This window comes from Lycium barbarum, chromosome 2 (genome assembly GCF_019175385.1).
Source record: "Lycium barbarum isolate Lr01 chromosome 2, ASM1917538v2, whole genome shotgun sequence".
NCBI lineage: Eukaryota > Viridiplantae > Streptophyta > Magnoliopsida > Solanales > Solanaceae > Lycium > Lycium barbarum.
Window position 1 is genome coordinate 142,466,352 of NC_083338.1, and position 72,089 is coordinate 142,538,440.

At 35.7% G+C, this 72,089-nt stretch overlaps 2 protein-coding genes and 1 pseudogene across 4 annotated transcripts in view; 2 read left to right on the plus strand and 1 right to left on the minus strand.

Moving 5' to 3' along the window:
• Positions 1–7,454: 7,454 nt before the first annotated feature.
• LOC132629054 (endo-1,4-beta-xylanase 1-like) lies at positions 7,455–26,541 on the plus strand (annotated as a pseudogene).
• Positions 26,542–52,571: 26,030 nt separating this feature from the next.
• LOC132627710 (homeotic protein knotted-1) lies at positions 52,572–59,040 on the plus strand. Of its 3 annotated transcripts, none has more exons than XM_060343268.1 (5): positions 52,572–53,426; positions 53,876–53,998; positions 54,259–54,370; positions 57,327–57,580; positions 58,516–59,040. In XM_060343268.1, the coding sequence occupies exons 1-5, from the start codon at positions 53,064–53,066 to the stop codon at positions 58,720–58,722; spliced, it is 1,059 nt and encodes a 352-aa protein (XP_060199251.1). In that variant the 5' UTR covers positions 52,572–53,063; the 3' UTR covers positions 58,723–59,040. The 3 variants fall into 3 exon arrangements, with proteins under 3 accessions (XP_060199251.1, XP_060199252.1, XP_060199250.1); XM_060343269.1 differs by having other exon boundaries at positions 54,259–54,364; XM_060343267.1 differs by having other exon boundaries at positions 52,575–53,426; positions 54,259–54,394.
• Positions 59,041–70,192: 11,152 nt separating this feature from the next.
• The window catches only part of LOC132627711 (homeobox-leucine zipper protein HAT22-like), a 2,097-nt gene continuing 200 nt past the window's right edge, over positions 70,193–72,089 (minus strand). Inside the window, exons 1-3 of the mRNA XM_060343270.1 lie at positions 71,794–72,089; positions 71,572–71,651; positions 70,193–70,732 (exon numbers count right to left, since the gene is read on the minus strand). The exon at positions 71,794–72,089 is cut by the window's right edge and continues 200 nt beyond it. Of these exons, the coding sequence (XP_060199253.1) occupies positions 70,441–70,732; positions 71,572–71,651; positions 71,794–72,089 (668 nt within the window). The 3' untranslated portion in view covers positions 70,193–70,440. The remainder of the gene's footprint in view (positions 70,733–71,571; positions 71,652–71,793) is intronic.

Sequence of the window (72,089 nt, forward strand, 5' to 3'; positions counted from 1 at the left end):
AAGGTAGTTTGGTTTCTTTTTTGTGTTGCTCCGCATCATGTGTTCATCAGTTGAAGCCAGTTTTCTTTTGATGCCACAAATACAATGCATAGACCATCTTGCCAAGACATTGACAGACCAATATTTGGAAAAACGTCCTCTCAGGCATCATCCATATCATAATAACCGTGAGATGTCATGTTCCTTTGCGATTTCTATGATACAAAACTTGTAACCATTAACATCTTTATAACAAATGTCGTTTGTTCATTGTTTCCCAGCAGTTTGGTTAGGAAGGCCGGAATGTTTCTAAAAAATTGGACTTCATATAAGAAGATGGATAATGTACTAGATATACAAGTTTTGTATCTTAAGTGCATACCAGTTTTTTTTTTTTTTTTTTCATTCAAAAGGAAGCTTTTCAGTAGCCGTTTTAATTGTTTAACAATTTTGGACACTGTTTACCCCAAATTTGGATAATCAATTAAATTTATGAGTGAGGTATAGGATATGTGGTTGAACTTTAATCTATTTTTGATTGAGAGAAAATGGAGTAGGATCAACTATGAATAATCTAAATAGTAATCGATGATTTACACTAAACGTATGTGCCAATATATTGAATATCGTTTGATTGAACAAATCTAAAGAACACAATAAATCCGGACCAAAATCAGATATTGAGAGGGAGAGATTTATATATTTTTTGCTATTACAAATGTTCTAGAACTCAAGAAGCCAACCCTTAAAAGTAGGGTAATGACCCCTATTTATAGTTTTTGCCTCATGGGCCTCATACAACATAAAGCCCTTTTGAATAAAGAAAAACCCTAAAAGGATAAGGTTGGTCGTACGGTCTGACACCCGTACGATTGACAGTACAATGTGGCAGAACGGTCTTGACGCGTGACAATTATGTAACGGATTACCCGGACCAACGACCACGATCAACCGGGCCAACGACCATGATCAACCGGGCCAACGACCACGATCACTCGGCTATGGAGAAACCGGACCAAACAATGTTCTTCGCTTTCTTCGGTTCAAGCACCCCTTCGGTCCCGAAAGAAAGTCTTCATGCTCGTGCTGGCTTCTTTCTTCCTTCGGTCTCCGGTCTTATCAGTTTAGCATATATCTAATTTTTACCGTATACAGATAGTCCCCACCCTTTCTGGGCCGTAGTTTACCGGAGTAACGGGAAGTGGATGAATCAAAAAACCGGTGGTTCCATATTGATAAATACCAACTTATTTCTTCTTTAAAGCTTAGACTTTTGCAATGTTTGATTGAAAAAATAGTGCATTTAATGTCGTTTACTTCCATTTTATAGGTTTATGTGATTTAGAAGTGATCGGAAGAAACCAAGCGAAAATAAAGTCAAAAAGAGGCCAAATTGGACAAAAACTGCACAGTTTTGCAAAACTGTCAAAAGTGGACAGTTTTGCAAAAACGGGACAGAACTGCAAAAAAACGGGCAGAACTGCAAAAACTGAAAGTTGGGGCATATTTTGTCATTTTTTGGACTTGGAAAAATTGAGGAGCTACAAAAGAGAGGCTTGGGTCAAAACATTTTCATCTTTGGCAGTTTTTCATCAAGCTTTGGAGGCTAGGTTTCTACACCACACTTTGGGGTTGAAGATTTGGTTGAGCGTTTCTTAAACCTTTAATTCATTTCTTCAATTCTTTGCTTTGTATTGATTATCTAAGTGTGTAGCTTTCTATTCCATGACTTGAATCTTGTTTATGAAAATATTCTTGATTAAAGTTTGGTTTGAAACTCTTGTTATGCTTATGTATTGAATGATTTTTATTGCTATTGAAGTGGGTCTTTGTTGATTTAATTAATCTCGTTCTTGAATGTTTCCAAAGGGATTAGCTAACCCTAGGACTCACCCATTTACTTAGATTGAGCTCGGAAGAGGAAATCTAGGTTGGGAAAGATTAATTAACAAGAATTTGGGTCATTAAACCCATCTAATAACTTGAGCTCGGAAGAGGATAGTTACTTGAGGTTAAATTGATTGTGTCTAGTATCACACTCTAAGGCTTGGAAAAGCTTAGAGTGAAATTCATTGATTTGGTTGGAAGACTTTCAATGAGATTTTAGAAATCATTATCTATTAACATAAATCCGCTCTTAGTTGTAAAATCGTAAAATAAATTGGATCGTTACTTGAGTGTAATCTCCTATTATCCATGTTTGTGGCCATTGATCATTTTACTTGCTTTCTAGGTTAGTTTACATTTCCGCATTAGTTATAATTTTCTCCAAAAACCCAAAATATTATCTATCGTTTGGCTTTAGCTTAGTTGGTGAAAGTTCCTTACTTTCTTAATCGCCTAGTATATTGTTCCCTGTGGGATCGACCCCGACTCATAGTTGGGTAAATTATATTGCATACGACCGTGTACACTTTCTCTTTGAGGAGTGAATTTGGACGTCATTTTTGATAACGTCCAAATCCACTCCTCAAAGAGAAAGTGTACACGGTCGTATGCAATATAATTTACCCAACTATGAGTCGGGGTCGATCCCACAGGGAGCAATATGCTAGGTGATTAAGAAAGTAAGGAACTTTCACCAACTAAGCTAAAACCAAATGATAGATGATATTTTGGTTTTTGAAAAATTATAACTAATGCAAAAATGTAAACTAACCTAGAAAGCAAGTAAAATGATCAATGACCACAAGCATGGATACAAGGAAAATTACTCTCAAGTAACGATCCAATGTATTTTACAATTTTACAACTAAGATCGGGTTTATGTTAATAGATAATGATTTCTAAAATCTCATTGAAAGTCTTCCAACCAAATCAACGAATTTCACTCTAAGCTTTTCCAAGCCTTAGAGTGTGATATTGGGCACAATCAATTTAACCTCAAGTAACTATCCTCTTCCGAGCTCAAGTTATTAGATGGGTTTAATGACCCAAATTCTTGTTAATTAATCTTTCCCAACCTAGATTTCCTCTTCCGAGCTCAATCAAAGTGAATGGGTGAGTCCTAGGGTTAGCTAATCCCTTTGAAAACATTCAAGAACGAGATTAATTAAAGAAACAATAACCCACTTCATTAGGAATAAAAATCATTCAATACATAAGCATAACAAGAGTTTCAAACCAAACTTTAATCAAGAATATTTTCATAAACAAGATTCAAGTAATGGAATAAATACTACACACTTAGATATACAATACAAAATAAGGAATTGAAGAAATGATTAAGAAATATCTCATTAAAGTGCTTCCAATCTTCTCCTCCAATAGTGTAGATGAAACCCCAGCCTCCAAGAACTTGTGTGTTGTGCCAAAGATGAAAATGTTTTTGCCCTAAGCCTCTCTTTTATGCCCCAGATTTCAGATTTGCAATTCTGCTCATTTTTTGCGAATCTGTCCCGTTTTTGCAAAACTGTCCATTTTTGACAGTTTTGCAAATCTGTCCAATTTAGCCTCTTTTTGACTTTATTTTCACTTGGTTTCTTCTGATCACTTCTAACTCATATAAAATCAACTTATTAGACTCACAGGTCACGCTTCTTCTATCTTCGTATGTTTTGCTCTATTTTGCTCCATTTTGATCCATTTTGCTCCGTTATGCTCTCCGGGCATCTTATCCTACAAAATAACATAAATACACAAAAAGTAACAACAAAAGTGCTTGAAGAGTCACAAAAGCTTAAGGAATTAGCATCGAATATCCCGTAATTTCACGACTCATCAACACCCCCAACTTAAAGTCTTTGCTTGTCCTCAAGCAAATCAAAACAAAAATCTCAATGAGGATCCACTTTAATGTATTTTAATCAAAAATATTTTACGATCCAATGTATTTTATGATTTTATAACTAAGAGCGAGTTTATGTTGATAGATAATGATTTCTAAAATCTCATTGAAAGTCTTCCAACCAAATCAATGAATTTCACTCTAAGCTTTTCCAAGCCTTAGAGTGTGATACTAGACACAATCAATTTAACCTCAAGTAACTATCCTCTTTCGAGCTCAAGTTATTAGATGGGTTTAATGACCCAAATTCTTGTTAATTAATCTTTCCCAACCTAAATTTCCTCTTCCGAGCTCAATCTAAGTAAATGGGTGAGTCCTAGGGTTAGCTAATCCCTTTGGAAACATTCAAGAACGAGATTAATTAAATCAACAAAGACCCACTTCAATAGCAATAAAAATCATTCAATACATAAGCATAACAAGAGTTTCAAACCAAACTTTAATCAAGAATATTTTCATAAACAAGATTCAAGTAATGGAATAGAAAGCTACACACTTAGATAATCAATACAAAGCAAAGAATTGAAGAAATGAATTAAAGGTTTAAGAAACGCTCAACCAAATCTTCAACCCCAAACTGTGGTGTAGAAACCTAGCCTCCAAAGCTTGATGAAAAACTGTCAAAGATGAAAATGTTTTGCCCCAAGCCTCTCTTTTGTAGCTCCTCAATTTTTCCAAGTCCAAAAAATGACAAAATATGCCCCAACTTTCAGTTTTTGCAGTTCTGCCCGTTTTTTGCAGTTCTGTCCCGTTTTTGCAAAACTGTCCACTTTTGACAGTTTTGCAAAACTGTGCAGTTTTTGTCCAATTTAGCCTCTTTTTGACTTTATTTTCGCTTGGTTTCTTCCGATCACTTCTAAATCACATAAACCTATAAAATGGAAGTAAACGACATTAAATGCACTATTTTTCAATCAAACATTGCAAAAGTCTAAGCTTTAAAGAAGAAATAAGTTGGTAAAATACCAACTTATCACATATGCTCGTTCTTATCTTTTCATTTTGGCGGGAACAGTTGCGTCACGTCCCTCTGTCATCAGCCACGTGTCTCGCACCGGACGGTCAGCTCTGACAACCGCCGTAACGCACGTCGTTTCAAGTCACTTCTCATTAATTATGGGACACGTGGCACTCCCCAGTTGGCTGGGATCTACAACCGCCTCGATCCCATGTCTATATAATGTCTTATTCCACTTCACATTTTCATTTTACGATCCATTCCATTTCATCATCTTCAGTTCTTCATTTCACCTCTTCATTTCGTTTCTTCTAATCACCTTTCATCTCATATTTCTCATTGATTCATTGCTTGTATTACGTGAAAGGAAACAACTTTTCCAACTTCTTCACTTAGCCATTTTTGTTGAGTGTGTTGTTGCTGCTTCTTCTTACTCTTTTGCCATTTCTAATTCTTTCTTGACTGTTTTCTCCCTCCTATTTTTTTAACTTCTTTTTCGAATTCACCCAATCTCCTTTTCCATATTTTCAAATGTCTGCTAATACCGAAACCACCTCCCATGATGTTCCCTCGGTTTCTTCTCAAGGAACCGAACCAACTTCTCAACCCAAGGGGAAGGTCACTTTCGAACCCACTGCCTTGGACATTGTACCATCCAAACCTAACTACAACAAAGATTTTGAGGTCAAGAAACCTTCTCTGGTTTCCGATAGAGGGTTTGATGTAAGGCGGTACCCCTCGTCCATTACTGAGGACAAACTCGATTTAGTCCGGGCCGATTGCGGATGGGATAACCATCTAGTTCAAGTTTTCGTCCCCGGACCAGATGAGTCAGTCACCGACCATCGGGAGGGCTTCTTGTACGTTTATACTTATCCTTTCACCCTCAAGTTCGACCCCCCGATCGATCCGGTCATTTTAGATATGTGCCGGACTTACAACGTTACCCTGGCCCAGATTAGTCCGATTGTTTGGAGGACCGTGGCCTGCCTCCGGCTGTTGGCCAATAATACGAAAAAGGAGTTCACGCTGGCTCATTTCATATGGTTATACTCCCCGAGGTTGTTCCGGGGCGATGTAATAAAACTCGCTAAGCGTAGCCGGAATCCGATTTTTTCAAAAATGGACGAAGACAGAGACCGGGGCTGGTTGGAGCGTTATGTCCGGGTGAGGACCAAGGACATTATTTCGGCCAGTTACATGCCCTTTCCGGAGCAGTGGAATGATAATCGTAAGTCCCAGTTCTTCTAATAATTGCTTTTGAATGCTTTGTCAAACTCCAGTTCTTCCACATTCTCACTACTTGTCCTCTTATTTATACTAGTCGTGGGTTGGATACCTCCGGCTGTCCTGAACCTCAATGAATGGGTTACTGCTCTCCTCATCCAACATACCCACGAAGCTCGGACATGGGGACTCCTTTCTCGTGGCCGATGGGTCGCTCAAAACCACGGTAATACTGTGCTTCTATTGGTATTCATGACATTTTTCTACCTCTCCTTTGTGTAACATCTTCGGCTTTCAGTTTTGCCCAAAGGCTCGGTGGACCCGAGATCGGAATCAGTAGCTGAACCCGCTACGTTGGCACCCGAGTTCGACTCAATGGGTACATCCCGTATCTTTGTTGCCGCCAACAAGAGAAAAAAGCCCTCGGACAAAGGGCAGAAATCGAAGAAGAGGGCGAGGAGCATCGTTAGGACTTTAAGGGATGAAACAGAGCCCGAGCTCCTCGTTCGGAGGATCGGTGAAACCCCCCTGCAAAGGACAAGAAGATCCGGGAAGGCACTTGCCGCCGAAGCCGGTCAAAGAACTGAGCTGGTCCCCGAGACCGAAGTTCCAACGGCTCTTGGCCCCGACTATGAGACTGCTGCAACTTCGGAGATTCCTACCTTTGCCGAAGCTGCTGAGGCCGCTCCGAGTTCTCTAAATCTGGCTTCAAGGTCGGATGAGTTTGATGACATGTTCTCGGGCACTCCTCCTGCTACCGGCGAAGTTACTGGCTTCGGACATCTCCCGATCCCTCGAGCCACGAGGGAGGCTAGTCGGACCACCGAGACTGGAGCTAGGGATAGCCTGGTGCGTGTCTTCCCGGCCCCAAGCGTGGAACCCAGGAGGACCAGATCGACTGTAATCACCGTTCCTGAGGATTGTAACTTTTTGTCTCCCCCGGTGGGGGTAGCAAGCTACCTGAGGCCGCTCGTCTCAGACTCGAACAAATGGAAGATGAATGGAGTCCCCTGGCAGTGTCTCATTAATGAGGGCATGCACGCGGGCAATCGAGTAAGTTTATCAGCCATCCTTTGCATAATTCATTGAGAATTCTAGTTTCTCGTTTATCCGAGTTTTAACTTGCTTCTTTTACAGAGTGTGGTGCTTGTTAACGAAGCCTTCGTCCGTGCCTAGCAAGAGGTTGACGATCTCAAGGGCCAATTGGATGCCCAAGGTCGAGAAACGGAGAAGTTTCAGCACCTTTTACGGGTGAAAGAGGATGAGCTGAACCGAGCAGTTACTCTTTCCAACCTCCAACCCCAGCTCGATGCGACGAAGGCCAAAAACCTTCGATTAAAGGATAAGCTGGCCGAGATGGTCGAAAAGAACCGGCTTCTAGAAGCGGACAAAGTCGGCCTTAGCCAGGACAATACTCATTTTTCTTCAAGGCTTGGTGAGCTCGAAACCACCATCTCTCAACTCCGGGGGGAGCTGGATTCGGTCAAGTACGATGCCACGAGCATGGCCGAAAGGCATCAGGTGCTCGAATCTGAGAGTGCCCAGTACAAAAAGCGAATGAGGGTGTTTGAGCGAAAGGCAGAGGACCGAGCTCGGATATGTGATGAGCTTAAAACCGAACTCAAAGGGACGGCCGAAGCTAATGACCTTCTCCAAGCTGAGCTCGAGTCGGCCACTCAAATCCAAAGGGTCCTCGAAGAAGATCGGGATGAACTGATGGCAAAATTATCCCAGGCTGAGGCCGATTTGGTAGAAGCCCTTCGGAGCGTGGAGGCCGCCGAGGCTCATACTACGATATCTGTGGAGTATGAATGGTGGAAGTCTCGGAGGATCACCCTTGAGCAAGCCGAGCATGGTTTTGCGGATCTTCCAGCCCTGATACTCGAAGCTAAAAGGGTCGAGGAAGAAGGTAAAAGAGCCCTCGATGCTGACTCCGACGACTCCGAGCGGATAGTATCCGAACACTCCGGATCCAGCCATACCGGATAGACCTAGGCTTGTACTTAGCCTTTGTTTTTTGCTTTTGTAGGGGTTCCCGGTGTAAAAACCTTCGTATAAATAGAAGATGTATTTTTCTTTTCTTTATTCTTTTGTTGGATGTTTGTTATGACTTTTGCCCGAATTGTCGGTCCGTTTTAAGGACATGCAGACTCGGAGTCATTATTTCAGACTACGCCTAAATATCGGCTTTTCTCTTCATCCAGTACGTTTTGTCCGGGAATTTTGATGAAGTTTTTTGCCCGTGGGACTTATCCAATGCTTTGTGAATTCAGACGTCTCTGAATCACGATAGGCATTTTTTAAGGCCAGTATTTTTCGTCTATTTTTTAGGGCTGAAATTTTTTACAGCCTTAGCAAAATTTGATGTAGCAGTCCCCGCTCGAGGGAGTTTAAAGATTTTGGCTCAGTTCATTGTGACCTTGTTGCCTTTGTCGAATTTCGACTGTAGTGCCCGGAATAGGGTATATGAATGAAGCAATGCCGAAATACAACGATAATCACTAGGGTAGGGTGTTTTACCAAAAAGATATCCGAAATATCGTAATCCGAATTTTCGATAAATTTTGTATTGCAAGTATTTTGCACATACATGATATGAGAATTTGTTTCCTTCTGCTTTTGCCGTAGCAAATACTAAATGGACATGATTCATTCTGATCGTTTGGTCCTTACATCGAAACCTAATGTAGAAGGTCCGGTCTTAGTTTTGTCGTAGCAAATATTGTGTGGACACGATTCATTCTGACCATTTGGTCCTTACATCGAAACCTAATATAGAAGGTCCGGTTTTGATTTGTTGAGCTCCTCCGTTTTCAACTAACCGAGGTATAATAGTCCCCTAGCGCTTATCCGAGCTTCAAGAACGGGTAAGCGCTATTAAGCCCCCAACCGTTGCCCGTTACCTCGATTATCTTGTACGGTCCTTCCTAGTTCGGACCCAATTTTCCTTCGTTGGGATTCTTGGTGTTCAAGGTAACTTTCCGAAGCACCAAGTCCCCAACTTGGAAATGCCGAAAATTGGCTCTCCGATTATAGTACCTCTCCATTCTCTGCTTCTGGGCTGCAATACGGACCAACGCGTTTTCGTGAAGTTCATCCGTGAGATCAAGTTTTACAGCCATGGCCTCCTCATTTAACTCCTCGGTGGTATACCTGAACCGGAGACTCGGTTCACCAACTTCTACGGGAATGAGGGCTTCAGTCCCGTAGACCAACGAGAAAGGTGTTTCCCTCGTACTTGATTTCAATGTGGTTCTATAACCCCACAATACCTCCGGTAGTATTTCCCTCCAGTGATGCTTTGACGCTTTAAGTCTTTTCCTCAGATTTTGAATTATTGTTTTATTCGTGGATTCCGTCTATCCGTTCGCACACTGGTGGTATGGATTTGATACGATTTTCTTGATCTTCAACCCTTTGAGAAAATTATTGACTTTGTCACCCACGAACTGAGGACCATCATCACAAGTTATCTCGGCCGGGATGCCGAAACGACATATGATGTGGTCCCATATGAAGTCAATGACTTCCTTCTCTCTAATTTTTTCGAAGGCCTGCGCTTTAACCCATTTGGAGAAATAGTCAGTCATAAACAGAATAAAACGGGCTTTACCCGATGCCCATGGCAGTGGACCAACGATGTCCATTCCCCACTTCATGAAAGGTCAAGGTGACACAACCGACTGCAGTAACTCCCCGGGCTGATGAATCATCGGGGCATGTCTTTGGCACCCGTCACATTTTCGGACAAAATTCTTCGAATCTTCCTCCATCCGGTTCCAGTAATAACCGGCTCTGATAATCTTTCGGACCAGGGCTTCAACACCGGAGTGGTTGCCGCAAGTCCCCTCGTGCACCTCTCTCATCACATACTCCTTTTCTCCGGGACCCAAACACTTGGCCAGGGGTCCGAAGAAAGACCGTCGATACAGTTGGCCGTCTACCAAGCAGAAACGCGCAGCTTTTGTCCTTAACGACCGTGATTCTTTTGGGTCACTCGGGAGCTTTCCATCTCGCAAGTAGTCGATGTACTTGTTACGCCAATCCCAAGTTAAACCCATTGTGTTTATTTCAGCATGTTCGTTTTCTATCGCCGAATTCATCAAGTGCACCATAGTCGCGGGGTTGATCTCTTCCCCTTCGACTGAAGATCCCAAATTGGTCAATGCATCGGTACATGCTGCATGGTCTACTCTTTAAACCGGTGTAGTATCACTTGAAGTTTTTCCAGATACCTTTGCATCCGTTTGTCCTTGACCTCAAAGACGCCATTAACCTGGTTAATGACCAAAAGAGAATCGCACTTTGCCTCGATTATTTTGGCCCCACACTCCGAGCTAATTCCAAACCTGCAATTATAGCCTCATACTCGGCTTCATTGTTAGTCAATTTAACAGTTCTAATGGATTGTCGAACGGCATCCCCCGCCGGGGTTCTAAGGACGATTCCTAGTCCGGAACCTTTGAGGTTCAAGGCTCTGTCCGTGTGTAGCGACCAAATACCCAAAGTTTTCCCCGAGGTTAGCAGAAGCTCTTTCTCAACCTCGGGGACCATAGCCGGGGTGAAGTCCGCCACAAAGTCGGCCAAGATATGGGACTTGATGGCCGTCCGAGGCTTGTATTCGATATCATATCCGCTAATTTCTACGGCCCATTTAGTTAGTCTACCCGATAATTCGGGTTTGTGCATGATGTTTTTTAGGGGGTAAGTAGTCACTACATATATCGGATGGCATTGAAAGTAGGGCTTGAGCTTTCTAGAAGCACTTACCAATGCCAATTTTTCCAAGTGGGGATAATGGGTCTCGCATCCCCCAAAGTTCTACTTACATAATATATAAGAAATTGCGTACCTGATTCTTCTCAGACCAAAACGCCACTTACCGCTACCTCGGAGACAGCAAGGTAGAGAAAAAGCTGCTCGTCCGCTTTTGGTGTGTGCAATAGCGTTGGGCTGGAAAAGTACCTTTTTAATTCTTATAAAGCTCTTTGACACTCCGGTGTCCAAACGAAGTCGTTCTTCTTCCTCAGTAAGGAAAATAAGCGGTGACACTTATCCGAGGACCTCGATATGAAACGACGCAGTGCCGCTATCTTTCCGGTGAGCCTCTACACTCCTTTGACATTATTCACCACCTAAATATCCTCGATGGCTTTGATCTTGTCCGGGTTGATTTCAATCCCCCGGTTTGACACCATGAAACCCAAAAATTTACCAGACCGGACACCGAAGGCACATTTTTCTGGGTTGTGCTTCATGTTATACTTGCGGAGTACATCGAAGGTTTCCTGCAAATGCTTTAAATGGTCCTCTGTTTCCAGGGACTTGACCACCATGTCGTCAATATAAATTTCTATTGTTTTCCCTATTTGTTCTTCGAACATCCCATTAACTAGGCGTTGGTAAGTTGCACCGGTATTCTTTAATCCAAAAGGCATGACATTGTAATAGTAAGTTCCATACCGGGTAATAAAGGATGTTATCTCTTGATCCTCCGGGTGCATCCGGATTTAATTATACTCGGAGTAAGCATCGAGAAAACTTAACATCTCATGCCCGGCCGTCGCATCGATCATTCTATCGATGTGAGACAACGGAAATGAATCCTTCGGGCATGCTTTGTTTAGATCCTTATAATCAACGCACATTCGAAACTTATTACCTTTTTTTGGAACCACTACTACGTTAGCTAGCCAGTCCGGGTATTTTACCTCCCGGATAGAGCCTATTTTTAAAAGCTTCGTTACCTCGTCCTTCACGAAGGCTTGTTTTGCCTCTTCCATGGGCCTTCTCTTCTGCTTCACCGGGGGAAACCTCCCGTCTAAGCTGAGCTTGTGAGTTGTTACTTCCGGTGGCACACCTGTCATATCTATATGGGACCATGCGAAGCAATCGGCATTAGCTCGAAGAAATTCAATTAACTTGTTCCTGAGCTCCGAGGTTAACCCCGTGCCCAGGTATACCTTTCTGTCCGGTAGATATTCGAACAAGGTGATCTGCTCCAACTCCTCTACTGTTGACTTAGTTGCATCCGAGTCATCCGGCATGACGAATGATCTGGGTACACCGAAATCATCCTCTTCATACCCCGGATCCAACCCCGTGTGTTTTAGTTGCTATTTGGTGTCCTTTCCCCTAGTTGAATCTTCTTCCTTTTGATCCGATTTTTTGGGCTAAGGTGTGTTAAAACCCAATTTTATCCCTCCTTTATTTCAATTTATTTTCTTGGGCTTCTAAATTTATTAACGAGCTAAATACTTTATTTTCACTACTATTTTTTATTTCTACTATTATTAATATTGTTACTTTCATTTTCACTACTACTAGCAGTACGTTGTTTCGTCATCATTTCATTTTTGGATTTGGACTCGTTAAATAAATTATAAGTCAGTATTTTATTAAATCCTTATTTTCTACTAATTGTCATCATAATATATATATAAAAGTTAATCACTTAGAAGTCGTAGAAGTTAACTACTAAGAAGCCCAAAAGGAATTAATTAGAAGAAGAAAATACCCAACAATTTCAGCTATTTGAAGCCCATTCTTACGAGCCCAATTTGTGACCAGTCCATATTTTTAAGAGATCAACCCACGTTCTTTAATAACTCAACCCAGCCCACTTGTTTAAATTCGGTACCCGGCCCACTACCCACCTACGACCCGATTCATTCAACAAAAAAAGAATGAAACCCTTAGGGTTACATTCAGCTCTCCTTCACGCCGCACCCCTTTGCCCTTCACTTTTTCTCCCTTCACCATTTTAGGTTACAATACATCTCACTTTAACCACGAACAGTCGTGTCTACCCCATGTTCGCACAAAAAACTCGTCTGCTTTACCTGCGTTGTTCTGTCGTTGAAAAGGAAAAGGCTTTCCCATTCTTGCTTCGAGACACAACGTAATCCTCAAAGACCAGAGTGGTCGAACCATTTTGGTGCAATACTCGAGTCAAAATCACGTGAAGAAGCCCTAACGTTCAGATTTAGCATGAGTTTTTACTTAATTTCGAATTCTTTGATTTCAAACTCCCGCTCGTTAGGACCCTAACCCTAGCATTCATCTCCTATAAATACATCTTAAAAAATCTCAGGAAAGAGGGCTTTTCGAGCAGATAAAAAAAAAGGGTTTTTTTTATCTGGGTTTGGGATACCAAAAACTCCGAATTGAGTCTTTCACTCAAAACCGAGTCCTGTTTAATCCATGAATTAGCTTTAAATAGAGTTTCCAACAAGTCCAGTTCATTTTCTCTTGTTTTTAAAAACCTCTTTTTGTTTCGTGCGTTTGGGTGTGTTGAGGTTCGCACTCGAAAAGATTCGAGCGTCGTTCGCGTTCGAGCGTAGATCCGAGACTCCCGCACCCTATTCACTGCACTCGAAAAAGGTTAGTAATTCGCTAATCTCATCTCATGAATTTATATTTCTAGTTTCGGGTAGTATTATAGAGGCTTGCTGTATGTTCTGCTTAGTTATAATAAATTTATGCTACGTGGATTGAGTTTAATACTGCTACAGTTTTAGTATAGAGGCTTAATGTATCGATACCTTCATGGTTTGCACAATTGATTAGTATATCCTGGTTTCAGTTTTCTCATTATGCTTAACTTTAAGGTGGTATCAATGGAAGTTTAGTTTAGGGATTGATAGGTGACCGAGATTTATATAAATTGTTGTTTGGTTTGGCTGTTAATATACTCTGGTTTCATATATTCTACTGTAAAAACTTAATTTGAACTTTAAGGACTGTTTTAGGGCTGAAATTCCTTGGGGATAGTCAATCTAGAATATGACACCACAACATGATCTGTATATATAGGCTTGTACACATCGGAGAAAATGGAGTCCCAATTCGGGACTCGCTCAAAACGGAGTTTCAAATTGGGACTCGGCATTAATACATTACCCGTGCATGGAGTCGACACGTTCCTTATTCCTTAATCTCGTCCCATAGCAAGAGAATAATGAGATTCGCTTGAGGCTCGCCCACGGCGATTTCCCTTTCTTTTTTTAACTTTCAACTCCTTACTCTGTTTATTATTTTGTTTGTATGTGTGTTTTGAATGACTTCTTTGGTGCGTGTTTGCTATTCTTGGTACATGATATAATGGGTTTAAGATTAGCATGTGACTAACTTTTAAATGTATAATTAAACCAATCGAGTTTGCTAAAGAATTAAGTCTGATTTCAAAACCATTCACATACCTCAAATTAGAGTCCTAACGTCATTTTATAAGCCTTTGTTTTTATGATTAATTCCCTATAAAGGCATTAAGTGACCATTTCCAGTTGTAGATGAATCTTTTTCCCTATTATCATTTAAATCCTTACTTTCCAAACAAGACCCAATATTTCATAAAAGAGGATAGTTGCATTTATTTTTAAAAGCTACTTTTCACATAACAGTATGAAGCTGATTTGTCTATTGCCTTCCTTGTCTTATTTGGTCACTTAACAAATTTAAGTAATTAAAATTAATCGGTACTTAGTTATAAGTTTAGCTTTAATGCCAAGGTAGTCTAATATCAAGCTTTCCATTTTTTTTCAATAATTAACATAAATCCGGTCGGTTAACCATTATTAATGGATTTTAAAGGATGCCTAATACCTTCCCTTTAAAATTAATTGGACCCTTACCTAGAATCTTAAGTTAGTAGACATTAAAACGGAGTTAACTTTAGATAATTACTTTAATTAATCTTAGGTGCCCTAATTCACCATAAATAATTAGGTGGCGACTCCCTAACTTTAATTAACCTCGGAATTACCGGAATGTTGTAAACCATTTTGACTCCGTTTAAAATGGGGTATAACAAGGTGTCGCTTCCTCGACCGCGAACATCTACCTTGCAGCGGGTTGTTCACCTCGGATGGTTTTTATCCCCTCCGGGGTCGGGAATTTCAGCAGCTGATGCAATGTCGACGGCATGACCCTCATGCTATGTATCCAAGGTCTACCCAACAATGCATTATACTTCATATCTCCTTCGATTACGTAGAACACCGTTTGCTGGATAGTGCCATTAATGTTTATCGGCAATGAGATGTCCCCCTTTGTGGTTTCGCTCGCCATGTTGAACCCGCTGAGTACCCAGGCTACCGGCATGATCTGATCGAGTAGCCTTAGCTGTTCGACCACTCTCCACTGGATGATGTTGGCCGAGCTACCTGGGTCAATCAAAATACGTTTAATTTGAGTTTTAAAAATAAGTATAGAGATTACCAATACATCATTGTGCGGTTGGATGATGCTTTCTGCATCCTCGTTGCTGAAAGAGATGGAACCCTCGGGTAAATAATCCCGGCTGCGCTTCTCACGCACAATAGAAACCTTGGTCCGTTTCATCACCGGCCCTCGTGGGGTATCGGTACCCCCGATTATCATGTTGATTATATGCTGAGGTACCACTGGTTCTGCCCGTTTATGAGTCTCCCTTTCCCTGTAGTGACTTTTGGCTCGTTCACTTAGCAATTCTCGGAGATGGCCGTTCTTTAGTAACCGAGCCACCTCCTCTCTTAGCTGGCGACAATATTCAGTTTTGTGTCCATGAGTTCCATGATATTCACACATTACGCTCGGGTCTCATTGGCCCGGGTCCGACCTTAGTGGTCTCAGCCATCTTACATCTGCTATACGGCCAACAGCCGAGACGAGGTCCGAAGTGTTGACATTGAAGTTGTACTCTGATATCCTCAGCAAGTCTTTGTTGTTGTACAAGCTTCCGGCATCGCTCCTGAATGAGAGACATCGACTATTCGACGGGTGCTCGGCCCGTTTATCACCCCGACCGGAGAAATGACTCGGGTCAACCCTTGATTTTTCCGACCTGAAGCTTGGTTTTTCCGAATGAGAATATGGCTGATACCTTTCCCTCGATGATCTGGCCTCTGGTTCGTATTTCTTCCTTGGTCTTTCCAAACTTTTGTTCATATTCACGGGCCCAAGGGGAAGCTCGAGTTGGTCATCCTCCACTCGAATCTTTGACTCATATCGGTTATGGACATCCGCCCAGGTCACAGCCTCGTATTCCAGCAAGTTTTCCTTTAATTTGAACGAAGCCGTCGAGCTCCGAAGATTGAGCCCCTTTGTGAAAGCTTGTGCAGCCCATTCCTCCGGAACCGAAGGGAGCTCCATTCGTTCCCTTTGGAATCGAGTGACAAATTCACGTAATAACTCATCGTCTCTTTGGGATATACGGAAAATATCTGCCTTACGGGCCTGCACCTTTTTGGCACCAGCGTGAGCTTTTATGAAAGCATCGGCGAGCATTTCGAAAGAAGTGATCGAATGCTCGGCAGATGGTCGTACCAAGTCAATGCTCCCTTTGACAGAGTTTCCCCGAACTTTTTTAGCAACACGGACTCAATTTCATCCTCTTCCACATCATTGCCTTTTATAGCGCATGTGTATGAAGTCACATGTTTCTGAGGGTCCGTTGTGCCATCATATTTCTGGATATCCGGCATCTTGAACCTCTTCGGGATCAATTTCGGAGCCGCACTCGGAGGAAAAGGCCTCTGAATGTACCTCTTCGAATCCGGTCCTTTTAGAATAGGCGGAGCCCCCGGTATTTGATCCACCCAAGAGTTATATGTTTTGTGAGGACCCACAGCTGGGCGCTAACCATACTGTGAACCCCTGGGTACAGCTGGGCGCTAACCATACTGACCCCATGAACATGCGTACATACATACATACATGACATGCATACTCAGGTATTGTATGGGCAGGTGCCAACAGACAATTCGATATACGCTGCAGCGGCTGGTATCGAACCTGTGACCTCCCCCTTTTGTTCTCCCAAAAGAGACGACTCTCACCAATTGAGCTGCAGCTCAATTGGTAAGAGGCGCTCCATCAGGGGGACAAAGGGCCTGAGGTCACGGGTTCGAAGCGCTGCAGCGTGTGCGAACTGTCTGTGATTTCACTGCCACAATTACTCAGTAGTCCATGCACAGTATGGTTAGCGCCCAACTGTGGGTCCTCACATGTTTCCACCCTCTTTTCGGTCGAATCTACCCGCTTCGCCAATATTTCGAGCATTCTCAGAACCTCGGTGGATGAACCAGCTCCGGACCCATTGCTCTCAACCATCCGTGCCTCATCCCTTCTGGGTTCAGCAACACCCTTCGCCTTCTCCGGGGTCATTTTATCTCTTCTGTTTTGCAACTGGGCTATTGCGATTCCTTGTTCGGCAATCGCTGCTCTCTGTTCCTGCAACATTTCAAAAATTAAACGTAAGTCAATATTATCATTCGGGGTATCCGGTTCTTTCCGGCCCTGTGTCCGGGACAAAGTAATTGAATTGTGAGTATTTAAAGGATCGGTGGCTGGCTGGGCGGCATTCTCCTGATTCACGGTGTTTTATCGGTTGAGGCCCTCCCTCGAATTAACGGGGTTCGGGTCAGCGGGATTTGCTGGTAATCCTCGTGGCCCGATGTCTTCATTTTCGGCCACAATCTCGTTGTTGTTGACGTGACCAGATTGTCCACTGTTAACCATTTGGTCCGTTTTTTCAGAGACGAACAAAAGATTTTTTCGATTCTGACGGGTGAGAGAAATTAAGATCAAAGACCACTATTATCCTAGCCCCACGGTGGGCGCCAAACTGTTTACCCCAAATTTGGATAATCAATTAAATTTATGAGTGAGGTATAGGATATGTGGTTGAACTTTAATCTATTTTTGATTGAGAGAAAATGGAGTAGGATCAACTATGAATAATCTAAATAGTAATCGATGATTTACACTAAACGTATGTGCCAATATATTAAATATCGTTTGATTGAACAAATCTAAAGAACACAATAAATCCAGACCAAAATCAGATATTGAGAGGGAGAGATTTATATATTTTTTGCTATTACAAATGTTCTAGAACTCAAGAAGTCAACCCCTAAAAGTAGGGTAATGGCCCCTATTTATAGTTTTTGCCTCATGGGCCTCATACAACATAAAGCCCTTTTGAATAAAGAAAAACCCTAAAAGGATAAGGTTAGTCGTACGGTCTGACACCCGTACGATTGGCAATACAATGTGGCAGAATGGTCTTGACGCGTGGCAATTATGTAATGGATTACCCGGACCAACGGCCACGATCACTCGGCTATGGAGAAACCGGACCAAACAATGTTCTTCGCTTTCTTCGGTTCAAGCACCCCTTCGGTCCCGAAAGGAAGTCTTCATGCTCGTGTTGGCTTCTTTCTTCCCTCGGTCTCCGATCTTATCGGTTTAGCATATATTCGATTTTTACCGTATACAGACACTTGAAGAGTTGAGTATTGGTAAGATTGTATATTTGCTGATCACATGTCCCAAGGTTTCTAGCCTCCACAAATCCCCACTTGTGGGACCACACTGGGTTTGTTGTTGCTGTTATAAGTCCAAGCAAAGCCAATATACAGTTGAAAATCTGCTAGTGCTGAGGAAAAGATGGCATTTTTCACGAACATGAAAATCTATTAATCGAGGGCAAAACTGTACCATTATTTAAATTTTAGGGGCAATTTTGTCTATTTGCCAGAATATATTGCTCTACCTCTATGGGGCCTGAGCATGACCAATTGCATTCATTACTACTTCTATTACAGGCAGCATTCTTCCTTTTTTTTTTTTTTTTCACCAATGGCAGCATTCTTCCTTTATTGGTGCTTTATGGGGAAAAGAAGAACACAATTAACACGCTTAATTATCTATCTTGGAATTCCAAGGATTATTTACTCATGGAATTCCAGAGAATATGATTGGTTTGTTCTGTCCTGCTCTTTTCTCAATACCTGAATCTCAAAAGTTTCTCAACAGACAAGACACGAGTTGTTATATAATGCAGCGCCTCTCTTCATTGCAACGTTGCACGACGACTCTTCAAACTCCTTCACAACAATCACATTCTTAGTCCCAGGTACTCTGTCTTTACAGTGTTGGGTATACTCTTTCTTGTTTTCTTGACTAAAAAAGTAGTAACATTTTTTTTCTGGGCAATGATAGTTTGGCCTTTTGAGTTTCCCTTATAAGTTGTTTGATTAATCACGTGATTTTGAATGTAGGAATCAAAGCAGACAATAGACAAAGCACCAATGATCACTGCCAGCAATAACTCTGATTCTCAGGTGCGAATGGGTGTTTGCATGTTTCCCAAATATGGGTTCTTGGCGGTTCTTTTGCTGGTTTCCCTAGTTAGTAGTTCTTGAATGTTTAAAATTTGCTGAATTCAAGGGCTTAAGAAATCTTCTATGCACTAGTCATGACTCATGAGCTATGTATTAAAATATGATAATTTCCTTCTTCCTTTTTTTTTTTTTTTTTTTTTTTGCTTTTTGTTTGCAAACCTGTAGAAAATGAAAATCACTCTGTTGTATCTAGCATTTCCTCCGTCTCAAATTATCTATTGTGGTAACTAAAAATAGCTGTTACTAATTATTTGTAGTTTTAAAAGTTTAAGACACAATTAATTATATGACACATACATGTCTATTTATGGACATACATTATAACTTAGAGGGTAAAAGTAGTCAATTTAGTAAAATCCACGTCTTGAACTCGTGGCGCTTACTTTTCATCAAAGAAGCAACTCTAAGTTGTTCCAAGACTCGCCCTCAAAAGTGTAGTGGAAGAAAATTTGTAAAATCCTCATACTCACTATCTTATGAAGTTTGATTTGACCTGGGAGCAATTGAGGCTATTACATTTTACCTGAGGTTAATTAGTGTAGCTACTGATAATTTTGCTGCAAGACCATCAGTCAATACATAGTTAATTCTTGGCAGAGTTCAAATGGGAAAGAGACTGGGAGCTATGCTGCTACCAACATAATATTTAACCATGAATTCTCAGATGGGCTGCACTTATGGCATCCCAGATGTTGCGATGGTTTTGTTGTTCCAGCAGGTTCTGGATACCATAAAGGACTAACAGCAGAGGAAGGCTGTTGTTATGCTGTTGTCACAAATCGTAAGGGATGGTGGCAAGAATTACAGCAAGACATAAAGCAGAGTGTCAACAGGTTCCACTTATGCAGTTTCTACTTGTGTTGGAGCGTCTAGTGCTTTTCAGGGTTGTATTGAAGTCTCCACATTAAAACTAGAGTATCAGAATTCAGAACCAAGCTTTATACGGATTGCAACGTAACATTCTGTATCTAGTTTGTCTTCGTTACCTTTCATTGTTAAGAAGCAATAGTCATGGTAGTGTTTTACTCCATATAGAAAATCTGCTTCGAAGGAGTGTTGGGAGCTAATAGAAGATTCGTTCTCTGTCAACTATGCCGGATCAGGTTATCTTTTATCTCGAAGGACCTCCAGTTGGAACTGACCTGCTCATAAAGTCAGTAGTGATCTGTCCCAGTGTTGGGAATAAAATAGACCCGCAAAATAATATTCACGGTATTAGTGATAAACGCGGAACACTCAGTTATGGTTAAATCAGCAAGAATAAAATGCAGCAATAATGACACCAAGATTTTACGTGGAAACCCTTCTGAATAAGGGAAAAACCACGGCCAAGAGGAGCAGCTGATATCACTATAGTAAGGAATTTTACACTGTGTAGTAACGAGTACAAATACTCCTAAGACCACTACACCCTCAAAAGAAATAACACTCTTTTGATTTTCCCACCTCACTACAATATCACTCACACTCTATTTTTCTTCACAGACTATTTTCTTACAGTCTATGGAATACCTCACTTTGCTCTCACTCAGATGTATTGTTTGAGATTTTGGTGTGTATAGCAAATGATCTTGGTGATCTAACAAATGATAGAAAGCTTCCCTATTTATAGGGATGAAATGGAGCTATTGATGTCATCAGTGACATCACTTGAATGTAGAAAGTCAAGATGTTCACTATGAACACATTCAGTAGCCGATTTTCTCATTTCAACAATAGCTGCCAATTGTATATTTTGTCAAAAGGAAGAAAAAACTTTCTTCGTTAAAATAGGGGACTGGACCCCACAAATCAATCCCAGTTCTACTACTAGCGATGTAAGTCCAATGCTGTGTTCATATTTCCTTCTTTTTCTCTTTTGTCTAGAGATTACTCAAGTTTATTCAGACACTGTTCCATTACTGAAAGGGTTCTCTCCTTTTTTGGATAGAGTTATTGCACATCATCCGTATGTACCGATGATGGTAACATTGTAGTAAACCCTCAATTTGATGATGGCCGCAATAGTTGGTCTAGAAGAGGCTGCAAGGTGGCTTTTCATGACTCTATGGCAGATGGGAAGATCACTCCAATGACTGGAAAGTCCTTTGCATCTGCAACAGAACGCACACAGAGCTGGAAAGGAATTCAGCAAGATGTATCTGGCAGGGTGAACCGAAAAGTTACTTATGAGGTAACTGCTGTTGTCTGGATCTATGGTAACAATGTCCCTAGTGCAGATCTTCGTTGTACATTATATGTTAAAGCAGCTGATAACCGTGAACAGTACTTTGGCATTGCCAGGTAGGTGAGTCCATGCCCGCCCTTGTATAATGTGCATATAATAATATTTCAGCATCTACTCTTATCGCCAATTTTTTTCTTCTATCCTTGTAGTATCTTCTATCTTTTTATCGTCTAACTTCTTTTCTACTATTGTAAACAATTCACCCTGCACATAAAAATGTTACCATTATTTCTCTTGCACTTCCATAACAGTTAATGCATTGTAGGGTTATGTCAACATAATTGACCTGGTTCTGTTGAAGGAATTTCTATTTTTGACTGGTTCTTCTGCTCCGTATCTATGTGGATAATCATCTGTATAATAGTCACAAGGAAGTGCATTGTTGTAACTTTAATTTCTAGATTTTGGTTCTTCTGCTCCGTATCTATGTGGATAATCATCTGTATAATAGTCACAAGGAAGTGCATTGTTGTAACTTTAATTTCTAGATTTTGGTAACTTTTCTATTAAAACAGATAGATAATATCTTTTGACATTGAATTTTGCTATCCTCTTAGTTTTTTTTCGAAAACAATTAGATGAATATCAAAATTGATCCCTTTCTTCTTTATCTGTGTTTTCCTTTCCATTTCTATTTACCATGTATATAAAAATTAAGTCTCAAGTGTTTTTAACAAAGCTGGTGGTGTGTAGTGTCCAAGTCACAGACAAAGACTGGGTGAAGTTGCGAGGGAAGTTCCATCTAAATGACTCCCCATCTCAAGTTGTTGTCTTTCTAGAAGGTCCACCTCCAGGCACTGATATCCTCCTTAATAGTTTAGTCATAAAGCAGGTATCTAAGGCTCCTCCTCCTTTGCCACTAGTAATTGAGGTTACTTGAATCAGTTTAGATCCGGAAGCTGTTTGTTTTCCTCTTTTTTATATAATTTACTTTGAGCTTGGTCCTAGGACATTAGTAAAGGAACTTGAAGCTCAACATTCTGAGGATTTGTTAGGTTATGCCACTTGAGCTAACTGCAATTGAACTGTTTGATCTGTTTTAAGCATTACATATCTTCATGCTTCTCTGGCCATTACCTCTTGGTACAACATTTGATGTTCTATTTCATTTTTCATCTCTTTTAGGATGCTGACTTTGGTGTTAATATAATCACAAATACTAGTCTGAATTATGGCACAAATGGATGGTTCCCACTTGGAAACTGTACAATGAGTGTTCAAACAGGCTCACCACACATAATGCCTCCAATGGCTAGAGATTCCCTTGGTTCTCATGAGCTTTTAAGTGGCCGTTATATTCTGGTGACCAATCGTATACAAAACTGGATGGGTCCTGCTCAGATTATTTCAGATAAAGTAAAACTCTATTTGACATATCAAATATCTGGATGGGTTAAAATTGGACAAGCATCAGGACCTCAGAACGTAAATGTTTCCCTTGGAGTAGATGGCTTAACAGGGGCCAAATTGAGAGCAGTGATGATAGATGGCATGAAATTGGGGGATCTTTTAGAATTGAGAAGCAAGCAACTAAGGTTATGGTTTATATTCAGGGTCCTGCTGCTGCCGTAGACCTAATGGTTGCTAGGCTTCAAATTTTTCCAGTTGACAGACGTGCACGGTTTGGACACTTGAAGAGGCAAAACTGCAAAGGTAATACTTGATTCTGTGCTCATGGTATTTTCAGTTATTGTGTTTATTAAGTAATGATCATCAGTTGTTTTGATGTGTTTCATCAGTGAAAATCATGCATGTTTTACAGTTGCAGCATTGCTTTTGAGTATTATTATGCCGGATTGGCTTCTCCATTTCCAGTGGCATAATATTTCCTTATTGGCAAATCTCAAATCTGTAAAAGAGAAAAAGATTTAACTTCATAGAATTGAAGGAAAACGGAAGGAAAAAAAAAAAATGAGGTTCCTTGTGGAAACATCTTTCTTTTAAACAATTGTCTTTGCTGCCATTAGAAATGAATATCCTATATTTTTCTTCTGAGTAGCAGAGAATGCCGTTACCTTAAACACAGTTTATTCAACATTTATAATAAAAACTCTTTTTTGCCTATTTTCTTCACAGATACGCAAGCGAGACGTCACATTGAAGTTCTCAGGATCAGATTCAGGCAGTTTGCTTAGCACAGTTGTAAGCATCAGACAACTGCAAAACAGCTTCCCCTTTGGGTCTGCCATAAGAAGACCAAACATGGAAAATGAAGTCTTAAATGATTTGTTTGTCAAGAATTTTAATAGGGCTGTGTTCAGAAATGAGCTGAAATGGTACTGGACTGAAGCACAACAAAGGGATTTCAACTACAAAGATGTTGATGAGCTCCTGGACTTTTGCACAAAAAACAACATCCAAGTTCGAGGGCACTGTATCTTTTGGGAGGTGATGGCCACTGTTCAGGCATCAGTGCAATCCATGAACGAAACTGACTAGGTGGCGGCTGTTCAAAACCGCCTAACAGGGCTGCTGACACGGTACAAGGGAAGTTTCAAGCATTATGATGTGAATAATGAGATGATGCAAGGTTCTTGCTGCCAGGATAGATTGGGTAAAGACATCAAGGTAAACATGTTTAAAACAACACATCAATTGGACCCTTCCGCCATCCTATTTGTAAATGATTACCATGTTAAGGATGGCAGTGACTCCCGATCTTCCCCTGAGAAGTACATTGAGCATATTCTTGATCTCCAAAAGCACGGTGCACCTGTTGGAGGAATAGGTATTCAGGGTCATATTGACAGTCCAGTTGGACCCATTGTATGTTCTGCTCTGGACAAACTTGGTATTCTTGGACTTCCTATCTGGTTCACCGAACTTGATGTTTCTTCAGACAATGTATACATTAGAGCTGATGATCTAGAAGTTATGCTTTGGGAAGCTTATGCCCACCCTGCTGTGGAAGGTATAATGTTGTGGAGATTCTGGGAGCTGTTCATGAGTCGACCAAATTCACATTTAGTTAATGCAGAAGGTGACCTCAATGAAGCTGGGAAACGGTACCTTGTTCTTAAGCACGAGTGGTTATCCCATGCTCATGGTCATATTGATGAACAAGGGCAATTCAACTTTAGTGGATTCCACGGCTCGTATGTGGAAGTCATTACTGTTTCAAAAAAAATTACCGAGAAATTTGTAGTTGACAAGGGTGAAGGTGTAATGGCGATCTCCGTTGATATATAGTTTGACTTTTAAACTCCATTTATCGCCTTATAGTATGATTTTGCAGCTTTTTCCAATATAACTCTATTGAATTAATGGGAACTTCTCAGCTCCTTTCTGGTATATGGAAATGTTGCTCCTCACGTAAAGAGTAGTTTGCTTTCTTCTTTGTGTTGCTTTTTTTACACATCATGTGTCAGTTGAAGTCAGTTTCACCTGACGCCTAATTTGGTCTTATCATGCCTAAAAAGTTTTTGAAGACCATGTACATGTATTTCCCTACACCGGTTGCTACGGTGAAAAGACCCGAGTTATACCCTACACAGGTTTCCCCTAGCATTTTTAATAAAGACCTGTTTCCACACCTCAAACCTCTGTCCTATATGTCATTATAAGAGCAACTCTACTGTTGCGCTAAAACTTGCCGTCAAAAGTAGATAGGCAAGCATTTAGTAAAAACCCTTCATACTTGGTGTCTTATGTAATTTGATATGACATAGGAGCAACTTTGTTTCTTGCTGCTGACATATTTTACCACGGCTCAGCCATAAGTTTTTCTTGAGCAACAAATCTGCACCTTCTGAAACAATTGAAACTGTTATATCATACCTGATTTTAATTAGAGTTTGCTGATGTCAGTTTTTGTTCATGCTCATCAATCATTAAAGTAATATTTCCTGCCAGAGTTCAAAGGAAAATGGGGAAGACGCTGGGAACATCATCCTTAACCATGACTTTTCGTATGGCCTGAACTTGTGGCACCCAAATTGCTGTGATGCTTTTGTGGTTCCAACAGGTTCTGTATACCATAAAGGATTAGCAGCTGCTATTGTAACAAATCGTAAGGAATGTTGGCATGGCTTGGAGCAAGACATTACAAGCAGAGTATCAGCAGGTTTCACTTATACAGTTTCTGCTTGTGTTGGAGCCTCTGATACTTTTCAGGGTTCTGTTGAAGTCATCGCCACATTAAAACTACTGTGTGAAAATTCAGAAACAAGCTTTCTATTCATCGGAAAGTAAGACTATGTATCTAGCTTGTCTTTGTTACCTTTCATTGTTTAAGAAGCAATAGTCATGTTAGTGTTTTACTCCATCCAGAAAATCTGCTTCGAAGGAGTGTTGGGAGATACTAGATGGTTTGTTTTCTCTGTCAGCTATGCTGATCAAGTTATATTTTATCTCGAGGGACCTCCAGCTGGAACGGACCTGCTCATAAAGTCTGTAGTGATTTCATGTCGCAGTTCTGCTTGTGATGTAAGTCCAATGCTCTGTCCATATTTCCTTCTTTTTCTCTTTTGTCTATAGTTTGCTCAAGTTTATTCAAACTTGGTTCCATTACTGAAAGGATTCTCTCCTTATTTTGATAGAGTTCCAGCACATTATCTGTTTGTACCAATGATCATAACATCATTAGTAAACCCTCAATTTGATGATGGCCTAGTTTAGTCATAAAGCAGGCATCTAAAGCTCCTCCCTCCTTCCCCCCTACTAACTGAGGCTAGTTGAATCAGTTTTGTGGACGCTGCTTTTTTAAAAAATACATATATATATATATATATTATTATTATTATTATATACTTTGAGCTTAAAGCTTAATATTTCGAATTGTTAGGTTATGCCACTTAGCTAATTGGCAATTGAACTGCATGATTTGTTTAAACATTAAATACCTTCATTCTTTCTCTTACCATTAACTCTTGGTATGGCATTTGATGCTTTCTATTTCATTTTTCATCTCTTTTAGGATGCTGGTTTTGGCGTTAATATTATCACAAATGCTAGTATGAATGATGGAACAAATGGCTGGTTCCCATTTGGAAGCTGTACAATGAGTGTTCAAACAGGCTCACCGCAGATAATGCCTCCAATGGCTAGTGATTCTCTTGGTGGTCATGAGCCTTTAAGTGACAGCTATATCCTGGTGATGGATCCTGCTCAGATGATCATTAAAGTTGTTGCATTTTCTTCCTGGAATTGTAATTGTTCATTAGTCTTATTAATACAGTGGAGAATCTGATTACAGTTATATTGGGTTTTGAGTTCATTACAAAGAAATGCGTCAAAATGTGAACTATTGAGGTGTATGTGCTTAAAGTTTCCAAAAAATTGCATGGATTGCCCTTCATACGGATTGATCTTTAATTTTTTCCCCTCAAGTCGCTGGTCTTTAATTTTTGGCCCTATTTCTCTTTTAATGAAAATTTATGGGCTAAAGTACCCTTTTCACACCGGAGATTCTGGGTTCAATCCCCAGAGTAAAAAATAGTGATAATGTCGCAAGGCATAGGTTTCTGTGAACCTATGCCTATTCGGGCAAAGTTACATAGAACCTATGCCTTATCTGGCAAAGGTTCGTGGAAATGAAGTTTTGCCTTAATTTCGTAACTATGCTTATAGGCATAGGTTCTATGTAGTTTCATAGAAACCTTTGCCGTGTCCGGCATAGTTTCTATGTAACTACATAGAGAATAGGCATAGTTTCATATGAACTTAGGCCTGGCGAATTTATTTATTTTGACTGAACAGGAGTTCGAACCTAGAACCTCGAGGTATTTTCGGTCACCTTTTTAAGCGAAGGGCTAAAATTAAAGACCAGAAATTTAAAGGACAAAAATTAAAGACTAGTGACTTTGAAGGACAATCGTGCAAATTACCCTAAAGTTCCTGGGACGTAATCGCAAATTTGGGCCCTATATAGAAGTATGCTGGATGAGCCCAATTTAATAAACTGTTTCATGCTAGCCCAAGGTGCATGAAACTTACAGGTTTCAGTAAAAATGACACAGCCTGATCACTTTCTGGTTGATTTTGATGTTCAGTCAGGTTTCTTATTGTGTTGGCGTTCACATGTAAAGGTTTTGAAACTTTTATATACTTCTCTAGTTTCTTTCCTGTTTGGACTATTTTTGCTCAAATTTTACCTCTGCATTACAAAGCAGGTAAACTTTGAATAGTTTTAAAACGTTTGCTAAAACTTAATTAGCACTTCAAATAGTGATTATTTGTCATATTTTGGGGATCTTTTGCCATATTTGGATAGCCCAATACTCAAAAGACCTTGCTGAGGGGTGCTCCTGACACATTTTTTAAATGAGGTTCTGTAGAAAACAAGACAAGACACTTGGAGGTGAACAGTTAAAAGATTGTGTAAAAGAATAAATGACCCAAGGAAATCGTACAGAATAGGGGGTAGAGTTGTAGGGTTGGGGGTACTACCACTATCTAATCAAAGTCAATTTAGAGTAACTGTGATTAAATAAGAATGGTGCATGTAAGTCCCAATATAGACTGCCTATTTATCCCCTAGTCCATATAATATTAGGGATACTTAAGGATACTGCAAAGATCTAAAATGAATTCTAAAATGAATTAATCATTTAGCTGATTTCAACATCAATTGAAATCCAACTCGTTATTTGCATCAATAACAAGTAGACACATTGTTCCTTTAAATATTTACACTTGTGATAAGTAGTGGCAGTTCCATCTGAACCATTGAATTTGGATCTTTGTACTCTATATACTACTACTCCAATTCAATTTGACCGTGCATAGAGTTTAAAATAATAAAAGATTTTCTAATGTTATGGTCTTAAGATAAAAATGTGTGTCATATCATAATGTCCTTTAAATCTTGTCGTCTTAAACAAATTATGTAGAATATCACAATCAAATCTAGAGTTACCAAATATAGAAAGAAATAAAAAAATGTTCCTTTTGAAATATACTGAAAAGAAAAATAATACACTTAAATTCACAAAGAGAGTGACTCCTTTTACATATTTACGTCTGAGCTATACATATTATTTACTGTCAAACTCGTTACGTTTGTCTGAATCTACTACATAATAAGAAGTTTTTCCTCAAACTCTCATATCAGGAGCATTTAAGACTACGAAGTTTACAGCTATTATTATAGAAACAATGAAATATTTCTTGCATCATATGTCATGTGATACATTTTGACTTAGAATGAATTTTAACGTAGAATTATATGAATATGTTCCTAACTCCTCCCTTGCACATGATATAGTGACCAACAATCATTTGTGACTTAAAATAAACCTAATATTACAAGAAGGGGCCCATGGCCCAAGTCTAAAAGTAAGCATTAGGCCCACAAGTCACATTGAGTGATAGACTCCCACCATCTGCTTCCCCTTACTAGGAGTAGGAGGTATGTATGATTAAACTATTGTTGGTCCATCAACACCCAAACAACAGTATCTTTCTCTGTTTCATGTAATTGCTTCCTCAGGCCCCACTTCACATGGGTTAGTCTATCTTTCCCTTGTGAAATTTCAAGTCTTCTTTTTACAAAAAAATCATAAATAGCTAGTATAATTTAGATCGTGATTTCGAAACAAAGCTACAAAGAAACGTAGATATAATTGTTGTATCAGACCAAAGAATATCATGCGGGTATCATCTGTTTCAGCGAAAAATTTTTGGGTATCAACTCATTTGTATCAGCTGAAATCGCGAGAAAGAGATGTATTAGCAGATACTGTACCGGCGTTGATAGCTACGTTTCGTAATATTCAAAATTATAACTAAGTTTCGTAAGTAACAATCTAAATATTTACCATGCCGCGTATTTTTCCACTTTATTAAAGAAATTTTATGAAAGTGGTAAACTAAAAGTAGGGACAATTATTCTCGGATTTGTACTTAATTACTCAATAATAGAAACACGCTAATATTGTCAAATGCAAAACTAGGATTTTTTAGGAAAGCTGGGAGATATTAGTACTTAATACTTATCAATGAAGTAATTATCCTGGGACCACTTAATTGATTTGAAGAAATCCAGGTGAAGTGTATATCTATGTCCTCGGTCGCTTTCAAATTTTAAGTCGATCAAATAAGAAGTGAAATTAGAATAAAATGGGGTGTAATGTGGACAAAACGAGGTAAGAATTAGTTAAAGAAAAAGGAACACTGTCATCTCGTGAACCCCTCTTTCTTGTTTCCCCGATTGTGATTTAAATCGTTGGATGTGAGCTTAAGTCTTATAAATTGTGTGACACAAAGTATTTCCCGGTGACTCAAACTCACACCTCCTTTTTGCTTTTTTAGTGACTCAAACTCAAGCCTTAAAGTCGGAGGTAGTGAATACCTTCACTTGAACAACTCACTGTTATGACTTTTATGCCAATTTTCTCGCTTAGAAAGAAACAACTTCAAAATGAGATTAAGGGGTATGTTCGGTAAATGTTTTTCATGAAAAATATTTTTCAGAAAAATAAATTGATTTCTTATTAATCTTTTGGGTTTGGAACGTTAGTAAAAAATATTATCATAAAAGAATTCGTATATAATCTTAGACAAGTTCCTAATTTTTAAGAAACTTATTTTTCTAGAAAACATGTTTTCAAAAATTTTAACCAACCTAATATAAAAAAATTAGACATGCCGAATTAACACGCCCTAAGTGGTTGATGGAATTCCTTTCCATAAAATTATTTGTGATCTAGGCCAAATGTACAAATTAAGTACATAATTATTTTGAAAAATAGCAAAAGGATTAAACTAAATATTTTATTTTTTCAAGAAAAAGAGTGTATTACTTCCTCCGTTTCATAATAAGTCTCATCGTAACCAAAAATACGGATATTAAGAAATCAATAATGTAATGTGAAGTTTACTAAATTACTTCTATATAATAAAAATAAATTATTTTTTGCGTGCACAAATATTAATCCTTTTGACATTAGGAATCTAACAATATCAAGATTATGAAACTTTTACAATCATTAATTAGATGTTGTTTTAAAGTATCAATTTTTATATAAGAATAGAGTTAGAGAAAATTAGTCAAATTATATCTTGATTGCTTAAAATAATACTTATTATGGGACCCAAAGAAGCAAAAGCATTTTTGTTTTATCTTTTTGACTTAAGTAGCAAGGGTAGGTGGTGAGGGGTTGGGGGTGGGGGTGGGGGTGGGGGTGGGGGAATTAATGATGTCTGAAGGGATTCAGGTAAGTACAGAGGCAGGCATGGGGAAACAGCTCCCGCGCTGTTTACGCGCGCCCTCATCCAGATGAGGACCCATTTCTCTGAATCTGAGAAGACGTGTCTCCTTTATTTTTGCTGTCTTTTGTTTTAGTCACTTTGATTAAGATTAATCTCCTGTTTGGTCTACGGCAACTTATTTTGAAAAGTGTTCTTTTAAAGTATTTTCCGAAAGAATATTTTTTATAAGAAAGAATTTGTGTTTGGTTAATTTATTTATAAATATGCTTTTGACTATTTTTAATAAGTATATTGTGTTTAGTTAATCTTCTTAAAAAAGTATTTTTAAGTGTTAAATTATAAAAAATGACAAATATAAATGAACGTTTATTATCAAGATTGTTTTACAGAAAGAAATTATTTTAAATAATACTATACGATAGAAGACTTCAATTAAGTTTTTACTTTTATTTTATTAAAATTTAACAGTACATATTAAAATTTTCAATTAATATAATATATAGACAAATAAAAAATAAATATTAAATATCGATATAATATCAACCCGATGATTTAAATATACTAAAAAACTACAACCAAAACAAAATTCAAAATCATTTCACAAATTAAAATTCAACACAAAGAATTATTAAGTAGAAATTAATAGATTAATAAGGGATATACTTGGTAAATATGTATTTATGGTAGGGATATTTTTGTCTTGAAAAAAATAAATTTTTGCTTCTGCTTCTCTCCAACCGCAGAAAAACTGCTTCTGCTTCTGCTTCTACTTAAAAGCAATTTTACTAATTGGTCAAACACCTCAAATATCCAAAAAAAAAAAAAATGCTTTTTCTAAAAATAAAAAATAAAAAGCGTTTTTGACCTCAAAACTGTTAGGCCAAACAGGCTCTAATACTCTCTCCGTCAACCTTTAGTTGTTCACTTTGATTTTGCACGTCCTTTAAGAATTAATAAATGGATTGTATACTTTATTATAAGTGCTCATATTAATTGGTGCATACAAGTAAAAGTGAAAGTTTATCTTTAGATAATAAACAAGTAAAAGTGAACGGAGGAGTAGTATAGTTTCTTTGATTCAAATTTATGAAATACTCCCTTTGTCCTAATTTTGTGGAACCCATTCCTTCTTTAATTTATTCCGAAAAGAATGTCAACTTTTTTATGATTAGAATAACTTAACTTTAAACTTCTTATTAACCTTAATGAAATGATTTATAGCCACATAAATGTATAAGATTTATTTTAGACCATAAATTTCAAAAGTCTTCTGTTCTCTCCTAAACTTTAATTTGTGACAAGTCAAACAATGCCACGTAAATTAAGACCAATGGAGTAATATGTTTTAAAATTTGAAAACATGTGACTTTACATTTTTCATTTATCCTTAATGAGAAATGTTTATAACTACACATATTTTATGGCATATTTAAGTCATAAGTTTTAAAAGTCTGATTGTCACACCAATACTATAACATTTTAAGATCATTTATTCTTTTTTTTTTCTTTCTTTTCAGTTAAGATCATTTATTCGAAACGACTTATTTTTGTATAAAACTCCACACTTCTTTTTGTATAAAATTCCATACTAATTTAAATATGTTACATTAATTGAAGCAGGTGGAGTAAATGCTTAATTGTAACTTTTACATTTGATCTCTAATGGTACTTTTCTTATAGGAATATCAGCATGACATGTTAATACCATATACCATAAGATGCAAGTAGTATTTTTATATTTAGAGGCGAAGACAAGATTTGAAGTTTAACGAGTTCCTGAATATAAATATATGTCTAAATAAAAATTATTGAATTCATATGAAATCGTACTTAATATTATAGCTGGGCCACAACTTATATTATTGTCAACGTTTATCTAATCAAATGTTTTTTTTTCCTTGGCTTTGTGGCTGATCAGTACCTGACTCTCAAGTTAAAAGTAGATATCAATTTATAATCTATAATCGAGCTGGCAGAACAGGTTTAGTTCTTGATAGCTTCTTATAAAGGAAACAAGGCAACGAGGATTAAGGGAAAAGTCATCAGGTGGTTTCCTTTGTACTCATTGAATTAAATAAACCTTAATTTACTAATTGTATTGCTTATTCCTTTATCATAAAAAAGCAATTCCTATGTGTTGCACTGCGAAAGCGTTTCTATTATTAATTTCAAAAAATAAGTACTTCTTGTCAGCCAAATATTAATTTTAATTTGTATGGAGATGACATTGATTAGACAGACTGTTATACAATAAAAAAATAGAATAATAAAGAAGTGGTAGCTAGATATCATGATTGGTTTCGTAATATTTACTTAATTAAAGTGTAAATGGATTTTAATATTCCATACAGGTTGCAAATCGAGGAGAAAAAGGTCACCTTGTCCTTCGTTGAATGCCTTTGTCATCGATTCGCTTGCAGATACATTTCGTTTAGACAGCCTACGTTGCCTAAAAGCGAAGATTATGTATCTTTTTTAAGGTAATTAAAAGATTAAGAAACTTTTAACATGATTGAGTCAACGTAAACCTATTAATTATGGGTAAATTACAAATAAGAGTATTTTTTTCAAGTCTTAAATTATTGTCATTTGGAAAGTAGCAGTAACTTCATGGTGGATTATGAGATGGAAAGAGACGTTTATTATAGATTTGTTTGATAGAATGACCCTCTGCCTCAGAAATTATAGAGTAAACTAGCCTACTCATAAAAACTTTTCAAACTTTTATGAGAAAAAGGGACAACCATCCAAACTTTTCTTGAGTGATACTCCTTAGTATCAATTTAATATTTTTATTTTTAATCTGTTTTTATATATTTCACACTGTGAGACAAAATATAACAGTTGTGCAGATCAGTTCGCAAAGTTGAGAAGAAAGCAAAATCGAGACTTTGTGATATTACATCATCCGCCACCTTCCATGCATCAATTGATTCTCACGGACATAGCTCACGTAGGATATGCTAAGGAGCCGTTTGGACATGATTTGAAATTATGAGATGAAATCATGATTTAAAATCATGTTTGGATATGCAATTTGAATTTATTAAGTTTTTTTATTTTTTATAGACATAAAACCCCACAAATTGTGAAAACTATCAAAATATTCTCAATTCTTATACAATTTTACCAAATGAGCAAGTCATAGTTCATAACAAAATTAATACGCTACTAGAAGACCTTTATAAAAAATACAACATCAATTGATCAAACTTTAGTTCAATAAAAAAAAAAAAAAACTTGAATAGTAATGTAACTACTTTTTAATATAATCCTCCAACATGGTAGACATAAATAAAGGTTGGTAAATGGTTGGTGAGAGTAATTGTTAATAATATCTACTAACTTATGGGTCTTTTTATTCTATATAATATAAACTTATTGATTAAGTTTTATATTAAATTTTTGTGAAACCATGGGTTGAAACATCAAATCATGCCATTTTGGATGATTTGGAATTTCAAACCATAGTTTGAAACCATGAGATGAAATGCATGTCCAAACGCTGATTTCAAACCATGGCTTCAAATCGCATGTCCAAATGCCTACTAGGTATCCAAAGCATGTAACGTAACGTAGAATAGCTCAAAAATGTGAAACTGTACGATTTGTATAAAAACACACACACACAATAGTGAAATCTCATTTTTTTTTTTTAAATGTATGAAGATAATGCTATTAAATTAATCTTTATTTTATGTCTTTTTATCTAACATATAAATTTTCACTCAATAGAACTTTAATTATTTATCCTGACTGGCAATATTACAATGATTATGCTGTCAAGTGGGCCGACCTGGCTTGGACCCGGCTCGGTAAACCCTGCGCACCACCAGCCCGGCACGGACCTGGCTAAGAAGGGTAAGGGGTTGGGCTAGGTGGGATTTATTAGGCGGTTAGGCCGGATAAGGTGGACAGCCCTGCCCATCAGTGAGCCCGGGTGATGACCCACAGGAGCTCGGGCCCGGCCCGGCCCAGCGCACATCTAATTAAAAAAAAACATTTACTTGATGCGCCAGTTTTAGAAAATCATGTACGTAAATGGCACAATTTTTACAGTTCTTCAAGAATAGCAAGTTTTATAAGATTTTTAACATATTTAAGAAAGTACAACATTTATTACTAATAATAAATATTTTAAAAATATTGTATCCCAATAAATTAGGAGTCTCTTTTTACGATGCACTTTAATTTTCTTTAAAATTGTATTTTAAAGCTAGACAATCTTTTTTTCTCAACAAATGTACCTTTAATATATTTTCAGTATATATTAGATTGTGATAGTTTAATATAAAAGTAAATATTCCATTAGCATGTCATATATACTGCGGATACGTAGATTATACCAAATATAATACTCCCTCCGTTTCAATTTACGTGAACTTATTTCCTTATTAGTCTGTGCCAAAAAGAATGGCCTCTTTCTATATTTGGAAACAATTTGCCTTTATGCAATGATTTATAGCCACACAATAAATATGTGACTCATTTAACATCACAAGTTTAGAAGTCTTCTCATATTTCTTAAACTCTGTGTCCAGTTAAATGGACATATCAACAGCTACATAAATAATTTAAAATAAAACTTAAAATTTAAATCGATAACATCGCAAATTCAAAACATACAAACTTGAACGGCTAAATATTGCAAATCGAAAGTTCAAAACATACAAATTAAACGGCTAACATCGATGGACAAATTTAAAGAAGAGATAAACTTCAAAGTTCAAGACAAATTTAAAGAAGAGATAAACTTCAAAGTTCAAGACAAATTTAAAGAAGAGATAAACTTCAAAGTTCAAGACAAATTTAAAGAAGAGATAAACTTCAAAGTTCAACTTCGTGTCTTTTCACCAAGTGTCTACGCAACACACCAGTACCCCCCTAATACCCGACGCTCCTGACTTATGGAGATATATGTCACCACAATGTTGACATTTAAAATGTTTCCCATCTACTCGTTCAAAATGCATCCATACCGCACTTGAAGTTGATCTTCGAAATCGAGGAGAAGGTGGAGGTGGAGGATTATCCATGGAAGTTGAAAGTAGAAATGTACACTAGTTGAATAACAAATTTAGATAAAGAGAGAATTGTGTGAAAATAAATAAGAATGGAGGGGTATTATAGTTTGGAAATATGGTGAAAGTGTAGTTTATTCATAAATTTAGGTGTTCAAATAAAATTGGCAATGACTAGTTTTTTAAATTTACAACGGCTAGCTTTTTGAATTAGATAACGACTATTTTTTTTAGTTTAGCAATTTATCATTAGATACGAATGTTAATTTTATTATTATTAATAAATGTAAATGTCTATTTTAGTATTAGAATTTTTAAAAAAACCCCGGCCGAGCCCGACTAGCCTGCGGTGTGCCCCTATCCTGGTAGGGGCTGGGTCACACACTCTTTTCCCTCTCCAAGCCCGATCCCTTAACTATGGCCCTGCCTGGAACCGGCCCCGGTGTGACTCACGTTTAAATGGCCCGGCACCACTTGACAGACTTATTTACACCTCAAATAAATGTTTAACGTAGTACTGGCTTATTTGGCTTGGATAGTTTACAAAAAGATATCGTTCCAAAATGTTTCAAGTCTGAACACGATTTTAAACTACTTTGCACCGGAGAATGTTGAATCAGAAGCAAATTCAATGTCTCTTTCTAATATATACCCTCTGTTTTGTATTGTTCATAGGAGTATATCATATTATGACAAATTCCACATGGTCATTGTTTTTGAAGTAATTGAAATCATTTGGTTCTGATTAAATCATAATGTACTGATGGAGATAACAAAAGTAGGATCGTACAGAACATTCTTTTGGTCCTTCATGTGGTATGGCTTTTGATTTATCCCCAAAAGATTGTGGTAGAATGATGGTTTCAAATTTGAGAAATGAAGTTTTCTTTGACAGAAAGCACTTTATTCTTCATAATGGGATTTCTTGGCGGGAATTTGAATTACTCTGCTCGGGTAAAGAACACCATAAAAAAGATTGTTCGTGTAATTTCATATGCTTTTGAGATAACATTTTCCTTGAAAAAGAAATTCATTTCACGTACCTTTAATAAGAGTCAAGAAAATCTATATATAATATAAAGTTAGGCATACATAAGGTGATGCAACACCTTTTTATGGCCCAGAATCACATTTATCTTTTTTCTCCTTTTTTGGGTCTTTTCTCTATTTTTTCCTCATTTATGTGCTATGTAATAAATAAATAATAATAATAATAATAAAAAAAAAAACTCAAGCCACTCCTTAACTCTCTTAATTATCTTAAATGTGCCATGTTACAAGACTAAAAATTTATTTCTGTAACTCTCTCACGTTGCACACACGATTCATCCATCCAATTCAAGATAATTATTGCTCTTAAATAACCCATAAATGAGCCCTTTAAAATTTCAGTTTTAAACCTCTGGTTACCTAACATTATTACCTATTTTTAAGACATTCATTATCTATCACAATAGTTACAGACATAGCACCCAAAAGTAAAATTATTTATCCACCGTACGTGTAACCAGTCGTATTTGTCATTTCACTAGACACCGGGTGATTAGTTCCATTCAATATATTGTTTCTGTTTTGTTTTTTACTTTTATAAATTTTTAATAATATTATATTGTTGCTTTTGATACATGATTGTAATTTATTGCAAACCGAAAATAAGTGACTAATGGGACTATATGTGGCATGTGGGTGCAATTTTACCTACTTTGTTTGATAAGGTGATGATATGTTGTTGTTGTTGACGGATTAATATGATTTTCTATCTATGTTATTCTCTTCTTCTGCCTACTTTGATCTCCAATGTAAATGACCTTTTTTAATCGAAAGTAGGTTTTCCCAAGTACTAGAGTTTTGAGTGTCAATTGTGGATTTAAAAAAAAAATATATAATTTATCTTCTAATTCCTCTATCTTGTAGTTTTATAGATAATATAATCATGCTTGTGTTGCTTAGCTATTAGCTGCTAAAATTACAAAATATATCAACAATAGTAAGTGAAGATGTTATTTTAGAATAAATTTTACCAAATAATTTAATATAATTTCAATGAAAAGGAATTAGTGAATGCTAAATATCTCAATTTTTCATAAAAGAATACTCAATGAAATCGAAATTTAAAAGTTTCGTTGTATTTTGAATCTCTTCCCATATTATCTATGTCCTGTGTTGAATTCCTAGGATTTTTTTTAAAAGAAATTAGCAGTATACGATATTTTAGTATTGGTTTCATGATTTTGAGGACAAAAAAAGAGTAGCTTTAGAGTGAAGTAGTTGCTATAAAGAGTGTGATGTTCCGGAGAGACAAAAGAAGAAAGGGTAGATATTCTTTCATAAAATAAATTGGATGGAAGCAAGAAAGAAAGAGAAGGAAAAAAAATGAAAAGGAATAACAAGAAAAAAATAAGGCAGAAATGGACAAAAAAAATCCGTTCGCAAGTTTTTTCCCTTTTCTTATTAGTTTTGTAGTAGAGGTTGCCATTGATGCATTTTTTTAAGATCTTTCAAAAATAAAGATTTATAATGTAACTCTTAAAAGGTAGAGAACAGCAGTTAGATAAACACTTAATATAAGTAAATGAAAACTATGTTTAAATGTTATAAAACATATCAACATTAAAGAGATTAATTCTTTTGAAGTTTATCGCTTTCTTTCATGATTATTATATAAAATTCAAGTATTTCTGAATGATTAAGAATCCGCGCCTGGTAAAAAATTAAAGAAAGAAATAAAAGTAAGTAACAATAATAAAATAGCTTGGAACTTAAATCTAATCAATTTGAATTTGAGGACTAAAAAAGATTTAGACGTTTTTAATATTCGGCCTTTAAGAAGTTATTTTAAGATTTTTATAATCACACGAAACACGAACCAATTCACTAGTCAGAGTAATAAACTTCGTTCATCCATTTTATATGACACATTTAATTCATAGTTTAAGATGTTAATTGAATTTATGCACTATACTAGTATTAATATTAATATAAAAACTATAAAAATAAATTTGAAACCTTAGTTTACAGAGAAGACATCGCAATTTGGAACGTCCCAAAGCGGAAAAAGTGTTATTTAGACACATAAAGTAATTCTACTACTACTACCACTACTACTACTATTATATTATTATTATTGGAGTATAATTGCTGTTATTATTATTATTATTATTATTATTATTATTATTATTATTATTATTATTATTACCAACAATGTCCTTGGGGGAAATTTTTTCTAATTAAGTTCAAATTATTCAAAAGTTTATACAGAATTTTGACCCAATTACCTTTTAACAATTAATAAATGTAACTATTATTTTAATAGTTGAAACCAAATGAAACATATCGACTATATAGGGTAACCCTATATAATAAATGAGTGAACAAACTTTTAAAAATTCTTTATAATTTTCTATTATTAAATTTAAAAAGAGATAAAGTTTAATATTGTCAGTATATGGCATTCTTAATTAATGTTCTAAAGTAACTTTCTTAAGGTATTCAAAAGGATAAAAACATATAAAAAGGAAGGAAGAGAGTAATAATTTTCTCGTCTTAGATCGAGTTTGGAACAACATCGTATCGTACAAAGAATTATACTTCTAATTAGCTAATTATAAGAATTATACTTCTAATCAGTTAATTATGTCTAAGTAAATGGTTGAGAAACTCTAATTACAAGGTAGTATGTGGAATCAAATAAAGCTGACGCAACAGTGGAAAAGGAATAATATGATGATAAGTGAAACCCATCCAGTTTGCTTACAAAAGTATAATTAAGTGAACCGCACTAATCCACGTTGCTTATAGTACAGATGCATGAATCATATAATGTACGAATTAAGCACAAATTATCTCCTTGGATTCTGCTTGTTTTTATTTGATTAATGTTACATGGACCTATCATTATCACACAAATATATTAAATCTATGCTAGCTAATTTTCTAATCTTTAACATCATAGGGTTAGTCAAACAGTAAATAATGTTCCCCAATAATGGAAAGTTAATTGAACTATTGCTGAGAGGGATTAATTAATAATAGTAATCTTCCATTGAAAATGTTCACTAATCAACATGTACGAGACAAACTTTACTTGACTTCAAAATTAGACGTGATAATGATTGGAGTTACGTTTATTTAGTTGGCTGATTGCTGCTCTTTTAGGAAAAAAATCAAGCTCTAATCCAAATGCATGCATTTAAACCTTACAATATCTATGGTGTCAAGCGGATGAGTTAGATTAATATTGACCGGATCAAAAAAGACTATATCAATATTGGATGGATCATTAACCCGTCCAAAGATTATTTGGGTTGAGATTGGTTAGATCAAGATTGGCTAAATAACGAATCATAACCAGAGGAGATCTAGGATTTAAACTTTATGGGTTCATTTCGTAAACCAGTCCATCAAATTATTGGGAAAAAATCTATTAGTATTTGGACATATATTTAGTAGATTTTCTAACACATATACATAGCCTAAACAAAAACCTATGAGTCCAGATGAACCTATAGATCATTCACCGGATACGCTCCCTAATCATAACAAAACATGTCCAACTCTTATCAAATTTTAATTTCTTTTTTATTTTATTTATAATTTTGTACCATTATCGAATATTTTATTTAGCATGGCTATACATAACATAAAAAAGAGTCTTTGGAAAAGTATTTTGACAATGTTTCTAATGGATCGATTTGGGCTATCTATATAGCCCAAATCATCTCAATTGGTAGATGAACTGAAATGGATGCACCAAAATAGTCTGAGTCAATAAATAAAAGGAAATTAACTTTAATATATAGTTGTCTGCCCAAACAATGGACGACAAATATATAATATACATATAACTAGTGTATAATAAATGAATATGATCGTATAGCTATAAATATTAACTCCAAGTTTGGTAATTAACCCATTCCAACTTTAAGGGGTTGGAAGGGCATGTTTAATTAATTTTATGTCACGCCCCGAATCATGGCCTGGGAGTAACACGGCACTTGATGTCTTACTGCATGTGACCGAGCGAACAACATGGCTTGGTGAATCAACGTGGGACATGTATTGATGAGGAATATAATATGACATGCATGGTGAGAATGAAGCATAGGTTAAGTAATCATAAGTCTGAAATTAAATGATAAATGCTAACCCAATACTGGTTATACGACTCTCAATATCTGATATGACATAACCGAACTAGTCTAGTCTATGAAACCTCTGACATGAGTCTGACTGCTAAATTGTTTATCGGGACAAGACTCCCGGCATAATTTTACTGCATAACTGATAATAAATAAATAAATAAAGATAAAACCCGCAATGAGATGGGGCTTACCAATAGCTGGTACGTGTAAAGTCCTAACAAGCTGATCCGTCGTCCTGTAAATCTACATCATGAAATGTAGGCCCCCAGGCAAATAAAAGGGGACGTCAGTACATTCAAATTGTAATGGTATGTAAAGCAACTGATTGAAATAAGCATGGCACATGAAATAACATAGCTGAAACTAAAATTGTATCTGTAAGCTGAACATGAACATGAATATAATCTGACATGAATATGTATAACACGAATAAGATATTTTAAGTCTGTAAAGATATATGCGGGAGAGCATTAGTATAACTGAACCACCGCGTAAGCACATGGCGTTTGATCTCTGCCCGATCAGTTAAGCCATCTTGTACATTACCGGGGATACAAGACATGAATGGATCCAATAACCCGCAATGGGTAAACATGAAGGAATCGTCCTAATTGGGCGGAGAAATCCTTATCCAACGCTGGTATACGTAGTTTTAGGTATTAAACCTTCTCGGTAATCTGTGCAACTCCCAAAACATGAACATAGATATAATTGGCTTAGTAGCCCATGAATTATATAAACATGATTCGTGATTGTATTATAACATGAAGATAGATATATAGGATAACTTGTATGAAAATATGGAAGCATGTAGAATTTCATGAAATATACATAAAAGTTCATATCTTGCATTTAAGAACCCATGGAATGCAAAACATGGGTTTTCATGAATTACGAATAGATTCTCAATAACCAGAATGGAATATTAAGAACACAGTAACGAATTAATCATACAAACATGGTATATCATGGTACATGTACTTAGGGTTATCACGAACATGTTTAGAACCCTAGTTTTGGTAAACTTTCGTATATTCATGGAAGAACGTGACGTGGGGAAGAACAATGATGTTCCCACAGGTGATGAAAAGTATGACCCGTATTTTAAAGTACGTCCCGTATAAATTGTACATCCAAGAAGTATGGCCCGTACAATAATGTACGGCCTGTACATTTAGGCCCTGGAATGCCAAATTTCAGTGGTTCTGTTTTCTCTCATGAGAGGTACGTCCAAAAAGTACGGCCCGTACAATTTGACGTAAGGTATATTTTTACCATTCCAAGGTAAATTTTAATGCAACCAATTCCATCTTGGTTTCTAAGTCTCGAATCATGAACGTAACTTAGTTAGGAGGTACGAGGTGTTACATTTTACCACTTCTAAAACATATTTTTTTTTTGGTGAAGTAAAGATGAGGAAAAAAGAGTGAGAAGAGAGAATGATAGTTAAAGGAAGAAAGTTCGCAGTTTGCCCTTCAAATGAGCTGTTTTTAAAGTTTTTTGGGTCTACGAGGTCATTTTTTTCACGGATTACCCTTCAAAGGCGCTGGTTTTTAATTTTTGTCCTTCGTTTAAAAGTGGCCAAAAATATTTCGAGGTTCTGGGTTCGAATACCCGCTCAGTTAAAAAAAAAATCGCAAGGCAAGGCTTCGCACTTTTTTTTTTTGGCCTTAAGGCAGAGGTTTGCCTTAAGACATTTTTTTTTACTCGGTGGAATTCTACAGAAGTTAGGCCTTTTTAAGGCCTAACTTTTGCCCAAATAGGCCTGATTTTGCAACGAAACTCTGCCTAGCGATTTTTTTTTTGACTGAGCTGGGTTCGAACTCAAAACCTCAAGGTATTTTAGGCGAAAGACAAAAATTAAAGACTAGTAATTTGAGTGGTAAAAATTAAAGGCCACCCCCAAATAAGGACATTCGTGCAAATTGAATCATAAATATTTTATGGGCGACGGACATAATTTGTGAGATATTATGATACAAAAATATGAATGTATGCTCCGCGAAAAAATTAGGGGAAAGAACACAGGTGCCTTCTAAAACCAAAATAATTACCAGCCCATACCCCCATTACTTTCTTACCCCAGAAAAAATCAAAACTATTTACAAGATGCCCCCAAATATGATAGCAAAATGGTATATAAATATACTGAGATGGTATCATGAAAGACTGCTTCATTCCTTCTCTTTAGTTATATATGATAACATCATGGTATATAAATATATTAAAATCGTATTATAGATGATCATGTTCATTTATTAAGAAAGACACATTTTTCTCGAAAAGAACCTCTATGATGCCATCGTCTAATATACATATATTGTGATAGTATCATGGAGGACTGTTTCAGTCCTTCAACGAGACACTCCTCAGGACCATGGTACCATCGTGGTGTATAAATATATTGAGATGGTATTATGGAGGACTGTTTTAGTCAATCTCTTGATCCTCCATAGTACCATCATGATATATAAATATACTGCGATGATATCATGAAGAAGGGGTTTTAGGTGAGGGGATATGTCAGGTAAATATTTCTGGCTGACTGGGGTAGAAGCGAAATTACTTTAAGAGGAACATGCGGCGGGTAAATATTTTATATTTTAGGGATATTTGATGTTATTTTTTAAAAAATTATTTGGCTTGAGAGACAAAAATTAAAGACCAGCACAAAATAGGGGCCACAACGCAAATGACCTTAATTAAAGTGGTTGAGTTGGGGATGAGGTAAGGAACTGTTTGAGGGGGCCAAAAAAGTTAGTCGAAAAGAGGTCCCTTTCTGGTTTGTAGCGCGAGAATTACGGGCGAATCCAAGTCAGAACTATAGAGTGTATACATACATACAGTCCCCAAAAGATACAAAATCCTCAGTTACTCGTCGTCAGTTTTTGTTCTCTGTTTAGTCATTCATTCATCTGTATATCTATCTTTCTGTTCAAATTCCACGTCTTCATATATTCATTCATAATAATGGACATGCCTATATCCAATATTATAAGTCTCAGTTCAATTCTGTCTCTCCCAAAAAATGATTAAAAAACAATGTGACTGATTTTTACACTAATAATGCACTTTACTTACTAAAGCGGACCGATTGTAAGTTTTATTATCAAATTAAGCTTTATAGAAAGTTAAACGTTGTCATAAATCATTTTAGCCCATTGGTGTAAAAATGTATGCCCTGTTTGACCATAGATTTTGTTTCCAAAATTTAGAATAATACTTGAAAATTATTTCACATAACTGTTTATTTATAAAATTAACTTATTATTTGAACACTAAACTTGAAATATGAGATTCGAAATTTGAGAAAAAGTTGTTGGAAAATTTTCAAATATCACTCACATAACTTCAATTTTACTTTCATGTCCAAATACAACGGTAATTTTCATTTTTTTTTTCAAATTTAAATTCAAATATCCAACTGAGTAGTATATAAATTTGAAATATATACCTAGATCTGTCTTTAATTTGTGGAGAGCTATATATACATGAAAAGTCAGTTTTGTACCCCACAGGCCACAGCCAACAGGAAAGAAACCTAATCAATCCAGCGTTTATATGTCATTCTTGTCTCTCTTCCCCAACTTTTTGCATTCCTTATATGTTCATCGTTCTTCCATCTCTTTTTTTCAATATTTAACACCAAAATTTTAGTAATGAAGACTGTCATGTATAGGACGTTGAACCAAGAGAGTAAATTAAATATTTTATGTAATGAAAAGGTAAACCAAATTTTCTTGCTACACTATTTTTTCACTGAAAAATATTCAGTGCCTATTTTCCGCTGAATCGGTGGGAAAAACCTAAATAGTAATGTTTTCACACGGAAATATTAGGAAGTTTCTCAGTGAGCGTTTCAATGAGAAACTGTTTTCGGGCACCGTGTGTTTTCCCAATGAGTTGGTTCGGTGAAAATAAGGTGAGAAAATTATGTTTTATAGCACAAATTTCTCACTAACTGTCGGTGAAAAAAACTTCTGTTTCTGGTAGTGGTAATTGGAGATCAAGTACCGAGTACTTCAGGAAACGAATTTAATTTTGTCTTAGAAAAAATGAACACAACTATTCGTGACAAGCCAAAACAGAAAAGAGAAACGTACGTGTTTTGCAAATACGTTGATGAATATTGGTTTAAGTTTAATATCGTGTCCCTTCACTAGCTTCGATTGTATGCCATATATCTGGAAAATAATTTTGGGTTTAAGCTCTGTGGGTTGGAAAATATCAGTATAAACCTATTTTTTTAGTGAGTGAATTTTACACAAAAACAAATTTGAATTAATCGGACTTCAATATAAATACCGGACACACGATAAGAAATAAAGAAAGCCACATGGAAGAAGAGGTCAGTAAATGTTGGAGCTGTCAGTCAAGGGAGGTGTTGAATAACTAAAGTGTGAGTCCAGGTTAAGCTAATGCATGTGCTCTTCTGCACATTTTGTGCCATCACTAACAGTGCTCTCTGCTAACATCCCAGAAGTGTGTTTTTTGCCTGAGTTTTAAGAGATTCATGCAACAATAAATTAAAGAGAAAAAAAGCAAAGATGTGACGCTGTTCACTTTCTTTCTATACAGTTAATCGTTGAATTATTCGTTCCATTAATTGCTGCCTGATCAAACCCTTTCTAGCCATTAACTTAACTCGGAGTTTTGAGTATTTTTGTTTTAACTAGAAACCAAATATATCATATATAGGATACATATTTTTTCTTGATCAAACCCTTTTTTCTTTTTTTTTCTTCATCTATATATATATATATATATATATATATCACAGGATACATATTTTTTTACTACAAAAGTTGCAAGCAGCAAATAATTACTTCCTTAGTCTAATAATAAGTGTCACCTTAGCCAAATTTTTTTGTCCCATATTAAGTGTCACCCTAGAAAATCAAGACATAAATTGACTAGTTTTTTTCAATTCTACCCTTAGACAATAAAGTAACATCTAAATGATGATTGAAAAAGCCACATAGTAACTTGGTATTATTGAATTCCCAATGTCAAAAGGTTTACTTCTTGTGCATGCTCTAATCAAAAGGTAAAAATAATTATTTTTATTATATAGGAGTAATTTGGTAAGCTTCACATTGCATTATTGGTTTCTTAATATGCGTATTTCTGGCTAAGCTGACACTTATTAAGGGACGGAAGGAGTTCTACCTAGGCCAATTTTCAACTAAGTAATTAATTAATTAAGGAAAAATTACTTGGTGTAGCTGGAGAATAAAAACTAAAAAAAAATTACGCCTTTGAGGTGGCGTGAACATTTCATTTCTTCAGAACGGAATCTACAAGAAACAGAGGGTAAGAATAGCCTCTGGAGTAGAGCATTTACAAGATCCATATGCTTGCTTGTGGTACTCTATAGTGAGAAATGATCTCTCTAAGCAAAAATTAGATTCCCAAAAATTTATAATTGTACAAAGATGTTCTCCCTTTGTTAATGACTAATTGATGCCATGTTTTGCCTTGTCAAGAGTGTATGGCCCTATCGCATCTTTAGGAAGGTTTTTGGACTCAAAAAATTGCCCATCTTGTTCGTCAATGCTCCACTTGGCTAGCGCGTCCGCGACTTGATTAGCTTCTCTATAATAACGTTGAATAATATGATTTGTTTGAGATAGCATCTGTTTGATATCATCTACGGAGTCTTGGAGTTGCCATGTGCTGTTCGTATTGCCCTTGAGCATATTGACAATAACCAAGGAATCACAATCAATGATTATGTTTCGAAAACCTTGAGAAATACACCATTGCGCCCCTAATTTGGCCGCACATGCTTCCGCTAAATTGCTGCTTCCCTTGCCCAGATTTTTAGCAAATGTCGAGATGAGTGTGTCATTATAATCTCTGATAATTCCTCCGGCTCCTATCGAAATCATCACTATTATGGCTATCATCCGTATTGACTTTTATCCAATCTAATGGGGGTTTGATCCACCTCACTAGGATGCACTTGATCTTGTGCGAACTAAGTCCATTCCAGCGCCACTTCCAGTGTGGGTTGTAACTAGTCTTTGAGATTATCCACATGAGATGATAAGAGACATTGTAATTTAGTTTGGGCTTAGACACTTTAGAGTTACCATACTTGTTTGAGTACCGAGCTTTTCAAATTTCCCAGCATATGACCATAGGGGCTGCTTTGGGTATTTCTCTGCGGAGTCCATTTCTTGCCTTGGTTGTCCACCATTTCAAAAAAATTGTCCTGATTGTGCCAGGTTCCCATAGTATGCCCAGTGGAGTTCCAAAAAAATTCCAAACATCTTTGGCCAAATCTCCGTCTAAGAATGTTTGCTGAATAGTCTCTGTTTTGTCCACTATACAACAACAACACCTGGAAGCAAAAACAATACCAAAGCTACTAATAATTTCATCAAGAGGAAGTTTTCTTTTTAACATTTTCCAAACTAAAAAAGACATTTTAAAAGGAATTAATTTGTGCCAATTTTTTTGGAAGACGGGGTCTTTTGGACAAGTTTGTCAATTAAACATCCATGCTGAAGAAGTAGAGAACTTGTCACTAGAACAAGGCATCGAAGCACAATAATCATCCCTGGTAGGACTCCCAATAGGAATATTAAGAATAGTTTCAGAGAGAAATTCAGGGAAATGCATGTGCTCTATGTTCCAAGCACCATCACTATCAGGTCATTCACCATCTGAGTTCTATTAATATTATCATGGTTTATAACTTGAGCAATGGATCTAGACCTATCCAGTTGTCCCACCATAGATTAGAAGAGCCTAAGTTAATCTTCCACAACATTTGCTCCTCCGCTTTGTCTTTGACCTTCAACATGCTTTGCCATTAATGAGATAGTGTCACGACCCAAACCGATGAGTCGTGACAAGTGTCTGACCTCTAGCGACCAAACACCCCTATGCTCATATCTGAATCTTACTGGACATCTAGGGCCCATACATGACTTAAACGGATCTCATAAATAGGCGACATCATGAACTCTGAACAATCTGTATATATACATAAACATGCTGAAAGAACAGTGCAAGCCAGCTGGGCTGCTACATATACTGTACACAAAAGAATAGAAGCCGACAAGACTACATCATCTGACTAATACATACAACTGTCTATAGACCTCTACTGGATAAAAGCTGTAGAAAGGACGGGATAGGGCCCTGTCATACCCATATGCATATACATCTCAAAAGGCTAGCATACCAAAAATAGACTGCAACTCCGGATCAAATGGAGTGCACTGATCACTGCTGGATAAAAGTCCCACTAAGCTGGACCACCTGTCTGTCTACTTGTACCTACGGGCATGAACGCTGCTCCCCGAGCAACGGGGAGTCAGTACAGATAATGTACTGAATATGTAAGGCATAAGAACAATATATATATACAAGAATCATGAATAAGATCTGAACTCATAAGCTGAAATGACTATCTGCATGTACTTGTATGAACTAGTATCTATATGTATCTGCATAAATCTGTGTAACTGACAATGCCACTATGGGCGCATAATATGCATGCTCATTCCTATCAATGAAGGTCATACACCTATATATATATGTGCGTATATAACGCCTGTCTCTTTCTCATATCATATCGGCCTCTCTGCGGCCATCATCATATGCATTGCTGCGGTACGTGCAACCCGATCCCTATATCATCATCATGGTGGTAATGCGTGTATAACGCATGTCTCTCTTCTTATACTCCACATATATCTAATATTCATATATATAACGCCTTCTGGTCATGGGTTAATGTACATAAATATATAATGAATGTAATACATAAGTAAACTGTATACATAAACTGGCTACATAAGACTGGACCCATGAACAGAAGGAACACTCATAAACGAGGTACATGAACATCAAGGACCGAAGTACTTCTACTGCTTCTAAGAGTAGAGTAATATGAAAGCTAGCTTACTCGCTTGTTGGCTCATATCAAAGGATTATGCCAAAGGAAAGAAAGGATAGCCTTAACATACCTCGAACTGCATCCAATCGTCCAACTTCAAATCCTTGAGCTCGTAAGTCTACGATCAAGATAACGTAGGCCTTAATAAGACTATTTACCTCGCTTACTAATCATCCTTAAATACATATAGAACTTAACGAATTATGACAATATTTCCCCTATAAGCTCGACAATATTTCCCCTATAAGCTGAACAATCCTTCAACTTCCCATTAAATCCAACATCAACCACAACAATAATAACAACACTTATATATGTATATAGAAATATACTCAAATCTATTCCCAATCATCTCTTAAAATAGCCCCAAGTTACTATCTAACCTTCACCAACTTACCACTTCCACAAATCCCCTCTCTTTGCTTTAAAAGCACTAAAATCCTTGATAAATTACTTAAATACAAGGGTAGAAATCATTTACATACCTTGAGGGGTCCAAGATTCCAAGAATCACTTCAACTCCAACTTCCTGAGCTTCACAACCTTAAAGAAACACTAGAAACAACCTTCTTCTTGACAAGCACGGGTTCACGGGGCTCAGATCTTGCCAAAACTCCACTAATAAGGTATAAAACGTTGGGAGAGAAAATATTAGGGTTTTTCTCTGACTTGGAATGGAGGAAAATGGGAAATAAAGTCGTGGGTTTCATATTTATACTTGGAAATAAAAAGCTACAGCGGTGTGGTTCGACGAGCGGGTCGACGACCGGTCGACGTGTCGACGGTCCATCGACTTGCTCCGTCGACCTGCGCCTGCAGATGCAAGGCTGCGGAACTCTGTCGACACCGCACAACGACGGTTCGTCGACCATGTGGATGACCCGTCGACGATGACTGGTGTCTGCAGATTTTCCCAGATTCAGCTCAGGTCGCGTCGATTCGATTCGCTCAACTTCTAATCCTGCAAACTAGCAGGAATACTACTGGTACCCTTGTACACGGAGCAAGACACATTCTACCTCCAAACTCGGGCTCGAGTCTCTATTCCAAAGGCATACCCGACTAGGAAACCATAGGTTCTATTATGATGAAAACGAGAGGTGTAACAGATAGGCTTGCTCTCCATTTTCTATTGACTGGATGAGCTAATCAACAATATTTAATCTTAATAAAATCATCCCAAAGAGAGTTGACGATTCTAAATCTCCACCATCTTTTCATTGCAGGTGCCTCGCTGAGATCCTTCAATCTTCTAAAGCCAATTTCATAATAACCAACTTTTGATTTAGTTATATTTAGCTGCTAAATTAATTTTGTAAATTACCATTGGTTGCTATTCCAAAATACGTAGACCTCTCTCTATTCTCCCTCACTACACAATTTAGATTTTTCATCTTCTCCAAACCCTAAAAAACTTTCTCTCTCATTCCTATTCACTATCCCAACCGCCGCCGCCCCATTGTCGGAGCTTTGGCGACGAACCATTCACTAACCCAACCACCACCGCCCCACTGCCGGAGCTCCGGCGACGAGCCACTACAACAACACCTCTCTCATCTCCCTCTCCTCCGACAAGCATCCGGAGCTCCGCGAACCACAAGCAACCACCACCTCTTGTCGCCATTGCTTCTGTCATACACGCTGCCGTTCGCCAGAGTGAATGATTTTTGAGATTAAATAGAACTCAGATCTGAACGGAAGAGTACCACCAGAGTTTTTTTTTTAAAACTGAAATACGGTGTGTATGTAGTGTATTTCGCTGGAGTGAATGATTTTTGAGATCAAATTGAACTCAGATCTGAAAGGATGAGTGCCGCCAGTGTTGTATACACAATGTATTTTATATTTCGCTGGAGAGCCGACCGATTTTTTTTAGTGTTAATACGATGTAGTTTGTATTTCGCCGGAGTTTTTGCAGACCTGTATGTAAATACAGTGTGACTTGATATTTCGCCGGAGATCCGATCAGTTTTGACTGTATTCTTCCTTTTTAAATACACTAGTCATTTTTTGAGTGTATTTTTTTTTATATATTTGACCGAAGATTTGATCATAATTCATGGCTTCTTCTCCTTCTTGTATTTCAGAATCTGCGTGTATTTTCGTCATTTTGTGAGTGTAAATATAAGTTTAATGTATTTAGCTGATTGTATTTCGTCTAGCCGGAATCCATGGCTTCTTCTCCTTTATATCTCATATCTGAGTGTATTTGAGTGTATTTTGTCATATGTATGTCATATCTATTTGACTCATATGTCTTGTATCTTATATGTATTTGGCTTCTTGTCTTGTACCTGCATGTATTTTTGCTTCCTGTCTTGTATATGAATATATTTGGCTTCATATGTAGTTTGAATGTACACAGTGTATTTGAAATTTTGTTGAAATACATTCAAATACAGACTGAACAGTGTATTCAAATACACTGAAATACATCGAAAAGGCCTAATGTAGCTACGGATTGTAAATAGCAAAAAGATAGCTACTGATTGAAATCAAACATTAAAAGATAGTTATTTATGTAAGTTGCTCATTGAATAATTACTCCTATATTGTATTCAAACATCAAGCTTTTGAAACCTGCATGCATCTCTCAACAAACACCCACTTCCCCTCCTTTAATTTCCTAGAATTGGTGATTGAAATCACAAATCTGTTATTTCACTGTCTCTCATTCATCGCTAAGATGAGTCTATTAATGTTTTAATTTCTAGTTTCATCTTTGTTGGATGGGTCTCTAAAGGCAAAAGAATGCATATGCCAATGCAATTGACCTAAACATGAAACCAATAGGATGGTGTGTATTGAACAATGACAGAAATTTTAGTCGGTATTTCTATCATTTTTGGATATTTGGAGCTCGAGGGTGAATTCAAATGGTAGGATTTCGACCTACCAACATCAGGATATTAATTCTTTATCACCTCTAGATGATTCTACCAGATTTAATTAAATTATCCGCAAATAAATAACATGTTAACTTATTTTTTTACCATTATATATGACTTGAGTACTTATCTAGTACCAATATCACCCTTGTTTAAAAGTTCGGGTGCATTCACTCTTAATTAAAAGTCTCAGGAAATATGGATTGTGGTGAGATGATCGGGTCCATCTACCCTTAATTAATAGTCTCGGGGTCGAGCCCTGTGAATAGAAAAAATTCTATTGGGGAGCGCTGTTCCCAAAATGGGCCAATGCAGGTATCGAACACTTGGTGACAAACAAAAAAGAAAGAGTTCTTAGCTCACTACAAAAAATAAGAAGCTATTTTCCCATTAAAAAATGTGCAATGGCTATTCCCATTGAATGTTGATGAGAAAACCTAAATAGTAGTGTTTTACACGAAAAATTTGTAAGTTTTCCTACTTCTCAATGGGAACCTGTTTTCCATCATGCGTTTTCGCAGAAAGCTGGTTTCGTGGGAATGAGACGGAAAAATCATGTTTTATAGCATAAATTTCCCACTAACTATTGGTAAGAAAAATCTCTATTTTTAGTAGTGGCTAGTAACAATATAAATCAATAAGGAGCCGTTTGGTTGTTGGTTAGAGTTATGCGTGCATAATGCAGGATTTAGTTATATAGGAATTAATTATGTAATTAGTTATTTTATTTTTTATGTTATCTTGCACTAAATGAATAAATATACTGAATAATTATTTACTTGCGTGCATTTTATCTGAAAAAAGTAATGGGTTGATAAATAGTATAATATTAACTAAACTAATTCCCTTACTAACACGCAACCAAATGACCCCTAAATTCTCTAACATGCTTAAGAAATCAATATTGAAAAGGAAGAGCTTTAAAATTTTAATGCCCCCATGAAAGTAATGAGAATTATCAAAGATAGCAAAAAGAAAGTTTTTTTTTTTTTTTTTTTTAATCGGATGTCCCCGAAGGGACATGGCAAAAAGAAAGTGAAAAGTGAAAAAATCTACACCAACTCCTCTTTGTAGAATAAAATAAGGAAAACTATATAGAGTAATAATTTAGTGGTCTTTCTTGCTTTTCCATGTAGTGTGGTAGATTATATATTTTCCAATATACATTTCTTTATTCTTCAAGGAAGAACGTCTTGTCACCCACGCAGCCGCTACCAGGAGCACCACTATCTATCCCCTTTCCCTCTTTCTTTTTCTTGTTCACAGCCAAAAACCTCTAATATTCCATGCCATCATGATTTCATTTTCCATTTTGAGATGCAAAAACTTCTCTAATTAGTGCAACTTCACCTCTACACCTCCTTAACGAGAGCACTAGCAAAATAATATCCAATTCACTTTCTTTTTTATTGTTGTTTCTTTTACCAAATAAAGAAGAGATCTGGAAGAGTACTACTTGAATGAACTTTCCCCATATAGTTGAGGAATAATAAGTATTGTGTAGACTTTCTTTAGGGTTTCGTGTAGTTCTCATCAACTATTTAGCCACCACATCTTTGATTTAGGGTTTTCTTTATTTTACCATATCTTGTTAGAGTAATTAATTAATGGAGAATAATTATAATAATCAAGTAGGGGAGAACTCAGGTCAAAGAGGTCACTTCTTTTATGGAGGTAGTCCAGTTCTTGCTGCACCCCCAAATTTATCTATCTATGGAGCAAGAACAAGTGGTGGTGATTGTTATGATCCGATGATAGTGAAGACTGAAGGTGGAAGCACTTCTCATCATCATCATCACCATACATTCAACTATCCTTCCATAATTCGTCATCATCAAACCGTTCAAAATCATCATGAAAGTACTGAGACTAATTCTTCTGGTGGTGAAGTACTTGAAGCTTTAAAAGCCAAAATTATCGCTCATCCTCAGTGTTCCAACCTTTTGGATGCTTACATGGATTGTCAAAAGGTATGCACATTTTACTTGACAATTTTGCTAAATATAAAATATTGAGAGTAGCTATTTGTAATTATTACTCCATCTTTCAAGCTTACCTGAGATTATTTTATAAATAATAATATATAGAAGTTAAACGGAGCCGAACAATCAATATTTTCCTAGTAAATAAAATGTAAAAATATTAACATACTCAGATTGAACAAAATCTTTTCTTTTCTTTTGACATGCTAGGAAAATATTGATTATTCGTCTCCAATTAACTTCTATACACTTGTTTATTTAAATAATCTCTAAGTCGCTTGAAAAATAGTAGTACTCCACTAGCAAATAACTACTCATAATAATAAGTGGCCCTAATTATCTAAATAGAAAAACAAATTATGTGACACTAAGTTAAAATGTTAAATTTTCGACACAATTATTTATCAGTGCATATAAATTACTAAACTTTTTTATAGGTGGGAGCACCACCAGAAGTGGTGGCAAGGCTATCGGCAGTACGGCAAGAATTCGAGGCAAGGCAACGAGCTTCGTTGACTGACAGAGATGTTTCCAAGGACCCAGAACTTGATCAGTTCATGGTTAGTTTCTTTAGAGTTTAAATTTTATACACCTTAACATAAGTTTTTACACCATCAAATTATCCAAAGATAAGTTTGGGATTTGAAATCTTGAAAATAAGATGTAAATTTTGATGGCGTAAAAATCATATCGACAGTGTATACTACTTAAAACTCTTTAGAGTATCATCGGAGCATATTAGCATCAATTTCTCTTGGCTTCAAAAAACTAAGAATGTGGGCATGAATTTCTTTGTATTTATTTATTTATTTATACCCAGGAAGCTTATTTCGACATGCTAGTGAAGTATAGAGAGGAGCTAACAAGGCCCTTACAAGAAGCAATGGAGTTCATGCGAAAGATAGAAACTCAGCTTAATATGCTTGGTAATGGTACCGTCCAGATCTTCAACTCTGGTACTGATTATTCCTTTTCTTCTCTCTCATAAATATTAGTTGTAGTACTACTAGTGAAGAGTGAGATTTGTTCTTCATCGTTATTGCCAAGCATGGAAAGAATGAAAAGAATATACTAGGTGACTGGCGAAAGTTCCACATTTGAGTGCTTAAAGAAGAAAATAAAAGAAAAAGGAGAAAACAAAAACCAAGTGCCATATATAATTTGAACTTCTGTTTCTGGGTTTGGTGTAAACAACTGTTGGTTCATTCAATATTGTCTGAATGCATTCTTTTGGTTACCCACCTGCTATTCTTTAGATTAATTTGGATTTATGTCTGTGTAAGGCTCATTAATGGGAAGCGCTTCATATCAAATTCTTTTTTATACCAAGACTTGAATCAGAAACCTCTGGTTTAAATGAGAGGATCCGATCCATCCCATATATTTTGCGAATGCATTCAACATTGTCCCAAATGCATTGCTATTTCTGTTCAAGATATCTTTGACGCAAAAAATTATTCTCCATTTCCTATGCTTTTCTGTGAAGAGAGATAGAGAGAGAGAGAAAGAGAGGTGAATATTGCATTTGGAGTAAGAAAACCCTATTTACGAGTGTACGAGGGGAGTTATAGTGTACCCTTTTTATTGTTTTAAAAAGATGATATGATTTGGTTGCATTATGCAAATAAAGTATATACTGTACTTCATTTGTTAATAAAAAGAGATGATTTGGTTGCATTATATATGGAAATAAACAAATGGATGGGGCTCAGTGAGACACACAGATCTTCCAAATTAAATAGTGAAAACAGTGTAGGAAGCCACACGTTTGTTTCTCTAATCTTCTTTAATTTAGCTTTAGCTTTATGGGTCCAGTGTATTCACTGACAAATTCTTATTATTGTTCCACTTAATAAACTTGCAGTACACATATGTGAGCTCTCTCTCACACACAACACACATTTGTCTGACACTCCAAACAGTTACTACTTGGGTCTTATATAGTATAGTACGTGCCTAACCCTCCTATGTTGCTAATAAATGGGGGGGGGGGGGGTTCTCAGTCTTTTAAATTTCTATATAAGTTTAAGTTATACACACTTCGCAGTATATAAAAGTTTTTATATTATCAGATTAATGGGAGCATATTTATTGTTAAGTCTCCTTAAATTATGAGACTTGTAATCGTAAAATTAAGACATGCATGTTTTATCAGCTATAACAAGTAGAAGTGACATAATGGTATGAAAATTATTTAACTGACCGCATGTGTTACTTAAACCTTACAAATAAATACTATATTGAATATACTTGGTGTAAAGTTTATATTTTCCTTAAAAAAGGAAATAGAATGTGATTATTACAGCTAAAAGTATATACGTGCATTGTAAGTAAAAAAATGTAAATACATGCATGTATATGAATGTAGGTACTTAGTAGGAGTATATAATATTGCTGTCATTTCCAAGTAGCTTGCTTTTTGTATGTGATGTCTAGTAGGCATTGGAAAAATGAAGAAACATTGGGTTCTGTTCATATCAGTGCTCTACTATGTAGCCTGTACCGTGTTTGTCAGATATGCTTTTTCTAATATTATATTTCCTTTTTAATATTTGGTCTTCCCAACTGTTCACATCATTCTACTCCCCTTGCTTGTGGGTATGCCGTTCATATTAATTGCCATTTACATGCAATGGTTGTTCTTTTTACTGTTTCTATATTTCGTCGCTGCCTTCTCTATGGTTTATACACATTTATTATTCCACTTTCTGTTCTTATATTTTTGTCATTGTTCTTTGGACGTTGTAGCTTAGATGGATGTGTGGATATGTTAGGAGAGCTAAGATTAGAGGCGAAAATATTCGCGGATCAAGGTGGGAGTAGACTTAGAGGTGGACAAGATGCTGAAAGCGAGGTTGAAATGGTTTGGACATGTGAAGAGCAGGAGCACATATGTCCCAGTGAGGAAGTGCGAGAGGTTGACAGTGATAGGTCTAAGGAGAGATAGAGGTAGGTCGAGGAATAATTGGAGAGAAGTGATTAGACAAGACATGATACATCTTAAGTTCACCAAGGACAGGACCATAGATAGGAGAGCACGAAGAGCGGGGATTTGGGTAGAAAGTTAGTAGGTAGTCGAGCGTTTTCTTTCTTTTCTGTGGGAGAGCTTGATTCTAGTTTAGAGCAGTTATCTGTTTCCTCTCCCCTTATCAACATCACTCTAATTGTGCTATTTTTATTCTTTTATTTTTCAAACCTCTTCTTAAAATGCTTTTCTTGAGCCGAGGGTCTATCAGAAATGGTCTCTCTGCCTCACCCGGGGGGAGGAGGGAGGTAAGGCCTGCTTACACTCCACCCTCCCCAGACACCTCTTGTGGGATTGTGGTAGGTATGTTATTGTTGTTACTTGGACGTTGTACATGAAGGGGCCGCTTGGTTATAGGCATCAGGAGGTTATCCCAATATAAAATTTAAGATTACATTTGTCTCAGTGTTTGATTTTGGATATTATAAGATTATCTAGTCCATATAGAAGGTGGAATTATCTATCTTGATCATAGTCCTGTGATTATAATTCTCGGATAAACCTGGTTTTCAACCAAACAACATCATCGAGCCGAGAAAAATTTACATGAAGACTATATTGAGGAGAAAGGAGTCTTGTACCAATTTTTGTTTCGAGTACCAAATTCCTCATAGCTCATATCCTTTTTGTGTTTATTTAGTACACTCCTCTTTTTCTTTTCTTGTTGGTGCTTGATTTGCATGTTGATGCTCTACATATGTCACGACAAGGCTTTGCTGTGTACTGGTAACTTATGTAACATAAACTATTAGCTAGTATGCATCATCAGAATGAATGGAGATATGTATCTTCTTTATTGATAAAAATGAATGGACAAGGCTTTGAGATATGCATCTTCTTTATTGATAAAAATTAATGGACAGAGGACAAGTGCGAGGGCGTTGGATCATCAGAAGAGGATCAGGACAACAGTGGTGGAGAAACTGAACTTCCTGAAATTGATCCCCGAGCAGAAGATCGAGAACTGAAGAACCACTTGCTGAGAAAATACAGTGGCTACTTAAGTAGTCTCAAACAAGAACTCTCCAAGAAGAAGAAAAAAGGGAAATTGCCCAAAGATGCACGCCAGAAGCTGCTCACTTGGTGGGAGTTGCACTACAAATGGCCATACCCTTCGGTATATTATATAAACTCTATTCATTACTTCATGATTTTAAGTTTTATACGCTATCGATTTTCAAAATCATTTAGATAATCAGGTTCTGTGTTTCAAAATATGGTTAAACCAACATGTTAACATTTGGTTATGATAAATTGGATCAAATTTTTGCTGTTTTTTCCTGCGGTACTTGTCCTCCTTAATAAGACGAAACATTTCTAGTATGTCAATGCATGTTTCAAAATATGGTTAACCAACATGTTTACATTTGGTTAGGATAAATTCACTACAAAAAAAATGGGTGATTTGTGGAGGTAGTTACCATTCGCGGAGTTTTAGCTTCTTTTAGCAACTAGCGGAGGCTATAACCTTCGCAAATGGCAACTTTCAACTTCCGCCAATTTCTCATTTTTTTGTAGTGATTGGATCAATTTTTTGCTTTTTTTTTTTCCTGCAGTACTTGTCCTCCTTAATAAGACGAAACATTTCTAGTATGTCAATGCCAATTGAATTAATGTTATTTGCTGTGAATTCAAACTTTTTGATAGTTTTGTTTCTTTGGATGATATGACGGGTTAATCATTTGTTCCTTTGGTTCCAAATGGTGTGTGGAATCTGCTAGTTAGCTATTTTGGCTGATAAAGTAATTACAAGTAAATTCTTATGAATAGTCTTAATTGGTAATCTGGTAAAAATGTAACTAAAATGTTACTCCCATTAGATAAAATTAATTGAATGTGAAATTCTTTACACTATTAGCCTATGACCTTAAATCTTTGTCTCACCTAATATGGTTTGATTTACTTTCTATACAACACACTATCAAGTCACCTAAAAATAAATGTTCACTGAAGGTGAGATTAGTTACCTGTAAACTAAGATAGGTTATCTGGTAAAACATGTATAAAAATACCGATTGTGTAAAATATTTTATAAGTTTCTTCACTTTGCAGGAATCAGAGAAGGTGGCATTGGCAGAGTCAACAGGTTTGGACCAAAAACAAATAAATAACTGGTTCATTAACCAAAGGAAAAGACACTGGAAGCCTTCAGAAGACATGCAGTTTATGGTGATGGATGGTCTTCATCCGCAGAGTGCTGCGGCTCTTTATATGGAAGGTCACTTCATGGGTGAAGGTCCTTTTCGTTTGGGTCAGTAATCGATAAATTAAACTCTTTATGGGTAAAAATCATCTTTGAGTAATTGGATATGTTAAACATCCTTTGAGATTTTGCAGGATTTCCCATATGGAAATCTTCATTATAAGGTGAAGTATTAATAGGTTAATATAGGGTGTTTAATTATTCGATGGTTTTTTAGCTGTAGTATGTTTGTAACCTTGTAGGCCTAAGCAAGGGTATTTATTGCTTGTTCAATTGTATATGCTGAGAATACTTTGTATTTAGTACTGTAATATTAGTGAACCAAACTCTGGTGTTTTACTACGTTGGTGTTATAATTATTTGGCTATAATTTACCTGTTTGTTGGTCAGAGATGAATTTAAATGAAGACATATTATCGGTGAGAATTCATATATCTATCCGACTTCGAACTGAGGCATGGTAGTGTTGTGGATCATATTGGTATGACAGTTTATTTTTGTTTCCTGTCCCTTACAAATGTACCTATTTCCGAGGCAAAGTCACCCTGATATTATTAGCGGTTGATTATGCATGGGAATTGATAGCAGTAGCTACTACAGTGAAACCTCCCTATAATGGTAGCGGTTGTCTGAAAATTCCATGGCTGCTCTACTGAGGTGTTATTATGTATGTAGACTGACATTTCATGTTTATATCTTATTTATCTGTTATAAACAAAAGTACACAAAAATTATTTTATGTACTTTTTATGTTACTAGTCTCTATGAACGTGTCTCGCCTGTTATCCCTTGTCAATCATAACAAATGGGAGGTAATATTATTTAAATTACATATTGTTTGTTTTATGAGGTACAAAAATTTGATCATATCCACTCAAGTAATGAACTTGACAACAAACATATGTGCTACATGGCCGTACGTTATTAAAGTATCTAAGTATTCTTTGTGGCAGCAGTTATTAGTATCATCTTCTGCTAAGTCGAAACTAAAAAATATTTTGCGTTCACCATGAAGCTTGAAAATCTACATCTCATTCAGTTGATCAACATATTTATTTTTGCTACCTAAGACAGCTCTTTGTCATATAACTTTGCACCATTTTCGTTTTCTTTAAATGATGAACTATATTTGTTACTTAGCTATCTTCACCACTAATGTCACCATTGGTCTCGATAATCAATCGATCTATGAGAAGGACCAAATCATCTTTTGTTGTATGCTCTTCTCCAGATTCGACACGAAGCAAGAAATCATTGAATGAAGAATCTGTTCTTGCTCTCATAATTCTTAATAGCTGATGTATTTTCATTTGAAGCCAAATATGATTTTACCAAGCTAGCATTTATGGTCTTTGCTCTCATCGATTTGTTGATTAATTTTTCACCAAACGTACATCGAGATCTATTATATCTTTGAAGTTCTTGCCAAGTACTCCTATATCGTGTCCTCTCGTTACTTTATCTTCCCAAGTCTTTCTTTTACTAAAACTCTTAATCCTAATGTTAGTTACGTCCCTTCCATATTAATAATTTAACTCTTCATCCTATTGTCCATCAAAAGCTTGAGTTCTAATTCCGATAAACTCTTGGGTAAGTTGTCAAAATTATTGATTTTAAACTGACAAGTACGATTTGGAAAGGATTTAAGACTTTAGAGATTGGGAATTCTTTTAGTAAAAGAACTTAATTCCGTAAAGAACTGAAACGCTTATCAATTGATTCGAAAGCAATATGGTTTCCAACATTGAAACTTGAATAACTTTTGGGAGACGATTATATATGTTTCAAAAAAATGCAATAAGGAAATGACAAAGTATATTTAGCAAAATTATATGGTATATTTAGAAAAATTATATGGCAAACCTTAGTTGGTTCCGACTCTAAATATTAGCCAAGATTATATGTATATTACAACTTTATCCATTATAACATTATCTTTGAAGAAACAATTTCATTGAAGGACAAAAAAGTCAGTATAATATTTTAAGGCTATTTTGGACGTTTAATAGATGAGCACGTTGTGGGATTACACTGGGTATGTTGTTGTTGTAATAGATGAGTATGTTTCCATTAGTTTTTGTGTTTTTATATTCTATTATCGGTCCTCTTCCAATGAACAATACCTTTATTACCCATTAAACTTGTGACTTTCTAAAATTATTTATAGCAACATAATCTTTCGCCAAATCTAATTTCATTGCTATTTTCAGAACACCCGTAATAACTAAGAAAAAGTTACAAAACAATATCTACTCTAAATACATATTGTTTTTTATTATCTAATAATTTTCTAATGAGGATAGGCAACTTGTGCTGGCAATAGCTATTGACAAAGCGGTAGAGACCTCTAAACATAACTAGTAAAGTTGAAAATAGAAAGTATAATAATAAGAAGAAATAATATCTTTCGCGAAGTTTGCTGAATTTTTTTATCTTCTTTCTAAAGCGGCAAGTTGAAAATAAAAATATAATAATGGGAAGAAATAATACCTTTTGCGAAGTTTGCTGAATTTTGTTATCTTCTTTCTGAAGTGGCAGTACATCCAAAGCTTACGATAGAAAAAGTTGAAAAATGATTTTTCTAATAGAAGTATTTATATATCTCCCATATCAAATTAAATTGAGAGTACAATTCAAATTTTGAAAAAGAAAAGGAGATCAGCGGATATAGGATTAGGATATTAGTAGTAATAGACGTTCTAAAAGTGTCTATTAGGTAATTCAATGGAAATAGGATTAGTAACTAATTTTCAGCAAAAAAAAAAAAAAAAAAAAGCATTAGTATTAGTAACATTAGTTAGTAGTAATAATAGATTAGTAAGGGTAAAAAACTCGGCAGTAGTAGACGTTCTAAAAGTCAGCCAATAAGTACTTCAATTGAAAGAGGATTACCTAATTAGTTTCAGGAAAGCGCAAAAACAAAAAAAAAAGATTAATATTTAGTAAGAGTAGCAGTAATAGTAAAGTTCAGGGTCGTTTGGAACACAGTATTAGCTGGGATATTCCAGCACTAACGGTGGGATTAATTCTGTACCATGTTTGGTAGAAGGTATAAATTTATTCCAGGATAAATTTATACCTTCTACCAAACAAAGTATAAAGTGCATCTCAAACTTAAAGATGAGATATCTCATTTTATCCCATTAGTCCTGGAATTATTTTATCCCATCTCCTAGATGGGATAAGTTAATCCCAAGAGATGGGATAAATTAGTTCCAGGATTATAATCCTGGAGTAATTTTATCTACGTACCAAACGATAAGGGTAAAAAAGTCGGCTCATAGGTAGTTCAATAGAAATAGGATTTTAGTAGTAATTAGTAATGTTAGTAGTAATAGGAAGGGTGTAATAGTCGTTCAATATTTTAAGGTTATTTTGGTCAACTAACATTTATATTCATGCTTTTAAAATAATATAGATAAATGAAAACAAATACTTGTTAATTTTAAAAATTCAATTTATTTTCAAATCATTAATTAAAAATTGAAAAGTCTAATAAATTACTCATAAATCCATAACTAATTGTCCCGTACCGATAAAAAATTAAAATCTAAGGATCATATGCTTTTAAAATTAATTAAAATTTTTAATATTTCAAGTTTGACATAAGAATTATATAATTGTAGGTTGTTTCGAAATTTCAGTCTTTTAGTGATAATATAACGCTTGAATTAACTAATACTTTTGTCCAAAGTTTCATCAGAAGGGAATTCAATAGCTTCTCCTTGAAGGTTGTCTAAGAGTTTTTTATTTTTTTATATCAAGCAATAATATTACTAAAGTATCTCAAAATTTGATTCAAGCAGTTAAAGAGCCAAATTGAGATATTTCTGGGAGCAGAGATGGAAATATACACATAGCAGCGACTCTGGTCTAAGAGATTAACAATTGACTTTTCTATCTCACCCTAATTAGCAGTAGGTTGAGGCTCTTCAAAGTGTAAGTTTCAAGGATTGAAAGTATTGCGTCAAAGTCCATATAAGTGGTAGCATCCTTTAGTTGATTCGTGTTGTGATATAGGATTTGGGCTATATTTTCTTTTAGATATCCATACTTGAAATTTACTTTGCATGACATTAATGATGCTTACCATAAATATTTTAATATTTATATATATATATATATATATATATATATATATATTTTACAAAATATTATTACACAATCTTTGAATATGACTATTATAGAGAAGTAATAATTCTACAAAGAGTGTACTGTTATAATGAATGTCGCTGCTGTTGTAGGTAGAATATTGTTATAGAGAAGTACAATATAACATGAAAAATCTATTCCGGAGAAAATCAGTCCATTATAGTGAAATGTTGATATAACGAATAACAATTATACAGAGATTTGACTATATTATGTAATTGCTGAAAGTAACTGAATATATATTCTTTAATGGGCCACTTTGGGTTGCTGTGCAATGTAATACTAATCCTGATTATTTTGGGCTGAAATAGTGTAGCCCACTTGTTCTTAGTGCAGAAATAACACTCACTAACTACTTTTTGGTCTTGTCTTTGACAAATAATCAATGTCACCGAATTTCAAATTTATAAGCGAAACTTCCGACAACGTTCGAAACCTCATAATAGTGATTATTTTTTAAATACAGAAATTAAAACAGTTATTGTTTGTGAAATTTACTCCTTGTTAGTTGACGATCTACATTTTCTATTACTGGCTCTTGTTGTTTTACTGGGCTGAAACAGTATATATTGTAGTAAGAACATTGCTTAGATTTTTGAGTTTTTCTTTTTATCAGAACTGAGATTGAATTTTATCAACAAAAAGGAAAAACCAAAAACAAAATGTAGAGTATATACCTCAAATCTTTATATTAAAAAAACTTGGTTATAACAATTAAACTTAACTGCAACTCAATGTAATTGAGAAAACCTCATTTTAGCAGCTACTTCAGATCGTATATAATTTCCAGCTCCTATGGTCGATCCCAACATCTTCTTTGAGTTGTAAAAAATTTTCAAACTCTATCAGGTAATTATCTCAAACTATCGACTCTCTGTTGGAATATTCAACTAATGTGGACTAACATTAACTTGATTATTGCGGTTCATAAAATCGGCAAAACTAGCATGGTTAGTGGATACAACATGGGTCACTTATTTGTTGGATTAATTCCTTGTTAGATTTGAATCACTTCATGTATTAATGCGTGTTGACTATAGTGTAGGTCATGTTTATGATCTAATAAAGCATGTTATTAGCCTTATGTGACGATCCATCTGAGGAAGACTTGATGCCTATAAATATATCTAAATTATCGTTCATCTCCTCATCCCTAGGCAAGTGCCTTTTCAAATGCTAACCATAAGAGGAGCAAATAAAGAAAGACACAGTCAAACGTTAAACACTATTGAAATGCTCCGATACAACACATCCTCGTTAATAGTAAGACAATTTTACAGGTAGGCACATTAGCCCCTCGCTGTGGCATTCTTGATCTATGCAATGTTCTTGGATTTATTACCACTTCCAACACGTATCTTAATTGAACAAGTCTAGTACGATCCCACGTCACTTTGTCCATATTAGAGCCTGCACTCGCAACTGAAAAGTTACTAAATATTAAAAATCAGTGCAGAAGATTAATTAAAAAGCGACAACTTGATTGACTTATGCTCCTACGATTGGACAAGTGTTATTTAAAAAAAGAAAAGAAAAAAAGAATGGGTAACCGTTATTTCTTTGGTCATCAGTAAGATAATTGTCATTCTCATAACATATTCAACTTGATCTAAGATTTAGTGGATATGTCTAGGGAGACTCTTGGAATTTGACAGACAGCCGACCATTTATGTTTTTTAATAAGTAAAACAGGCAAACCATGATCTTCTGAAGATTTCGACAGTTTAGAGGATAACAAGAGCCATCTTATTAATTACACATGGGATTGTTGTGTAATATTCTGTCATCCAATTTTACTCTGCCTGGTCTTTAGTTACTCCCCTAAAATTCCAAAGATTGTCAAATGGTAATTGTGGAATAATGTAAAGGCAGATGAGCGTGACAAATGAGATAAAGACATAACAATACAATAGAGCAGATAAAGATAGAATAGGTTTTGTCATATTAATTAGCCACTTGTGCAATCCCTATGTGCTAAATAGTTTTTAATTGCATCAACATCCAACAGGTTTAGACCAAAAGAATACGATAGAACAGAGAGGCTCCGCTATCTTTAATTTTGTCAAATTCTATGTAATCACTACAAGAAAAAATATATCTTGCAACATTTTTTTTTGTTGTTGTCATAGATTGATTATTATTGCAAAAAGTACTTTTGGCATAAAAAAAAATATTTTATTGCATGAACTTTTCCTAATAGCTGTTATTGCAACAACGTGCAACAATTTTTTTTTTGTTGCCAAAAGTACTTTTTGCAACAATAATCAATATTATGGCAACAAAATTAAATTCTTTGGCAACAAAAAAAATCATTTGTCAACAATAAACTAAGTTTTTGACAAATATAAAAAAAAATTGTTACAATTTCTATACTTTCTTATAGTGAATGTCAGTTCTAAGGAAGTCATGCACATGTATCTTCTTTATCTATCGTTGAATCGTTTTTTTAATCTTGTTCACTTCCATGTAGGATTCTCCTTGAGAGATTTATCTGGGGTAGATAGAATTACTTCACGTACTATATATTTTGTTCTAGTTTGTTGTGTGATTAGTAGTAGCTTTAATTTTTAATTAGCATCTAGTGCAATTCTACACGTAGAAATGTCATCTCTTTTTTTTTTTTTTTTTTTTGTTTTAAAAAAATTATATGGTATTCAAAATTCGCTGGCTCAACTAATATGGATTGCCTTGCGTATTGGCCTATTACTGAGAAATGCTCTTTATCAAAAGAAATTCATTTGCAGAGTTTAATTTTGAGACCTCTGGAAATATCATGTCCCTAGTGCTTACAAATTTCACAAAACAATGAGATAAAATCACATATAATATCCAACCATCTACCATGCTTGAACTGTCTTCTTCGAGTTGCAAGAAATACTAACTACGAGTTGCAAGAAATACTAACTATATTTGCTAATCATTCTAATAGTTGGACTCTCAACGCGATCCGTTAATTTGCAACTTTGTCCATCTATGAAGGCGGCCCCCACAAACAACCGAAAGGGCCTAACAGGCTCTACAAATTTTCTCTATGAGGTATAAGTCATGCTCCTATTACTGAAAAGTCAGTAAATATTAAAAATCAGTGTAGTAGATCGAAAGAAGATTAGAAAGTGACAAATTGGTGGACTTTTATAGCTTTGTTTGGACAAGAGTTATTTTAATCATTAATGAGAACAAAATTAAGAAATGAATAAACATTTCTTTAGTCATCAGCAAGATAATTTAATTTGTCATTGGCACAGCATTGCTTCAATCTGATATAAGATTTTATACTAGGAAATATTTGGGGAGACTGTTGGTATTTGACAGACAACCGCTCACTGTGTTTGTTTAATTAGTCAAACACGCAATAATTATCTTATGAAGATTAATTTCACTTTTCACATTCTAGAAGCAATATAATATAGAGCCATCTTATTACACATGTGATTATTGACGTTTCTAGTTAAGCAAGGGTTAACATTCTGTGGATCAATTTTTACTGCTATATTATACTCTACTTGCTATTTAATTACTCCCCTATATAAAGTTTCAAAAGATTGTCAAGTGGTACTTGTGGAGATTAAAGGCATATTCGTTGATTTTTGTTCCCTCTCAATAGGCCCTTAAATTTTTATTTGATTTACTCCAACTTCTCAAACTATTCTCGGATTAGCGATATCAAATAAGTGAATTGAGCTGAACTTGAACAGAGATAATTATTTTGCTTCAATATTACTTGAATAAATTGGATTAAACTAGACGAAAAAATAGACTATTGCCATGATGATGCCCATCCCGGGGTGAGCTTACAATTGCAATGGTCTCAAATGATATATTCTAATGACTCAATCGGCGGAATGTCCTAATCATTAATTAAGATTTTGTCGTAATTGTTCATTATTAATTTCGGACACATAATTAATTTATAATCGTGGTCCTCTTGAGTTAATAATGTCAGAAAGTAGGTTAAGGGTGGCATTTTCTACAAAAAAATAAGACACGTGTGCTTAGTATCTTGGAGACGACAAGAAACAATTGTAGTATATTCTCAGTATATTAACCAATCTGACTTAAGATACACCAAATAAGAAATGAAGTTAGACCAAATTAAATACAAATCTGCAAACTGGCTATGAATTAAAGGTTGATTAGCGGTGACGAATATGTTGAATAAGTATTATTAGGTTAAGCTTTTAGAGCGTGCAAAAGTCGATGTATATGGACAACCATGGGACGTGGATGATGACAATAAGAGGCTGGTGATTAAGAATAATTAGATGTTGATGATTAATGATTATTGTTCAGGGACGAGCTTTGATATTGACCAGCTACGCATGGATGTCCCTAGAACAAGTTATAAGTATTTTTAATAGTATATATTTACAATCATTTTCAGCATGAACAAGGAGGCAAAGCTCAAATTGTAAACGAGTTCCTGAAAATTTAGGTTTAATTGAAATTTTCCTACTAGTGGTTGATGTGTCAAAAAGTCCTAAATCAAGTAACCAGCTTAAGGTTTTTCATTCATTGATTAATCTGTTAGAATATAAATAATCAAGTGTCGTGTATATGCGAGCCTGCAAGGTAACAAAAGAAAATATTGAATGACAACAAATTAGATAATAAAAGAGATATATATCAAAAGAGAAACAAAGTTTAATGTGATTCGGTCCAGTTCACCTACATTCATTCGAAGAGATGACTAATCCACCATAAAAAAGAGAATAGTAGAAATTATTGAAATATTAACCTCATAAAATGGTGTGAGGCATTTTAGAAAAAATCATACAAACTTAGTTTAAAGTGGACAATATCAATGACATCATGATAAGAGTTTATTTGGCCAGTTTAGCCCAACCTGGCTTAAACTTTAAGTTGTTAATCACTGGAAATCTGCAACAACATATTAATTAGTTTATTAGTATTTCTTGTATTTGACAGGATTGCTTGTTTTACATTTCATTCGTTGTATCTCCAGAACTATTAAACAGAAAGAAATAATTTCTCACTTATTCTGGACCAGGATAGCTTATAGATCAACATGGGGCAACACAAAAGATATCACACTTGGGTCCATGATTTTCCTTTTATCTATTAGTCACTTGCCACTTATAGTAATCGATCTTTCAATAGAAGGACCGTTCGCAATAAATTTTGCTATCAGAAAATAAATAAATGCAATCATAAAACAAATGTGAGAAAAAAAATTATTAATTATTTTGTGAGTACAACTCTGGATGTATTCCTTGATTCTAATCTCCGTGTTGTTCGTCTTGATTCGAGGGCTAATGTAGTGTCTTTCTCGAATGAAGGATATGGACTTTTGTTGATGTGTTAAATTTTGGAAGAACTTTGAACAGCACTTTGGATTGTTCTTGAGGGAAGACGTTTCTCAAATTCTCCTTCTTGTTGAAGACCTTTGGAGAAGACTAATGTGGATGTTGTTGCTCTCCTTTGCCTCTAGTCAATATGCTATGCAACTTTCAAGATGTCTTTAAAAGGGGATACTTGACCCATTTATATAGGTGTGAGCTAGAGCTTGGGAGTATTTTGGTATCCAAGTAGTTCTAGTGAACCTTGGGCTAGAAAAACGTGGGTTGAACTCATCTAGGCCCTAATTTAATGGATTAACCCAGACGTAATTTGGATTGGGCAATTCGCAGGAATGCCCTTATTTTGGGGTGGTGTTTAATTTTTGTCCTTCGCATAATATCATGCGGTTTGGGTTCGAACCCCGGCTCAGTCAAAAAAAAAAATGGCAAGGCAGAGTTTTGAAGCAAAATTAGGCCTATTCGGGCCAAAGTTAGGCCTCAGGCCGTGTTTTGAATTCAAAACTCTGCCTTGCAAATCCAGACCTCTGTCTTGCGAAATTCCTTTTTTTTTTTTTTACTGAGCTGAGTGCGAACCCAGAACCTTGAGGTATTAGGCGAAGAAAAAAAATTAAAGTCCACCAATTTAAGGGGCGAAAATTAAAGACTAGTGCTTTTGAAGGGCAATCCGCACAAAAAAAATGATTTGGATTTCATTCAAGTCATCTAATTTTGACTTAAATAATTAATCCGACTTTATCAATCAAAATTTGACTTGGTCAACATGTCAATAACATGTTGCGTCTTTGACTTAGTTTAGGACTCATGTATGCCTAGTGTATATCTAGCTAAACACTTAGAATACGAAGTGTACTAGGAGTCTATTTTACGATATTATTCTTTTGCACTCTTGATTCATAATTTATGTTTTTGCCTTTATAGTAATCCAATTTTTGCATTTACTTTCTAGTTTGATTTGTTATTTTTATTTTTATAATTCTAATAATCTATTTCATGTTCAAAGTAACTTGTTTTTGAGTCCTTTAATTATTCATCAAGATATCTTGGTATATCACAATTAGATCTTTAGTTTATTGCACATAAACAAATTCATTGTAAGAACTTTTTTTTTTTTTGGTTTCTTGAAAATAGCTAAATTCTTAGATGACGCATACAAATTTTTGGAGAAAGTACATAAATAACTTGATTAGGTTTATATTTCTTTCTTTTCTCAAATAGGAGTAATTGATTTGGTAGTGTTAATGTAGAAAATAGTCAATTTAATATGTGACCGGACATATATTATCATATATTTAAATAAGAACCAACAAAAAAACAAAAACCCAACAAAACTGACAAGAACCGAAGCAATAAAAAACCGATTTAATTGATTTAGTTTGATTTTAATATTTGAAAAACCGACTAAGTTGATTTGGTCATCTTTTAGAGGATAACCGATTCAAACCGAACCATGGACACCCTTAGTTGTAGATGTAACTCTACCATTCTCGCGTGTATAAGTAACACATGCTGTATAGAATTATATCATCAAAGTAATACAATATCCTTCCCTCTTTCTGGCTGTGTAATTCTACAATTAAGAACATAAAGTGTATTCTCTTTAAGATAATCACACATATTAACACCTAATTAATCAAATTTGAAAGGCCATTTATTTTTGGGATGAACTTAGCAATTCGAGCAGCTCAATATTCTATGGCATAGAGCATGCCAAAGGACCATCGGCGTTAGAGTCTTCCATTCATGATCGAAGAAATTAAACAAATTGAGCTTCTTTTTCATCTTCATGTTGTTTAATTGTTAACTTTTCAATTTCATCTAATTCTAATTTTATATTGAATTTCAGAAAATTAACTTCGCGGGTTTGTGCTAATTAATGTAGTATTCTATCAAGTTTAGTACAAATAGGGTTAACAAATAACTTCATTCTGAAAACAACCATGATCCAAAGCCTACACATAAGATAATAGCCACTAAAACTGATCATTCTTGGTTTAGCTAGTAAATTTTTTATAACAAAAAGTCGAAAATTAATGCAGTAGATCGAATAGAGTCTAAGTTATAGAAAAGGAACTTTTATTTTCCACATATACTACATTTAAAGAATATACATATGTACATTGTACAAAGTCTCTAAAAGGGCCTTAAAACTCAAAATACTGGATAGAAGAAACATACGTAACTACAGAAATACATGTTGCTCGATCACTTTACACATATTGGATCTAACAATATTATACTTGACTAATTAATTAATCCACAAACATATTAGCTAAGTACACTTCATGTTAAGTAAGACCCTTTTAGCTAGCTTAGCAAAGCTGCTGACGGATTTGTGAAGGAACCATAAAACTGAGGCTTTTGATCTCCCATTGAGAAAGAGATTTTGGTGGAATTATCGCCAGCACCACCATAAGTTTTCTCACACGAAGGGCACATACTAAGGGTTGCTGCCGATAACTGTACACGAAAGGGTGCTGACATTTTCATAGATTTCAGCTCTTGTAGTTCTTTTTTTAGCCTTCCGTTCTCGTCTTTTAAGTCTTCGTAACATTTTCGAAGTATTTCACAGTCTACTTCTGTTTGTTTCAGCTTGGTCCTGTTATCCAAAAAAGGAAAAATTAAAGAAAGATAAAGTTGTCATAATTAATTAAGATTGAAAGAAAGATTCTAATGTTGAGATGCGCAGAGAGTGCAAATGGGTTTATTTATATGGAGAAATGGGAATACGAATTTTCACATTTTCTTTTTTCTTTTCAAAAAGAATATCAAGAAAAAGTGAAAAAAATGGATAAAAATCTGGGTTGTAGCGGTAGCGGAGACATCTTAGTACAGGAATGTCATCTTATATCATCGTATGCGATACTTTTCGCTTTTGAGAAATTCGTGAACTTTGAGCAATATTTTAAAAGATGTTTCTTCATCAGGCTGATATGTGAAGAATCACATCTTATAGTACTTTTCGTGTAATTTTTGAATATTTAAATGTTAATCTTAAAATATTGAGCCGATCTAAATCAATCCAAATTTAAAAATTAGTCATGAAATTAACTATCAATAAGCAAAAAATCATATAAATTGGAACGATAATTTCTGTAAAAAACTAATGTGTATATATAAAATAAGCAAATACAACCCAAAAGCAATTGGCACATGAAGAAAAATATCAAAAACCAGCCTCTAAAATCTGAGATCCAAACTCATATATACTTTGCCAGTTATAACAACAACAACAATAATAATAACATATCGAGTGTAATTCTATAAATGGGGTCTGGAAAAAGAAGGTGTATGCAGACTTTAACTCTACCTCTTTGTGAGGTAGAGAAGTTGTTTATGACATACCCTCGATCCAATTATAGAAAACCAATATTGTTTTGCAAAATTCTACGTACACTATTGGGTGGTGGGATTCATTAATAATTATAATTGTATTACCTGGCTCTTCGATTCTGAAACCATACTTCCACTTGTCGAGGACGTAAGCTTAATCGTCTCGCTAGATCTCGCTTTTGCTTCTAAAAATTTATTTAAGTCATCTTAGAATATTTGAAACATTCATGAACAAGAAAATTAGAAAAAAATAAACATAAGGTTAAAGATAACTTACAGAATTAAGAAAATTAGAAAAAAATAAACATAAGGTTAAAGATAACTTACAGAATTAAGAGTAGTGTGCTCTTTGAAGCTATCTTCTAAAACATCAGATTGCTCCTTACTGAGTCTAAGTTTCTTCCTCGTACCATACTCATGAACATCTTCATCATGATCTTGATCATCAACTAATGCCTTTGGAGAAATTATTTTAACTTTATTGGTCTCCAATTGTACTTCTTCTTCAAGGCTAGGATCTCTTTCTCTTTTGACACTTGTGTTAGAAAACGAAGAAACCGACGAATTAACTTGAGGGTTCATGTTACAATTTGTGAACTCCGATGAAGTTGATAAGCAAAGAT

Excerpts from the sequence above, each read along its gene's own strand:
- LOC132627710 (XM_060343267.1), top strand. The coding sequence starts at position 53,064 with ATGGAGAATAATTATAATAATCAAGTAGGGGAGAACTCAGGTCAAAGA. Across the intron at positions 53,999-54,258 it reads CAGAACTTGATCAGTTCATG|GAAGCTTATTTCGACATGCT; the intron begins GTTAGTTTCTTT and ends ATTTATACCCAG. Across the intron at positions 54,395-57,326 it reads CGTCCAGATCTTCAACTCTG|AGGACAAGTGCGAGGGCGTT; the intron begins GTACTGATTATT and ends ATTAATGGACAG.